The sequence below is a fragment of the Cupressus sempervirens genome, chromosome 8, assembly GCF_028749045.1.
Source record: "Cupressus sempervirens isolate cs-2001-9-10 chromosome 8, ASM2874904v1, whole genome shotgun sequence".
Taxonomy (NCBI): Eukaryota; Viridiplantae; Streptophyta; class Pinopsida; order Cupressales; family Cupressaceae; genus Cupressus; species Cupressus sempervirens.
Window position 1 is genome coordinate 6792524 of NC_143125.1, and position 72089 is coordinate 6864612.

Genomic DNA, 72089 nt, shown 5'->3' on the forward strand with positions numbered 1-72089 from the left:
GCACAAACTATACTAAACACATAGACCACAATGTACAACATAGAGAACAAACAAGATTGCTTATGCCAAAGAAAGTAAAACATACAATCTATTGAATGAAGGAAAAAAAACCAAGTTCATTCACATTCATTCAACTTTCAACATTAGCACATTCATTCCATACACTATACTTCAACTAAATGAATAGAAATTCTAGAAATGGATTCAGAGTTTCACATAGTAGTTCCAGCTACAGGGATTTTACCACCAATAATTTTGTCGATCCTTTCTATTAACTTAGAAAATCACATATATAGGCCCCCTCATAGGGTTCTTGGCTAGTTACAGATTCATCAGTTACATTAACAAAGCACTTAAATCGTCAAGAAATCAACAGTCATTAGCTATGATTCTGAATTTTAGAGATAGAAGGAGAAAGATTGTTTAATTTCCATTTCAGACACTAGTAATCATTTTAATAACATCCCAGGTATTTGATTTTATCGTCTCGATGTTCTTACGAACAATTGGCATCTATCCTAGCCTTTGCAATCTCTAGTTACCACTAAAATTCCTCTAAAAATGGCTCATATCATATTCCTCTTTGGCTCTACAAAAGACCTTTGATTCTACAGAAGACCTTCGGTTCCATCAATTGCATCTTCATATTCAAATAGAAATCCAAGTTTAAATTACCATCATCGATATATCTTTCCTTATTGCCTGATGGACGATTGTGATTAAGTCTTCGCAGGTTGACAAAGAAAATGCCTTTACCTTCTCCTAACATGTGGCACTTTTTAATTTGTTTTTGGGCTTAAATCCTTTAGCGCAGTGTATTTCCTTTACTTTATCCCAGGAGACTGTTGATTACGGGCCCACTAAGAAATGTGTTGAATGCTCATATTCTTGCTTTGGTTATTTCTTGTGCAACTTTATAAAGTGAGAAAGTGATAGGTGTTGATCTTTTAAGATCTGACAGCTAGGCTGATGCATAGTTTGACATCGCTTGGAAACCAAAGAGGGGCCTGAAATGGATTTGAGTGTGGATATGTGTCGTTATTTTGGAGACTTTCTCCAAAACCTTTATCCTTCAACATTTAGGTCCGAAATTCATCAAAGTCATTGATCTAATATTTGTTGGACGATCAAGATATGTTGATGATCTGGGTTATTATTTGTAGCTTCGCAACTTAGAATCCTTTAATTGCATTGCTATCTATGATGTTGTGATCACTAATTGTTATTTCATTTTGCAGCTTCACAACTTAAGTTTCATCATGTGGAACACAAGTTTTGATGTTGCGATCACTAACTATTATTTCATTTCATAGCTTCACAACTTAACTTTCATCATGTGAAACACAAGTTGTGATGTTGTGATCACTATCTTGGATGATTACTATATTGTTTTGCGGCTTCATGACCAATGAATTTAACTACTCCTGGAATCTTGCGATGATGTGATAGCCTTTAATTATTTAGATTTCTTTTCACACCATCACAACTTAGAATTATTTAAGCTAGAAACAAGCCATGAACCAATGATGACCATCAAACTAACTAGCTCGCATGTTTGTTGTAGTCTAGGACTTAACATTTATTTCACTTGCGATCTTGTGCTAGCCTTTAAATCTAACTATTCTAATTACTTGCCACAACCTCAAAACTTAAATTTGATATTTAACCTCAACATTAGTGAAGCCATGTTAACTTATTATCATGAATGTTTCGCATCCTCACAACTTGGACTTTAGAGCTTATTTGACTACTTGTGATGATGTGATCATTCAAACTTTGGACATGGACATGCAGATGTGATTTGCGTCATTGATCTAAGATCAACTTTGGTCTTTGCCACCTTTGACCATGTTCTTCACCATTTATGCATTTCTTAGTGCTCACTTTGCATCGAAATCAACTTATTTTTTTCTAGATTGTTCTCACGTATCCTGTCATCAATGGAACACTTGATCATAGAGTTAGGGTTTCTTATGAATATAATTGTTTCTCTCTCTCATCCAGGGAATGCATTAACTTTCCCTTCCAATCCTAGTCACACTTAATCATAGAGTTAGGGTTTCTTATGAATATAATTGTTTCTCTCTCTCATCTAGGGAATGCATTAACTCACCCTTCCCATCCTAGTCACCTAACATAATTGAAAACATTTGCATTTCTCTTACATTCTCACCTAGGCAACTCAGAGGGAAAGATGAGAGAGGAAACCCTAATGGCAACCTATACTAGGACACGACATGAAACATTGACTTATCACTTGATCTGGAAGTTCAAGAATGGAGGATTGAAAATGTGGCAACAAAACAAATGACAGATTTCATATCTCTTCATGTAAAATAAACATATATCCTTACCTAAAACTCCATATGATGGAACTTGCAATTTTGAATCTTGATATCATCAAGGATTATGATGTAAACCTCGTTTCATTGAACAAAAATTATATAAGCTAAGAGTTACAAAATTTATTTCATAAGATTAAAAATTAAACTTACAGAAGCATAGAGAGGCAAAATGACTTCTTCTACCAAAGCATGCAAAAGGAATCATTATAACTTCAACACAGACCCAAATAAACTTGGAAAATAATTAACATTTGGTATATTAGTGGATAGTAATGACATTAGCATATCAATTAAATAGAAATAAGAAAATTCTAGAAAAAGGCTCTTAGTCAAGGCTAGGATTTTCCACAAAAAAAAGGGTTAGAATTCAATTTGGTTGTAAGAAAACCCTAACCTACATCAAAATTGTCATGTGTCATATAATCAAAAGACAAACGTTGAATGATTACATGAGAGAATCCTCCAAAACAATGAAAAATATAGTTAGTTCACATCATTTGACTCACCTCCTATTCAATGTGCTTGAGACATAAATTTGTCATCAAGTAGTTTTAAACTAAAACAAAATAAATTTCTCATCAAGCAGTTTTAAACTAAAACAAATGAAGTGCACATACATAGCCAAAATTCTAACTATGTACAAAACTAATCCAATATCTATTAATATTTATGTTCTTAATCTAAAACTACTATTCTTTACATTTAATGCATGGATTGTTAAATTGCAAATATACAATGTTAAACAACGAATTGTTTACAATTTTCTCTTTAAGTTCCTATATCATATGCAAAGACTTTTAATTTAGAATATGTGGAAAATACTCATCATATGATATATGAATTTAAAGAGATAAAATTATAAACAATTTGTTGTCTTTGCAATTTAACAATCCGTGCATTAAAGGTAAAGAATAGTAATTTTAGATTAAGAACATAAATATTAATAGTGTGAAAATAAATTTCTCATCGAACAGTTTTAAACTAAAACAAATGAAGTGCACATTCATAGCCAAATTTCTAATTATGTACAAAATTAATCCAGTAGCTATTAATATTAATCTACAACTACTATTCTTTACATTTAATGCATGGATTGTTAAATTGCAAGTATACAATGCTAAACAACGAATTGTCTACAATTTTCTCTTTAAGTTCCTATATCATATGCGAAGACTATTAATTTAGAATATGTGGAAAATACTCATCATATGATATAGGAATTTAAAGAAATAAAATTGTAAACAATTTGTTATTTTTACAATTTAACAATCCATGCATTAAAGGTAAAGAATAGTAGTTTTAGATTAAGAAAATAAATATTAATAGTGTGAAAATGAAATTGATTTTTCTTATATATATATATATATTTTTATTTTGATATTAGAAATGCCTCAAAGTTTGACAAGGCTTTTGGCTAAATAAAAGGGAGCTTTAGTTTTGATATTAGAAACTATTCTTACATTGATAAGATGGGTGTTCCATGATCCAAACCTCTTGATAATTGCATTACAATTTGCTAGAGAATTAGAAGCCATACATATTCTACAAATTGATACTTACAATGTTTGTTTGTTTTTCTCTTGTCACTTTGTCTTTGCAAGCTCCACTTCTAAACTAGATTTTACTTTTGTTGAGTGAGGGATGCATTTTAAACCATTGACACCAGTTTGAATGAAAATGAAAGTTTTGTTAAAAAATGATATGAATGAGTGTGGATGAATTTTAAACCACTGACATTAGTTTGTTAAATGATTCTCTATAATTATAATGTAAAATTTATTTTTTATACAACTAGCACTTGCACCATAAGGTGCAATGTGTATGTTGATAGTAGCCTATGCTGTACAATTTCTTCAATGTGATAGAAGGGAAATCTTTTTTGTTGTTACTATTTGCTTTGCTAATTGTTGGGATGATGTCTTGTTTTTTGTGCAATTGATTTGAACAATTTGTAACAAGTGCACACCATCAACCTGTAACACTATGTTGAATTTTTTCCTTTTGAAAATCATATCATATCATGTACAAGAAATTTAAATTTAATTTAAATTTGAGGGACAACTTACTTTTTGATTTTTTGGTACCATGAATGTTCATGTCAGCATGTCCCTCCTTAAAGTTTTCCAATAAATTGTTTGTACTTGAAGCTTGTTCTTGAACTATTTGTTGGCATCATTAAATTCCTAAAAATAAGTATTTTTCATTACATGTACAATAGTTTGATGACATACATATATTTATAGAATAATAAATAAATAGTAGGCTTTGATACCTTCATTATTGAAAGGGAAAGCTCTTCTAAGCATGTTTCTTCTTTTGTCCTTATGGTTTGTGAGTGGATTGTTTTGCATTTTTTAATATCTTTCAAATGAGAAATGTGGATGAATGCACAAGCACTTTAATGACTTGAGCCTAGAAACTACTGTGAATGTCAAACCTTGCCTTTTTGTTTTACCAATATGAATTGTTGCATTTTGTAGTGTAAGCCCTTGAGATTTTTGGATAGTTAAAGCCCAATCCATTGTTCTTGGTATTTGTCTTCACGATCCTAATGTCAAAGGAACTATTGGTATGGCTCAAGATTTTTTAATGAGGACTGTATACCAAATAGTATCTTCTGGCGTGGTACTGGTAGTGGTGGTGTAGAAATGTTGAATTCATTTGATGTGGCCAAAGCATCCATTATTTCTTTTTGTTTATTGTCACATTTATCTGGATCAATAGGAATAGGTGTGCCAAATATCTCATTCTATGTGGTTATAATTTGAAGATCACCGATGACTATCCACCTACAGATGTGTTACAACCAAACCAACCTAAACAATCACAACAATGCATACTTAAAGGCAAACACAGCTATACATAATCATAAGTTGTTCACCACTCACATAAGTGGTGAACATCCTTAATCAAAGAACTATATATGTACACTATTGGAAGGACGAAAACTATTAACATGAGAACCAATCTAGCCTCCAGGAAAACCTAAGCCTGTGAAGGGGCTTTGGAAAAGGCTCAACAATTTCATTGAAGATCAACTTCTACGCTTACCCTCTAGACATGACGTAACAAAGGGATTACTTCCTAAGGAGGGGTGACTGATTTTGGTGGCAACTCAACTGAGTTTTTAAAAATATTTTCTCCAAAGTACATCAACATAATCAAAATCAACCAATGTTGTCCCATGCCCCATCTTACACCCTATTTTTCTTGGAGATCATACAGTCAAAGGTTTTAGCCCTTCTGTCGATCTTCTAGGTGGAATTAACATCATCGTACCTTGTGCCAAGACAACATGGAGGTAGATTTTTAAGCAACGTGTGAAGTACCTGGAAAAAGCATATATGCTATGGAGCTTTTACAAGGGGGAGTCATACACCAAATTAATGCATTTCTTGAAAGAATTCTAAAAATATTCCTTCACCTTTTTGCCTATATTAAATGTATTATGTCAACATCCTCTCTCTGTTCAACTAAACATCCTTCAAAAGCCATTCTTGATGGAATCCTTATACGGATGATACATACCAAAGCATGTAACAGGTGGGAAATATAACAAATGATTGTGTTCTTCTCTCAAGCTTGATGTACAAAAGGTTATTTTGGCCCTATACACATTATAAATATATCTCTACATATATGGCTATCTTCACAAGACTACACACATCCATTTTCAAATAATTGTCATGTGTTCCATGATACACAATTTTATCATACTAACTAAACATTTTCCTAATAACTACGCTTCTTCGGTCAAGGACCCACTTACCATCCTCCATCAAACAATCCTAAATTCATAAAAATAACACATGTATACAAAAATATTGTATTGACACTGATGTTAAAAGACAACCCAACTTCTCACAAAATTGAAAAATAAAGATAACAAAATTCGCATCTCGGCAAAACAGAACAACATGGCCTTCACCCGGGTCAATAAATTTATCATAGAAGTTATGGTTATAATGGAAATATCTTACCTTTTTCAAATTTTCATTTGCTTTCTCCTTCTCTATGCAAAGTAGATTTCCTTTCAAAGAATAGAAACACTTGGTTTTAAATATCATCTAGGTCGACTTGCAAAATAGAGAGGTGTGATTTGTCATTCCTCTACATTGTTGTCATAATTGGGCAACGACTAAATGGTAAACTAAAACGTAAGGGAGATGCAAACGATGATTCCAAAAAAAATATGATAAATTGTTTATGAAATTAGTAATATAGATACCTAAATGAATTTCATGGAGGCAAAAGCTTAAATTAAAGGATTGTGGAGAAATAGTTTATGCATGTAGGCCATAACAAGGAAACCACCTGCATGCATTGTACTTGGTTCCTACACATTCACATTGGAGGGGGAGGTGGATGGTAGTTGGTAAAAGATTGTGCTCCACCATTATTTTTACAATTTTAAGATATATTCTATGGATGAACGAGTCTATCATTAATATATTGTAAGTTCACACAGTAGAAAAGAAAAATGAAAGAACTCGAAAAAATTATAAAAGAATATTTTAATTTTTAACTACAACCTCATACTTTGATTAAAAGGAATTGGAAATGAATTCGCTTAAATATAAATAGAGAGTCATAAACTTTAATTTACTAAGGTTTGGGAATTTTCACTGTGGGAGAATAAATTGCAATATCAGGCCACAATATTATTTTTAATAACAATTGGTCTCATATCAATGTTACAAATTTTTGTGCAAGAGATAATGTAGATGAGATTTTAATGCTGAACAATTCAAATTTGTCCATCTCTGGTGTGGAAAGCTTTATGACAACTCGTTGATTTATTATTTTTTGCTACTAAAGTAGAAATAACCAATGATGGAAAAAGTATCTCATATATTGGTGTTCACTGAATAATTATAAGTAACATTTCAAATTAGTATATTTCTGGCCAACATCTGACAGTTTTGAGATGTAAGATAATTTTTTAGGCCATTGTGTGCCATAATAAACAAGTGCCACTTAGTGGCTAAGTACTTGCATCTTCAATTATTACACCAAGAGGCGTAATCTACAGTGGTAGAATGGGGGGAAGTGAAATGGTGTGACCGTGTTAATGTTTAACTTTTTTAATTTGAAAATTTAAGGCCGACTAATATTGTATTAAATGAATGGGTAAAATTAATGATATAAATATAGAATATACAATTAACAATTTACACATTTCAATATTTAAATTTATAAAGAAGCTAGAGTGGAGCGACAATACAAATAAGTAAAAATACAAAGAAGGTGAGTTTATACAATCATTTTAAATTAGAAAATATGATATTTGAATTTCTATCTTAGATCTTAAAAGTTGGGCCATTGTTAAAAGTTGATATCATATATTTACCTTTTGTAAATATTCTCTTATATTGATGTGCATTAATTAATTTATTTTTTGTAAATTTAATATATCTATTCCAATATGTCCAATATGCAAAGTTAATAATTGATGGTATTGTTTAATCGTGTTACTATTCAAAACTAAAATTTAATAAGCTACTCAAATGTTTCATAATTTCTTCTTAATTCATTGGTAGTTTTAGATGTTTTATAAATCTTGAAATGAAATTATTTAATATTAATATGAGATGCTCACAAGTTCATTCTTGAAATAAGATAATTACAAGTCAAATATTTTTATGAAAACAATTTAAAGAAATTTTCTTTGTTAGTTTAGATATGTAATAAGGATGATAAGCTTACCAATATAATTAGGTTTAGATTTAGTTAAAAGTTAAATTTGATTAGTTGAATTAAATAAATGGGTGTTAATATATTTTTTAAATAGTGGAGATGGATAAGAGTTTATTTGGAAATTGGGAAGTTGATATTTTTAATGATGTGATGTTATGATTAAAATGATTTTAAATTTGAAATTGGATAAAAGATTAAATATTGATATTCAACATGCATTCAATATTTACATATATTCAACTTTTAAAATAACTTTTAGGTTTACCTTAGATATCTTTTTCCAAATCTAAATCTAACGCAGATATCTTTTCATTTGATGCTTTATATTTTCGTTGATAATTAAACAATAGAATATACAACAAAATACTTAATATTTAATTTAAATAAATATATAGTACAATGTATTTATAATTAAAAATATTTTGATGATATTAAATTTATTAAATATTTAAAATAACATATAGTTTAATATATTTTATGTTTTATTTTTTTGTTAAAGATTACTAATTTAAATCCTATTACTTTTAAAATTATCACATTCACATTTTTTAAAATGCCTCATCCAAGACTAAATTTTGAGAATGAAGAGAAACGAAGACAATATCAAAGAGAATATGCTCGAAATTATATGAAACAACGACGTGAACAAAGGAATAATGTTCAAAGAGAGGAAGCTACAAGTCCTAGAAATGAAGAGAGACAAATACAACGTAGAATATGCATGAATTATATGAGACAATGATGTGAACAAATGACTAGTGCAGAAAGAGAAGAAGAAAGAAATCATTGAAACCAACTTGATAAAGAAAGACGTGTCAAGTGTAGGGAAACTATGATAGTGGAAGAGATTGAAGAAGAAATGCGATGGTATGTAGATGAGATGAGAGGACATCATACACAAACATCTTAGGATAATCAAAATATAGTGAGAAGACAAACAAAAAGAGCTATGAACCTATAAGAGTTGAATGAAAGAGAAATACAACAAATACAACTATGTAAATGTGAATCTAAGCTAGGACAAGCTCAATCTCACGAAAATGGTGGGTTTAGTCCTAATGGGATGAATTCTATGACAATAGATCGTGTTTTACTAACACCAACTGATAGAGTAGAAGATCTTATGAATGTTGATTCAGCCAATTATAATTTACAAGAGAAGTTGAAATCTCAAATAAGAAGAGAAAGATAATTGAAAAGAACACAAAATAGAATTGACGAGGGGACAATCAATACTACTGAAAATTAATGGGATTGAATTGAGCACTTTACAAATAATGTTTTGAAATGGACTAGATAAACTTGCTATGCTGAGTATTTACTACATTTGTCAAGAAATTTATCTTGCAACGAAGGTTGTATGGGTCCCTGAAGGCTATATTTGTCATCAATGTCGACGAGAAAAGAATGAACATCAATTTTCAACATTAAACAACATGGATCCCAGTTCACAACCATTACAACTTTCTAATCTGACATAAATAGAAGAAATGTTGATAGCACGTATTAACCCCATGATTCAAGTTACACATGCAACTAGAGGTCAATTTAAATATAAAGGGCATGCCATAAGTTTTCCACAAGAAGTAAGAGAAATAGCCAAAATCTTACCACATCAAATAAAAGATTTACCTATTATCAATTTTCGCAAGAAGGATCAACGTGGAACGAGTTATAAGTTTACAGTCAATAAAGAGATGGTATACAGAGCACTTCAAATTAAAATAAAACATGATAATTTTCATAGGGGTGTTCAAATTGATGAAAATGCACTTAGTGAGCTTACATCAATTTCAAATGATAACATCTTTGATCAGCTAAATTCAGTTCATATGGAATTTAATTCAGATGCAAATGAATAAGCATTTGTAGGTCCAATAATGGATATGGATCAAGGAAATATTATCAATCATACTACATCAATGACCTCTAAACCACCAAATGCACAAAGATAGATGAGACTAATTCATGCATGTATAAATAACCCAAATGTAGATCCATGTCATGAGGGGAGGTCATAATGATGAAACAAATGTTGAATTATTACTTGCTAAGGATGCAAGGGTCATGTTAACATCTAATTCATGTATTGAAGTGGAACTTGTCAATGGAGCTTTGGGATACATTCAAAATATCATATGTACAAACCTGGAAATGCCCCACTAGATCCACCAACATATGTTATGGTTGAATTTGACAATTACTTTGGAATTCTATTTGAAGGCGAAGTTCCAAAATTAATTCCCATTTCTCCAATACAAAGAGGTCACACATGTCAATTGCTCTTACGTTTGGCTTGGGCATTAACTATCCATAAATTATAGGAATTAACACTTTCCAAGGCAATAATTGACATTGGACCAAGAGAAAGGACAAGACTAACATTTGTTGCTATATCATAAGTTAAGTCTTTGGATGGACTTTGAATTTCACCACCATTTTCTTATGATCATTATGAAAAGATGAAGATAGGTAAGCAACTTGTCAAAAGGAAAGTAGAGGAGGAAAGACTCAAATCTTTGGAAAGAGATTAATTGTACGCAATGTATATACTATATTTCAATATCTATAAAACATATGACAATGATGCAAGAGCATCCTAGGCTTGCTTGCAATCCTGCATGTTTGGAGGAATTTTTGGTTAAATGTCATGGAGCTTGGCAAAAATTTGTGTTCAACATACATTGGGAGCTCGATATGGTCTGGTAGCTCGGCATGGTTTGGCAGCTCGACATGGTCTATGGAGCTTGGTAATGCTTGGAATTTATTGTGCTAGACTTTCTTTTATTGACACTCGGCTTGGTCTTGGTTTCTGTTGGTGACGAGTTGTCTGTGAGCTGACTTTTGGCATTTAATTTATGTATGGGTATTTAATTTGTGTTGTGGCTGACTTGTGGCTCAACCTATATGTAATGTAAGAAATTTAATTTCGTTTGTAATGAGCTGGGCTAACTTGTGGCTTAGTTGGGCGTAAGTAAGGGGTTTTGTGGAGCCTTTAGGTAGGGGGTGATAATTCCAGCTTGGAGAAGGGGATGAAGTGTAGATGCAAATTTTGAAGAGCTAGGGTTGTGGCTTAGGAACTAGAAGATTGCTTGGTGGACTTGAGGGTACAAGTGTGGATTTTCTTGGTGTTCTTATCCAGTTGTGTATCCGGACTAGCTAGGATTGGATTTGTAAGTTGGATCTGGTGGGATCTTGCATAATTGATTTTGTAATTGCTGTTTGTAGTTGGCCTTAAATCAGAGGGCCTTACAGTCGGGCATATTGCATGTAATTAGTTATATATATAAATAAAGAGTTCTGATTTGGTATCAGATCTTGCATTATTGTGGTTTTGTTGTTGAGTTTCCGCTGTGTAGTTATTTGCTAGGGGTTTGGACATCTCCTTTGGGGATTCTCCTGCCTTGCACTGTGTTAGACAAGCATCATGCTTTAAAATGTATATTTCAGATTAAAAATCTAATAGATTTATGTTTTACACATTGCTCTGCGGATGCTACTAGCTTAGATATCTTTATACACCTATCTAAAACATGTCGAGAGATATCAACCTCAAGGTGCCTATCTACTCTTAATAAATATTTATTGAAATAGGCACCTCGAGATTGATATCTCTCAGGGTGTTTTAAATAGATGTATAAAGATATCTAAGCTAGTGGTAGAAACTAAAGTACAAAATAAATTAGAGTAGAAGTAATAAATTATTATACTATTTCTAATTATTATAAAATTAATAACTTTGTTATAATCTTATTTTTAATTAAATGTATTTAAAGTAATAAATAAATTACATACATACATACATACATAGATACATACATACATACATATATATTAATGGTAACAATAAATCATTTTAATTTAATTATAAATATTTGGACATTTACAACTTATAATTAATTTAAAGGCTTATATTATTTTTATTTGTATTATTCTTAAATCTTCATTTTATTTTGTTAATACATTTTTATTATATATGATTAATATCTTATTATGTTTAACCATGAAAATGAAATGAATTTTTTTTTTTTACATTTTAAAATTTAAATGGGGGAAAAGTAGAATGACACACTACAAAATTGCCGAGAATAATGTCAAATGTAAAAAAAATAGTTATGTTGCGCAAATTTCATAAATAAGAGGTAATCACATTAGTAATAAATATTTTTTATAACTTTAAAACTTAAAATGTTTGCATTTATACTATAAAAGTGTAATCACATTAGTAATAAATATTTTTTATAACTTTAAAATTTATACATTTATAGTATAAAAGTATATAATTTTTTTGATAGGCAATCAGGTGAAGCCTTGATTATTTATCATTTATTTATTTATTATTTGTGAAGATCAATTATTATTATGGGTTAAGCTTGAGTAGTTTTGAACCCAGGATCGTTATGTTGTAGGCTCTTGCCTTATAAAATTATAGAATTTATTATAAAGTAAGAAAAATAAATTTTTTATAATTGGATGATACAAAAAATAATAATCACTAGTCAACAACAAAGAAACAAAATGTATTACAATAGTATTTAGCCTTTGGTAAGTACTAATTAGCCTTGACAGGTACTAAAAAGCCTTCGATGATTTAATTTTGAGGGATTCTATCTAATTTGGTTAGAATAGTTTTAAACAACAATGATTCAATTTTAAAGGATTCTATCTAATTTTGATAGAATATTTTTAGGTTTAAAAAACATTTTTGAGAATCTCTTCCATTGCAACAAGAACCTATATTTACTTCACAAGTACTTTAAAATTGATTTTTTTATAAAACTCTCTCCATTAATATTTAATAATAATATTAAATCTTTGTCAATATTATATAAAAAACTTTAATTTTATAAAACATACATTTTTTTTTAATGAGGGAATTATACTTCTCCTTCATTGTCAAAAGGCTTTGTTCTATATTTAGCCTACTTTCAATCAATATTCAGTATCTTCTAATTAATTTTATTTCATACTTAGCTTCCTTTTAATCAAGATTCAAATGTCTCTTAATTATTCTTACTTCGCTTCCTTTCAATCAAGATTGAAGTGTTTCTTAATTATTATTTTTCCTATCAAAAGATTCTATATTAACATTCTAACTATTCAATAAAAGTTGATACATAATTAAATTTCTTAGAATTCTTAAAATTTAGCAAAGCAAAATAGAATTCTATCCATCTCCACTCAAAATTTATATATGAAATAAAATGAAAAATGATCACTTAAAAACTCAAAGTTGTAATATTATATTTTAATTTTACTAGTCCTCTCTAATTGACTTATGTTTTCACCTCATTTTCAACAATTTTTTTGAGTGCATTTTAAAAATATTAAGTTATATTTGTAATGTTTTGTAATTTATTATTTTATGTTTTATTTTGTAAATACTATTTATTTATTTTTGTTTCTTATTGACCGGTGATATTTACCACTATAATGTATCCATTTTAAAGATATTTAAATTAAAATTGAAGACTTTTTTATAGAACTTGACTTGAATATTTATACAATTTAACATACAACTATATTGACATGTCTATATATTATAAACCATAATAAAATTACAAAATCAACCTTTTATTTCCTTATAAAATATTTATTAAAAATATCTATCTAAACTTTATATTTTATATACATTAATTATGTAAACAGTTTTTTTTTCTTTTTTTCCCTCCCTTTAAACTAAGCGGAGAATGAATGGCGGGAAACCCTTGCGAAGTGAAAACACTGAGCGGGAAGAATTAGCAGGGAGACGGAGAGGGAGAGGAGAATGGGAATGCGCAACAAGGCAAGAAGATCGGAAAGATCGCTCGTGTGCGCCGTTCAGGCACTCGTGGGAAGCCACATCTTAGTCGAATTGCGGAATGATACTTGTGTCAGAGGCTTGCTCGACGACTGCGATGACGCCATCAAGTAATTCACCCTTCTTCCTCCCCCCTCTCTCTCGCTTTATCACCTCTCTTTCCCACAACATTTCTTGCTTTTCTTCTCATTGCAGCGTTATAATAAAGGATTCCGTGGTTGAGGATGTCCAGGTATTACTATCCCTTTCTTTATTTTAAATCTTAGTTTTAAATTAATATAATTTGATTAGCCATGCTGTGTTTGCAGGGCGTAGAGAAAAAACTCCCACTGATATTCATAAGAGGTAGCCATATACGCTTCGTTCACATTCCCCTCAGCATAAACATTTCTCAAGCCGTGGAGGACAGGGTATATTATCCTTCAACCATTTTATTCCCTACAATGTTAATGTAATACAAAATGTTGAACTGTTTGCTGCTCACTTTTAGTACTACCTGGAAAGGAACTATCCAATAACTACTGACTAATCCCTTAAGTTTAATATTAGTAAAATTTGACTGTTACCTTGTAACAGTCTATTTGGTGCCAAACAATTAGATTAGCTGGAACTACTGAACTGTATTAGCTCCATTCCATCTTCCTGAAGAATTCAGACTAAGTAGTTGTAGCATACTGCTTGAGAATATGATAGAATGCAAAGATCATATCTCCTAACCCGCTAACAATTTCTATTCACGTGTAAATGTGAACGAAGTATAATACAAATGTGACTGTTGGGATATTATAAAATCAGATCAAGAGCTCACAAAAAACAGATATAATTAAGGACTTTCCAAAATATCTTAACGTTAGATCAATCATCTAATCATCTTCTCATACTTCTTCTTATCTTAAATGAATTGAAAGGAAATACGAAGCGATTTCTTATTCATTTTAACAGCGAGAGTGTTGTGAAGTTTTGAGGTCTAACTAAAATTTAGCTGCATTCTACTATAACAACAGTACTTAATAAATAGGCCAAATATAGAAAAGGAGGAGAAATGGAATAGAAACAAACACTGAAGTGAGAGACAATGATATACTCTGTGAAAATCTACAAATGGAAAGTCCAACCTCTAAATCATCAGAACCTTTGCATTATTAACAATTATAGGTTATAGTACAGCATCAAGCTTCGAGCTTTATAGGAGATCGACACTTCGAACCTAGAGGAGTTGGATGATATAATCTTGTATAAGACTGGACATCACGTCTAAGCCAAGGAGGCCTAGAAAGCCATGGTCTCAAAACAATGAGGCTAAGACTAGTCAAGGTTGTACACATACAATATATATTGTAACATGCTAAATTATAACAAAAGAAATTTTAAACATTTTCTCTCATTCATTTAAAATAAGAATTTCATTATTCTATCATATGTATGGTAAAGAAACTGTTTCTCTTTCACTCATAAACTAATATTTTCCATAACTGAGTCACCTACCTAAGTGGAAATAAACCATCTATAAAGGAATTTGCCTTCACATGAACAAGAATATAAGTAAAGTCTATAGTTGATTCATATGAATCGAAATATAGCTGAGTAACATAATTAACTAATTTCATTTAGGTGATAGCATAGAGGGAGAAGAGAGGAACTGTGCTTTGATTCATTTTGCCTAAGATACCGGTGTGTGCATGTTTTACCTAGATGCTGGTGCGGATGCACAAGGATGCGCGGGGGAGGTGGGCAGGATGCGTGGAGTCTGCTTGCGGGTTCTCGCAGGATGCTTGGGAAACATCCATGTGAATCTACGGAGCATCCGCAATTTTTAGGCACCAAGTCACTTAAGTGACACCATATAACATGTGTTTTTTTTGTTTTTTAATTATATTTTGTATCCTTTTTACCCCAAAACCCTAAAACGGCCCTAATATAGGCCATTCATTGCTCATTCCTCTCATCTTGTTTACAGCTGGGGTCTCTTCTCATTTGGTTCAAATGAACTTGCAAATCATCTTGTTTGAGAATGTGGATTTTTTTGAGAATCCTTATGATCACTGAATTTAATTTGTGAATCTTGAGCCTCGACTCGTGATTGATCAACATTGAACCACGAACTATGTTTTGATTTTGTAATTCGAATTGCATCGGAATCTTGAACCCGAGTAATTTACTAATTAGACATTACTGTTATTTCAATTTGAATATGCTAATTGCCATGGAATGATTTATTTTTGTATATTTCTTGCATTTCTTTGCATACATTATATATATATATATATATATATATATATATATATATATATATATATATATATATATATCAGCACCCCAAAAAATCCATGCATCCGCACATCAGCACCCCGCACCCGACCAGCATTGGTATCTTCGCATTTTGGTAGATTTGAATTTTTAATGTCGTCCTAAGTGATGGAGAGCATCATCAGAGGTTTTACCCTCCACCCATTGACCGTTGGTATCACACACAACTTCCTTTCAGAAGTGGCCTGGCCCTACACAAGAGGTGTAGAAACTGGGCTTGATCTAATTGCCACTTGAGTCACTAGATTTGAAAAACTACATCAATCTTAGTCGGTAACACCCTCTAGACTCCACACCTACAAGTATGACCTTCTTGACTAGATGTGCACTCCTGGTTCATGTGACTGATGGTTGCATGCTTATTGCACAGCACTGTACTTCATTCATAAAATACAATTCTGTACTTTGTGTTGCCATATTCACTACTCTGTACAATCCATCTCAGAATTCCTGTCCATTTCAGGCAATAATAGTCTTACGACCTTATGGAACGGTGACCTTACTAGCAACTGTTAGCATATATGGTTCTTAACGGTCAACAAACCAAGGAAAGTCCCTTCCCAATAGACCTTAGCTGTTATCTTTTTTAGTTATGATTGATTATAATTCTTTCATTCTGTTTTGCTCCCTAGGATATGAAAACGGAAACCTCTTGAAAAAAGTTGAAGGTCTAGTTTCACCCTGTTGCTGTTATGTTTCAAATTCTTGTTTTTATAAACTTTATTATCAGGGTTTTATCCAATAATCCATGTAAGATGATGCATCATTCATATTGATGATATGCTGTCATATTTGTATATTGATCTGTTTTGATCCATTGAAGGATCATTCATGAATATTTACAGTATTATAGAATTTTCAAGTTTATCACTACAGATAGGTGTAATCCCACTTTCCTAAGATACAAATATTCCAATTAGATTAACCTTCATATGCAGATAATATTGAAAATTCAGAGTCTACAGATGTCTGTCATAATCTTTGCTATACAGATTAAGTAAATGCTTTACTCAGCATAGGAGGCAACTTTCGTGCAAGAATAGTTTAGGCTTTATGATCAAAGACTAGGGACTCATTCCTACCATGCATTACTAAAGATTTTTTGTTGACTGCAGTGCAAAATGATAACTGAAATACAGGTTCACAGCTGATATGCAAATTCATAACTGATATAAAAATTCATGTCCAATGTACAGATTTATAACTGATGTACAGACTCATAACTGATATGCAGATTCATAATGATATTCATGACATTGATTTTCATCTTCCTTTCTGAGATATAATGCACAACTACTAATGCAGATTTGTATTTGATCTGCAAGTCAATGCACAACTACTAATGCAGATTTGTATTTGATCTGCAAGTCAATGACTCAGAATTCTTATATTCTTGTGTGGATTCTTAGTGCTATTGCCGACTTTGAATTGATTGGCAGATAAAGACTCCAATATTCTCATTCTTATATACAATACATAGAATGATAATGACAACAAAAAGGCATGACATTGAATTCGATCCTCTTCATTCTTTTATTCAAATCATGAAATTCTATGCAAACTCTATAAGTAGACATGAACTTTTTTGCACTGGTTCAAGGAATAACATTAATAAGCAATAACACAGAAGGAATCTGCTTGCCTGTAAATAGCCAACTGTAATATCCTACCCGGATATTCTCTCTAATTTTTCCTCCAATAAATTTCAGAATCTTAAACAAGAACTTATACAATGACCTTCGAGTAACCAGTAAATAATCAACAACATTAATCAGTAAATAACCAACAAAAACTCTAGAATTCGTTATTGCATTATAAACCAACGATACAATAACAATCCAATCGTATAAATAGTGACAACAGTCAGATTGGATAATCAGAAATGAACCTAAATACAACTATGAACTCCGTTGCGAATTCACCATAGATGATGAATCGGGGCTACATACAATCCACCAAGAAGAACCAGAGGATTTGCCTCCTCAGATCTTGAATAGAAGCTGAAGCTTCCTTGTGTTCTCCAAAGAGAAACAAAAAAATCAATCTCAAATCCAAGCATGTCCACATGAGCTCCTCATCCATCTTTTAAAGGTCCAACATGTAACTCTTTAGCTTCCTTTCTCTCCTTCATCTCTTTCCTTCTTTGTCACCCCTTTTAAATCCCTCTATAATATTAAATTGACCCATTTTATAAATTTGGTTTAAGATCTTACCAGACAAATTTAATATTTTATGAATTTAACTTTGGAATTCCTAATGCCCTGAAAAGGGGACATTATAAGTCCTCCCTCCTCGAGATTGCTTGACCTCAAGCAATAATGAGTCCACAAACTAATACCGGGGTCCCCTACCAATCTCAAGGAAGTTGCTCTACCAAACCGCCAAACCATTCTGATACAAATAACATGCCTTGAATTGTGAAGTTGCTCATCAATTCTCCAAAACAATGCATCAGTCATACTAATATCAAGATCGTGGATAACTCCATGTGCATAATCTATTGAATCAACAGGTCATGTGCTACGATCATATGTGAGAAAATCCTCAATCGAATCGAGAACCTCACTCTGGTTGAGATTAAAAGCACTGCTAGAGTTAAATAGAGATGGAATCTCAACATCATGCTAACCAGCTCCTTTAAATAGTACTGACCATCTGACTGATCCCTCTGGGTCCCACAAACAAAAAGGTCATCCACCTTCCCAACTGTCTCGAATATCCTGTCACTCCATCCTAGAAAAAAGTAGAATGCCCAAAATAAACTGCTCTGACATGTATGTTGAGATTGTAACTGTAATGAAGAAGCAAGCAGGATATGGTTTCCTCCTTCATTAAGGTAAGTGTAACAACCCAAGAACTATCATCATGCACAACATCTGTGACGGTAGAGTAACTGTAGGCACTAGATAAATGAGGAGATGAATTAATCAATGCATACCCATCAACAATATCCTCTCTCCCTCTATGCTCCTTGGCCATATTCTTAGCCAAGTTACTATCCAAGGCTGATTTGTAATCAGCATTATGCCCCTCTGTGAAATATAATAAATCAGTCACCTTCTGGCTGCAATCAGTATCAATTTGTGACTCTTAATCAATATCAAAAGTTGTTCCATCATCAAACTCAAATAGTGGACTCTCCCATACCAAATCAGCATCCATCTCAAAAAGTGGATTACAATGCTTAATTCAATCAACAGTACACTGGCTGCAAGTGTTATCATCATAAGAATAAATATCCCAATGAATTCCCTCCATCGTTGCTACACAAAAAACTGATCGAAAAGATGCTTCATCAATCCTATAGTCATCATCCAATGGACATGAAGTCATAATGCATGGAGACTCCACCAAATTTCAAGGTGGCTGATCCATAATTGTGTAGCTTTCAGCCATGTGGTTCGTCATAATACCATTAGCTTCATCCTTGTAAAGCTACCCATATGACTGATTTTTGTCTTTCTTTTCATCCCCCTCTATAGGTTGGACAAATCTTCTTCAACCTTGCACCTTGTTAAGAATGATTTCAATTTTTGCTCACACTGTTTGATGATATTGGTAACCAAGTTACAAGCACCAAAAGAAGTAACATGTATTTGTTTTAGATCAGTCAATATGATAGATAATATGTGTTGTGAATCATTTTCACTGTCTTCAATAATCAAGGACATTATGGACTGTATAAGGGATAAAACATTTCTCTTTTGGTTCCTTTTAATGGTAATTGAAAACTGATGGAACATATCAAGAATTAAGCTTCACAACCAAAATCTAACATAATCACACAAGCTCTATGTCTTGCAACTGATTCTAAAATTTGAATTACCTTACCATATAATGGATTATAAATATCACTCAATCCTTGAAAGCTATCTACAATTGGGATACTTCTTTCATCATTTCCCTATTATATGGATCACGTGGCGCTGTTATCCTCATAACACAAACAATGCATTGAGTCATTGCTAGTCTCACCTCCCTATTAGAATGTCTCGACAACATTGGCTTAAGCAAAGGAGTCATAACAAGAAGGATGATCACTTGTTCACTCTTAGAACCTAACTGTTCTATTGTGGACAAACAGTTCTCAATTGCTTCCAAATTGCAAAGTAATCCATACTTTGTTTGAGGTAGATATGCAAGTTTTTTTTCCATACTATGGAGTTTTTCTCGAAGGATCTTTTCCTTGCCCTTAACAATAAATTTTGGTAGTTGTCTAAACATAGCTATGGAGTTTTGATGCACACTTAAGTACTTGTAAAATAAGTCTTGAAAAACTTGTGTCCAGAGATATATGTTAAGTGCAGGACTATAAGAACACCCCTATTGTAATGAATCTCTTAGAACTTTTCCAGTTGTTTAATTTGCTAGTGAAATGTCCCCACTTTAGCAGTCGACCAAGTGTGTGTGCGTTAGCCTAGTTTTACATGGTCCCAAGGGCTAACAAAGGGTTTAAAGGGATCTTAGAGTGTTCTGGCCTAGTTATATCCAGTTTGGGTCAAAATGAAGTTGGTATACTTATTATTTTTAGTAAGTGAGTAGGACACAGGGGAGGCTAGTTTTGGTGATTGAATTTGATACTACTCGGTGAGAGCTTTCTGACGAGCTATCACTTGTGCTATTCAGAGTCCGATAGCTAATATATTTTAATGCCTGAAGTATTATTAAAATAACTTTTAAATTTAGTTGTAAAATATTAAAGTTTTACTTTAATATTAAATTTTATGGGAATGTGTGCAAATCAAAAAGGGGGGCCTAAGGGAGACATAAGTGATTATTTTAATACGTTTTATATTGCACATCTTTTATCTTACATTGTTCAATGTGAGTTGAATTGACTCTTGGAGAAAGAATAAAAGGGAGCGTTAGTGGCTTCATTTGGGAGGTTGAATATGAGAAGAAAATTGATGTGTGAGTTGCAGATCCATTCTTGGCATTAGAGGACGTCTATGATCCGTTCTTGGCATTTGTGACATTTTAGACGTCATTCCCTTGGGGTTTAGCCTTTGGAATTCATTGCTATTAGCTTCATTAACAGGCAGACTGGGTGCATTTCCAGCTACAGGTGGATTGGGTGTTTGTTCATATCATTCTCGATTCTTGTCTGATGTTTATGCCATTTTGAAGGGATGATTTTATGAGGTTCATTGATTGAAGGCAGATTTTATTGTAGCAGCACTGTAGCGAAGCACTATTCACGTTACTGTAGCATGATACTATTCATGTCACTGTAGCACGACACTATTCATGTTATTGTAGCAGCAAGATGGGAAGTCATTACTGGAACATTGTGTTATAGTGCTGGAGTAATTAGTGAGTTGAAAAGTCTGCTATGTATCTGATTTTATTAGTTTGAAAATCAATATTATTTCAGCAGTAGTTCAATCTTCAATTTGCATATTATTATAAATTCCTTCTTGTTCATGTTATGTGGTTTGAAATCTATGCAAAGACATTAAAACAAACAAACATTTTATTTTCGGAGCCATAAAGAGGGTTTAACATTTAATGGAGAAATTAAGAGTTGGATGCAAATTATTTGACTAAATTCCTATCAGCAATTGGTTCAGTTTTTGGGCATTTCTAGGGTGCCCATTATAGTGTTATTAGAGCTTGAAGTCCTGCCATTCTCTAGAGGCCTTACAGGGAATTTGGAACAGCCAGATAGAGGGAAAAGTGTTTGACGAAATGTCAAAATAGTAAAGTCAAAAATAAAACAGGTTAAGAATGTATGTTTGAGCATGCGACAGAGCCATTTACTTTTGCCATACTAGAAGAAGACAACAAAGATTTGGACGCACAGAGCGAGCAATCTAGTTCATCTGTGCAAGTGGACATAGAATCCAGTTATACAGACACAGAGGAGATATTTTTTGAACAAGACAACGGTATGGGTGATTGAGATGACAAGAATACAGGATTAGGCGGAAGCAGGAATACTGGTCCAGATCAGGAGTAGGTAATGTTCAGACGGTTATTGGGTACGTTAGAGGAGCAACATATGCAATTGGAGCAAACTAGGAGAATGGATATGATGTTGCAGCTTATGGCTAGACAGATGGGCATCAATATTAATCTAGGTGATGCAAACAATGCTAATGGAGGCTGAGGCAACAAGAATGGTCCTGAGAGTAACATTAATGGTAATAATAATGGACATGGCAACAATGGGAATGAGGTTGATAACTTTAGACAGGTTGCACGCCAACTCAGACAACGAGCTCGAGACCTCTTCTACCCACCTTTCCACCCAAAGATCCGGTTCAACTAGTAAACGAACCGTAGATTACCATGTTACAGGATCAGTTCAGGAGGGATTGGGAGGCTAGTGGACCAAAGTTTCAGGCGTATATTTCCCTTAGAGATTATATGGACATGAGGATGAGACACATGCCTAGAGCAGGATGGAGGAATCAAAACTTTGAGTTGAGAAAGATGATTGCACAAGCTTGGTTGCAAAAGGTAGATACATATTTCCAACTGAATCTTATGCCTGAGGAGAAGGCTATCAAGTATGCGGATATTCATTTGGATGGTCCAATGCATGAGTGGTGGCACCATGGCATGGTAACCTTGGGGCATAATTAGATCACATCTTATGAGGAGTTCACTAAGAGACTCATAGAGAGATTTGATACCAAAGACCCTAAGTTACAGTTTAAAGAGTTGGCACAGCTCAAGTAGTGGGGATCAATTTAGACATACATTAGTAAATTTCGAAGGTTAGCTGTGTTGGTTACAAATATTTCAAAGAGGAGATCAGTAGTGCTATTTATGGATGCATTCTCAGATCCCTTAAGGGTTTGGGTCAAAGGGCATGACCCGGCTACATCACAGGAGGCCACCAAGAAGGCTCGTGACTTAGCATTTTCTTTTAAGAGCAGATTTTGGCCTAGGGATTCACATACGAAGAAGGATAAGGATAAGGACAAAAAACCTTTTTGCCAAGATGCACAGCCAAAAGGGGATAATAGAAGTTGGATAATGACACCCTGAATGAGTTGAGGAGGAAGAAGTTGTGTTTTCATTATAGAGAGCCTTGGGACTTATCTCATAAGTGCCCTCTTAAGACTAAGGCAAATCAAATGGAGTATTTTTCAGTGGAGGAGTCACAGTCAGAGGGGGAGGATCAACACTCTGATTTGAATGAGAGTAGCACTCTAGAGGAGAATATCATTCCTAAGGATGATAGGTCATTGGCACGATTGTAGGGGCTCAAAAGGCAATCACATTTAGGGTCAGGGGTACTATCTAGGGGCAAAAAGTGATCTCTCTCGTTGACATCGGGGGGCTACACATAACTTTATAGATGCACGATTGGTAGCCACGAGAGGTTTATAGATTGAGGAACATGCTGGGTTTAGAGTGATGGTAGCTAATGGTGACAAATTATCATGCACTCTGAAGATATCTAATCTTCACATTAGGTTTGGAGATGGCTATGAGTTGGAGGATGAGTTCTATGTAGTAGACATGGGAGACTATGATGTCATCCTCGACATGACATGGATGGCCTCGCTAATTGAGTTCATACTCAACCTAGCAAAATTGGAGATGAGATTTCAGCATGAGGGAAGAACTGTTGTATGTAGAGACTTTCGGATGGGAGTTGTAGACTAGTCTCCCTAAGGAGAATGCGAAGACTTTTTTGGTATAACGACATAGAGTGGGCAACAAAATGTTTCATTATGCCAACTCCATAGGAGCCATAGGTAAAGAGTCATCCACCAGATATCCAAGGGATACTTGACAAGCATGCCAAAGTATTTGGCGATATCCCACATGGGGTTCCTCTTGACAGGGGAATGGAGCATGTTATTGAGTTCGAGGAGGGAGCCAAACCAGTCATGATTACCCCCTCTCGTCATTCTAAGAAATACAAGGATGAGATAGAGAAGGCAATTAAGGAGCTACTGAAGATGGGGCATATCAGGTCTAGCAAAAGTCCTTTTGCTTCACTAGTATTTCTAGTGAAAAAGGATGGGACGATGCGCATGTGCATTGATTACAACGCACTGAATAAGAAAACAATAAAAAACAAGTATTCCATTCCTAGGATTGATGAGTAGCATGGTGCACGCTTCACCAAAATTGATTTATGATTTGGATACCACCAAATCAGGATGAGAGTAGAGGACATCGAGAAGACAACCTTTCGATGTCACTATGGCCACTTCGAGTTTTATGGTTATGCCATTTGGGCTAACCAATGCACTTGCCACATTTTAGAGTTGTATAAACCAGGTGTTCAAGGGGCAATTGAGGAGATTCGTCTTGGTCTTTTTTGGTGACATCTTAGTCTTCAGTAAGACCTAGGAGGAGCACTTTCAACATCTGGAGTAGGTGTTATCTATTCTGGATAGAGACTCATTGTATGCCAAGGAATCAAAATGCAAGTTTGGCATAACCAAGCTCCTTTACCTTGAACATATCATTGGTGACGATGGTGTTCGGGTTGATCCTGAAAAGATTAGAGCTATTGTGGATTGGCCTACTCCCACAAATCTCACACAACTTAAGGGGTTCTTTGGTTTATGTGGTTTTTACAGGAGGTTCGTTACGAGATTGTCACAGATTGTTGCACCTTTGACAAATCTTACCAAGAAAGGAGCCTTTACATGGACATAAGTAGCATAGAGATGTTTTGACCACTTCAAATAGGTGATATTATCTTGTCCGGTTCTAGCTCTATTTGATTTCACGAAGCCATTTGAGCTTCAATGTGATGTTTCAGGAGATGGGATAGGAGCAGTATTGATACAAGAGAGACACCCCATTGCATTCGAGAGTAGGAAGCTCCGAGGAGTTGAGAGGAGTTATTCTATCTACGACAGGGAAATGTTGGCCATAATGCATGCATTGGTCACATTCTGATCATATTTAGTAGGTGGGCGTTTTGTGATCAAAACTGATCACAATAGTATTAAATACTTCATGAGCCAACGTGATCTTAATGACTAGCAACAGAAATGGGTTAATAAATTGCAGGCTTATGACTTTGATATAGAGTTTGTCAAAGGTAAGAAAAATGTGGTGTGTGATGCTTTATCTTGGAGACCTCACTTATATGCTTTGGTAGAGGTTCTAGGAGATTGGAGAGATCGAATTGCAGTGGACTAGGCAGGAGATGATTGGGCTTCTGGGATAGTGGCGGGCACCATTTAGGATGATAGGTATGCATTGTTGGATGGGTTGATCAGATTTGAGGACAGGGTTTATTTGATCCCTACATCACAGTTAGAGAGGAGGTTTTGAGGGCATTTCATGATGCACCTACAAGTGGGCATCCACGAGTTTTGAAGACCTATAGGCAAATTTGAGAGCAGTTCTCATGGAGAGGGCTTAAGGACTATTTTCAGAGGTATGTCAAGGAGTGTGCAGTTTGTCAGTAGAATAAGGGAGAGCACACGTTTCCTACAGTTTTACTATAGCCCTTGTCCATTTCGGATAGGAAATGGGAAAGTATTTCTATAAACTTCATCACTGGTTTACCACGAGTGCACGGAAGAGATTGTATTTATGTGGTGGTAGACAGATTGGCAAAGTTTGCTCACTTCTTTGCTATTCCTTCTACTTATACAACAACTTAGGTGGCAGATTTATTCTTTAGAGAGGTTTTCAAGTTGCATGGGATACCGAGATTTATTGTTAGTGACAGGGATAGCAAGTTCATGAGCGCCTTTCGTCAGGAGTTGTTCAGGCTGTGTGGTACAAATCTTACACCTAGTACAAATTACCATCCTTAGACAGATGGGCAGACGAAGATAGTAAATAAATGAGTGGAAGGCTATTTGCGGAACTATGTGACTGTGCAACAGAGAGCGTGGGTCTAGTGGTTATACATGGGGGAGTATTGTTACAATATCACATATCACATGACCATCAGGATGACTCCATTTATGGCATTGTATGGATATGAAGCACCTAGCTTCATGGATTTAGTTTTGGGGAATAGTCGAGTGCCCAAAGCCAAAGACCTATTGCAGGATAGTTAGGATATCCTAAGGGTGCTTAAGGAGAACAATCAACTGGCTCAAAATCAATAGAAGTCGTATGCTGATCAACATAGGGTAGAGCATAGTTTCGAGGTAGGGGATATGGTGTATTTGAGGTTACAGCCATATAGGCAGTCATCGCTCAAGAGGAGCGGAGCGAAGAAGCTGAAGCCTAGAGTTTATGGTCCCTACAGGGTGATTTGCAAAGTGGGTGAAGTCGCCTACGAGCTTGAGCTTTCAGAGGGCAGTTGAGTGCAAAATGTATTTCATGTGTCGAGGCTTAAGAAAGCCATTGGTTAGGGTGTAGTTCCTTCTATAGATTTACCCCCTTTGGATGAGGAGGGGAAGCTCGTGTTGGTACTTGAGGCGATTTTGGACACTCGAGAGAGGAAACTTAGAACTAGGATAGTGAAAGGGTATTTGGTCAAATGGAAAGACCTGCCGAAGGAGGATGCTAAATGAGAGAGTGAGTAGGTTATTTAGCAGGCTGGACTGAGATTGCTTGAGGACAAGCAATTTCAAGGGGGGCGGACTGTAATGACCCCACTTTAGTAGCCGACCAAGTGAGTGTACGTTAGCCTAGTTCTACATGGTCCCGAGGGCTAACAAAGGGTTTAAAGGGATCTTAGAGTGTTTTGGCCTAGTCATCTCCAGTTTGGGCCAAAATTGAGTTGATTTACTTAGTCTTAGGTATACTTACTATTTTTAGTAAGTTAGCAGGACATAGGGGAGGCTAGTTTTGGTGAATGAATTTGATACTACTTGGCGAAAGCTTTCTGATGAGCTATTACTCGTGCTATTTAGAGTTCGATAGCTAATATATTTTAATGCTTGGAGTATTATTAAAGTAACATTTAATTTAGTTGTGAAATAATAAAGTGTTACTTTAATATTAAATTTTATGGGAATGTGTGCAAATCAAAAAGAAGCGCCTAAGGGAGACATAAGTGATTATTTTAATATGTTTTATATTGCACATCTTTTATCGCACATTACTCATGTGAGTTGAATTGACTCTTGAAGAAAGAATAAAAGGGAGCATTAGTGGCTTCATTTGGGAGGTTGAATGTGAGAAGAAAATTGATGTGTGAGTTGAGATTTGTTCTTGGCATTAGAGGATGTTAATGATCCGGTCTTGGCATTTGTGACATTCTAGACGTCATTCCCTTGAGGTTTGGCCTTTGCAATTCATTGCTATCAGCTTCATTAACAGGCAGATTGGGTGCATTTCCAGCAACGGGCGGATTTGGTGTTTGCTTATATCATTCCCGTTTCTTGTCCGATGTTTATGCCATTCTGAAGGGATGATTTTATGAGGTTCATTGATTGAAGGCAGATTTTATTGTAGCAGCACTGTAGTGCAACACTATTCACGTTATTGTAGTGTGACACTATTCACGTCATTGTAGCATGAAACTATTCATGTTACTATAGGAGCAAGATGGGAAGTCATTATTGGAACATTGTGTTATAATGTTGGAGTAATTAGTGAGTTGAAAAGTCTACTATGTATCTGATTTTATTAGCTTGAAAATCAATATTATTTCAGCAGTAGTTCAATCTTCAATTTGCATATTATTATAAATTCCTTCTTGTTCATGTTATGTGATTTGAAATCTATGCAAAGACATTAAAATAAACAAACATTTTATTTCCGGAGCCATAAAGAGGGTTTAACATTTAACGGAGAAATTAAGAGTTGGATGCAAATTATTTGATTAAATTCCTATCAGCAGTTGGTTCAATTTTTGGGCATTTCTAGGGTGCCCATTATAGCTAGTATGTTTAGTCTGAAGAATTAATGTGCCCTCCTAGCACTACCTGTTGTTATATTACTGAACATATAATGTATTCTTTCCTTGCACATCATTTTATCCACAAAAATCTGTAAAAACTTGTTGATGTTAGTTTTGTACCGCTACATAACATATAGCAATTGAATACTTGACATGGAATGTCAAACACTCAATCCCTCTCTTGAAAAGTTAATACTCATGAAGACATGAGAAAAACTCTAATGTTCCTTACACTTGTGGATACTAATTCAGTTATCGATGTGATTTGCTGGTAATCACCTAGGTGGCCTTACGTTGTTCATTCAAGGATGACTTGGATTATGGGATGATGGTGATGATGATGGGTCTGTAAAATATATGAGTGCTAGATAATGTCGATGGTGGTGATGGTGGGGGTGTGTTTACCAACGATGCGTCTCCTTACTTCCTTCCTCAATGCTCCAAATACTAAACTACTCACTGCTGTACTCCTATTATGAATGTAAAGATTAGCAAATGGACGGGGATTGACTCTGATGAAAGTTAATCAGTGGCTCTACCTCCATAGATGCAATGATTCAAGGGAAAATGACTAGATTACCACACAGGGCTTCCTAACAAGCCGCTAGGAGGCTAGTGGCCTAGTTTATAGATCCCTATCAAACATCCACTAATATCACCATGCAACTATCCATCTACTCTTACTCTTATTTAGCAACTTTCTCCAAAATGAGATCTATTTTAACAACTTCAAATGAAATCTAATTCTAACTATTTGGAAGTAGAAACTATGCAATAACACCAAATGTTCTTAATCACCATGCAAGTCACAACAATGATAAAGAAAGACAATTTTGGTATTATCTTAGCAACAATTTTCTCCGACCCTTTACAAATGAGAGCAAATGGCCTTATATAGAGGCCAAAATTACAACTAGTGGTAGAGCTTAAGAGGCAAAACCAACGATCCAGATTGGATCCTAGAAACCCTAATTAGGGTTGCCACCCCATTGGCCAATGAGAAGACGCCACCTCATCAATGGACCAATAAAAAAAGGAAAAGTGGCAACCGATGAGAAGGCACCAAAATGGTAGCCAATCAGAATCAAACACCTATCCTACACAAGAAGAAGGAGAATTTGCCACTTGGGCTTACATCAAATGATCTTTTAATACAGTTCAACCTATTTCTTTCATCTTTTTAGCCAGAGCAATGAACTTGGCTAGGGTGTTTGCTTATATCATTCCCGCTTCTTGTTCGATGTTTATGCCATTCTGAAGGGATGATTTTATGAGGTTCACTGATTGAAGGCAGATTTTATTGTAGCAGCACTGTAGTGCAACACTATTCACGTTATTGTAGTGTGACACTATTCACGTCATTGTAGCATGACACTATTCATGTTACTATAGGAGCAAGATGGGAAGTCATTACTGGAACATTGTGTTATAATGTTGGAGTAATTAGTGAGTTGAAAAGTCTACTATGTATCTGATTTTATTAGCTTGAAAATCAATATTATTTCAGCAGTAGTTCAATCTTCAATTTGCATATTATTATAAATTCCTTCTTGTTCATGTTATGTGGTTTGAAATCTATGCAAAGACGTTAAAATAAACAAACATTTTATTTCCGGAGCCATAAAGAGGGTTTAACATTTAACGGAGAAATTAAGAGTTGGATGCAAATTATTTGATTAAATTCCTATCAGCAGTTGGTTCAATTTTTGGGCATTTCTAGGGTGCCCATTATAGCTAGTATGTTTAATCCGAAGAATTAATGTGCCCTCCTAGCACTACCTGTTGTTATATTACTGAACATATAATCTATTCTTTCCTTGCACATCATTTCATCCACAAAAATTTGTAAGAACTTGTTGATGTTAGTTTTGTACCACTACATAACATATAGCAATTGAATACTTGACATGGAATGTCAAACACTCAATCCCTCTCTTGAAAAGTTAATACTCATGAAGACATGAGAAAAACTCTAATGTTCCTTACACCTGTGGATACTAATTCAGTTATCGATGTGATTTGCTGGTAATCACCTAGGTGGCCTTACGTTGTTCATTCAAGGATGATGGTGATGATGATGGGTTTGTAAAATATATGAGTGTCAGATAATGTCGATGGTGGTGATGGTGGGGGTGTGTTTACCAACGATGCGTCTCCTTACTTCCTTCCTCAATGCTCCAAATACTAAACTACTCATTGCTGTACTCCTATTATGAATGTAAAGATTAGCAAATGGACGGGGATCGACTCTGATGAAAGTTAATCAGCGGCTCTACCTCCATAGATGCAATGATTCAAGGGAAAATGACTAGATTACCACACAGGGCTTCCTAACAAGCCGCTAGGAGGCTAGTGGCCTAGTTTATAGATCCCTATCAAACATCCACTAATATCACCATGCAACTATCCATCTACTCTTACTCTTACTTAGCAACTTTCTCCAAAATGAGATCTATTTTAACAACTTCAAATGAAATCTAATTCTAACTATTTGGAAGTAGAAACCATGCAATAACACCAAATGTTCTTAATCATCATGCAAGTCACAACAATGATAAAGAAAGGCAATTTTGGTATTATCTTAGCAACAATTTTCTCCGACCTTTTACAAATGAGCGCAAATGGCCTTATATAGAGGCCAAAATTACAACTAGCGGTAGAGCTTAAGAGGCAAAACCAACAATCCATATTGGATCCTAGAAACCCTAATTAGGGTTGCCACACCATTGGCCAATGAGAAGACGCCACCTCATCAATGGACCAATAAAAAAAGGAAAAGTGGCAACCGATGAGAAGGCACCAAAATGGTAGCCAATCAGAATCAAACACCTATCCTACCCAAGAAGAAGGAGAATTTGCCACTTGGGCTTACATCAAATGATCTTTTAATACAGTTCAACCCTTTTCTTTCATCTTTTTAGCCAGAGCAATGAACTTGGCTAGGGTGTTTGCTTATATCATTCCCGCTTCTTGTTCGATGTTTATGCCATTCTGAAGGGATGATTTTATGAGGTTCATTGATTGAAGGCAAATTTTATTGTAGCAGCACTGTAGTGCAACACTATTCACGTTATTGTAGTGTGATACTATTCACGTCATTGTAGCACGACACTATTCATGTTACTATAGGAGCAAGATGGGAAGTGATTACTGGAACATTGTGTTATAATGTTGGAGTAATTAGTGAGTTGAAAAGTCTACTATGTATCTGATTTTATTAGCTTGAAAATCAATATTATTTCAGCAGTAGTTCAATCTTCAATTTGCATATTATTATAAATTCCTTCTTGTTCATGTTATGTGGTTTGAAATCTATGCAAAGACATTAAAATAAACAAACATTTTATTTCCGGAGCCATAAAGAGGGTTTAACATTTAACGGAGAAATTAAGAGTTGGATGCAAATTATTTGTTTAAATTCCTATCAGCAGTTGGTTCAATTTTTGGGCATTTCTAGGGTGCCCATTATAGCTAGTATGTTTAATCTGAAGAATTAATGTGCCCTCCTAGCACTACCTGTTGTTATATTACTGAACATATAATCTATTCTTTCCTTGCACATCAATTCATCCACAAAAATCTGTAAGAACTTGTTGATGTTAGTTTTGTACCACTACATAACATATAGCAATTGAATACTTGACATGGAATGTCAAACACTCAATCCCTCTCTTGAAAAGTTAATACTCATGAAGACATGAGAAAAACTCTAATGTTCTTTACACCTGTGGATACTAATTCAGTTATCGATGTGATTTGCTGGTAATCACCTAGGTGGCCTTACATTGTTCATTCAAGGATGACTTGGATTATGGGATGATGGTGATGATGATGGGTCTGTAAAATATATGAGTGCTAGATAATCTCGATGGTGGTGATGGTGGGGGTGTGTTTACCAACGATGCGTCTCCTTACTTCCTTCCTCAATGCTCCAAATACTAAACTACTCACTGCTGTACTCCTATTATGAATGTAAAGATTAGCAAATGGACGGGGATCGACTCTGATGAAAGTTAATCAGCGGCTCTACCTCCATAGATGCAATGATTCAAGGGAAAATGACTAGATTACCACACAGGGCTTCCTAACAAGCCGCTAGGAGGCTAGTGGCCTAGTTTATAGATCCTTATCAAACATCCACTAATATCACCATGCAACTATCCATCTACTCTTACTCTTACTTAGCAACTTTCTCCAAAATGAGATCTATTTTAACAACTTCAAATGAAATCTAATTCTAACTATTTGGAAGTAGAAACCATGCAATAACACCAAATGTTCTTAATCACCATGCAAGTCACAACAATGATAAAGAAAGGCAATTTTGGTATTATCTTAGCAACAATTTTCTCTGACCCTTTACAAATGAGAGCAAATGGCTTTATATAGAGGCCAAAATTACAACTAGCGGTAGAGCTTAAGAGGCAAAACCAACGATCTAGATTGGATCCTAGAAACCCTAATTAGGGTTGCCACCCCATTGGCCAATGAGAAGATGCCGCCTCATCAATGGGCCAATAGAAAAAGGAAAAGTGGCAACCGATGAGAAGGCACCAAAATGGTAGCCAATTAGAATCAAACACCTATCCTACCCAAGAAGAAGGAGAATTTGCCACTTGGGCTTACATCAAATGATCTTTTAATACAGTTCAACCCTTTTCTTTCATCTTTTTAGCCAGAGCAATGAACTTCGCTAGCTTGTCGTTGACTTCCTTCATAGGAGGGCAAAGTGTATGTTTCATCTTGAGCTCAGCGGAATTCATCATGTTGCTTGTTGCTTGTAGTGTTTTCTCATGATCTTTCTCATATTCTTTCACGTATCCCATGAAGGCATTGAGGGAGGCAAGAGTGTTCAAATGTTTCTTTTTGATGGCGACCTTCCTCAACTCATCCAATCTTGATCTAAATTCCATCTCATTGACGTTCTCCTCTTGCCCACTTGAATTATCCCTTTGGTCTCTAGCCTCAAATACTTTCAAATCACTTCCTCCAAATTTGCTCTTCTTTGAAATTCACTCATCCATTTTCATTGCTTCTAAATCAAATAAAAGGGGTAGGACCCCCATATAGAATTGCTTTTGATTTTGCACAGTCCTAAGTTGCAACTCTAAATTCTCGCTTATAATCCTAGTCCAATCAAATCTTCTTTTTCCATTTTCAATTTCATCAATAAAATAATACATTTTGTTCTCAAATTGCATACCTTGAGCTAAGCCCATGATCCGGCTGAGAAGCATAATGAGATCGTGATATTTTGATTTGAAATCTGACACGGTGAGCCTTGATGATCTGGTAACTCCCTTCTTGCCTTCGTGCAACCAATTTTGATTTAGGTGAATGAAGTAAGCCTCCTGATTATCCTGAAATAGCTTAGCCGCTTGATCCATCATTACCACTGTCATGCTTTTATATTGGGGAATATTAAATGCTTCTTCGATCACTTGTCCGCTGATGTTGGCCAATACTCTCTTCCCTTAATCAAAAATGGAGTTGGTAACAATATCAAACCAAGACGCACACTCCATTACCAATTTTGGACAAGGCAAGGTAGGAGGGAAGGCCGCTACATGTACAATTTCGCTTTTGTAGATTTTCTTTGCCATGGGGGATTGTCCTTCCTTTAGTTTGTCTTTTAAATGTATCATGTTCACGGTACTGATATTTGTATCACTTATTCTCCTCACTTTCGAGAAAAAGATGGTCTTAGGCATCATGTCTTCCTTGTCTTTTTTGCTATTCATTCCCTTTGGGTTCTTGCTTGCACTAACATCTACCATCCTAAACACTTATTTTTGCCCTTCCGTTCTAAATGATATGGACTACACTTATCGATCTCCAACCTTCTTTTTATCGATGGAATCTAACTTATTTCTACCTCGCCAAGTCCTATCTCTACACTTATCAATCTCTAACCTTCAACCTAGGGGTGGAACTATCACTTATTTCTGTCTCTTCGTTACCTTAGGATGGACTACACTTATATCTGCCAATTCAACCTAGGGTGGTCTAGCTTATTTTTGCCTCGCCAAGTGTCCAACCATGAAATCTACACTTATCTTTCCAAACTTCAACCTATCAATGGGATGATGATGAATGTAAGAAGAATATAAGGGAAACAAAACCAAGCAAGAACAAGGAATAGAATCCGCCTTTAACAATCTTCACCTCTAAAATGAATAGAATTGCAACTTAATTTTGCCTTTACCAATAACTAGGCCTTCTTCAAATTTGGATCAGATCTCAGAAATTTCAAGCCTCCTTGCAAATAATGATGCCCTAGCAAAAATCAGAATTTTGTCCTTTTGAAATTGTCCGTATATTTGCCAAAAATCAGACCTTGGATCATGTATCTCCTTTACCACATAAAATTGCCCAAATCTAGGGCAGAAATTCGCAGCCTCTAGCAAAAATCGAAACTTTAAGAAATCGCCCAAGCAAGAGAAAATATTCAAATTTTCTCCCAAATCGCTTAGGGTAGAAATTCATCCAAATTGGAAGAAGGAGAATGGTGCCAAGCAAGAAAAATCTGCTCCAACAAGAAAATCACCTAGGCTGGAAATTACCTCTTCAAGAAAAAATTGCCCAACACATGAGGAGGAAGGTGGAATGAGGAGATAAGAGTGGGGAGCCCCTCTTATACCATAATTTCATGTCTCTCCAAGCTGGCCGACTTGCCTTGGAGGAGAACACAATTAAATTAGCATCCTTAGTATTGACCCAAATTTAAACGCCATGCTAAATTTACTTAGCTCAAAGTGAAATTAACTTATTTAATTGCTGGTTGTGATAAAAAATTGCAAAATAAAATAAGGAAAGCTTAGGAGATGCTAAAATTTTCATTTAAAAACTTTTTAGCAATTAAAATATCATTAAAATCAACTCTAGCAAGCCAAAATTGATTTTCAATTTTAGTTTACCAATTTCTTTTGAACATTTAAAATCTTCTAGGCAATATTTCAACCAATTTAATAAAATTTTGCAATTTAATCCACTTTCAATTTTGCAATGCAATTTTAATTTTAACCAAAATAAATAATTTTTCTAGCATCCAAAACTGACTTTCCAATTGTAATTTCACTATCAAAATTTCCTTTTTCATCGAAAAGTTCAAGATTTTCCAAAACAATTAAATCTAAAAAAAATAAAAATTTCATTTTGGAAATGTTCAAGTCTATACAATTAGATCAAATTTCCAAAATCCGTCTTAAGTCCAAAATTTTGCAAATTTATCATGCCGAATATTGTTCTAACCATCGAAAAATATTGTTTTTTGAAATTTGTTTGGCCTAAGGATAAAATTACATTTTCTGGAAAATCAAGTTTCACACCAGGTGAAAAAGTAAATCCAACCACATCCCTCTTGGCCTGAAGGCGTCCAAAGTGTAAAATTTTCAAATTGAAAACTTTTGGACAACTCCGAAAAACTTGCTAATGCAACCGAAAAAATTCCAAAAATCTGCGAAAATTGCCAAGGCTTGTCAGAAAAAGGGGGTCCCCAAAAATTTTGGGGCGATGATGTAAAAACCTCATAACAGAACCCTTGACGAATATGGTATGAAAAACTTCACCTTCTTGAAGGTTCACCACTATGACATCTTGTCAATTAGTTTGATTACATATAGACCGTGGAATCAAGTGACCAAAGGATTGCAACCAATGCCAAGATGCATCCACTATCCTTGTACTACCGGTCCCACCTATAGCTATCCAATCGATCAACTCTGTCCTTGAAATGTGCTTCTGATGAGAATGTTCAACAACTTCAAACTGTAGTATGCAAATGGCCAACTAAATCTGGCAGTGCTACAGGGCTGGCCTCTTTGCTCTTGTTGGCTAAAGTATTCTCCTCCACAACAAAAAAGTCATCAACAACCCAAATGTTTGCCTGTTTGTAAATAGCTGCAGCTATAGCCAATACCTTCTCATTATCCAGATAGTCCACGACAACACCAATCTTCCCTCCATGTGAGTAGAAATCCACTGCTTCCTTTGACTGACACACACCAAGCAGGGATAAACGAACCCAGTTTGCATTATCAGTTTTCCATACTAGCTGTAATTTGTAGAACAATGGAAATAACATTCAAGCACTTACCTCCCTGATATCGGATCTCACTATAGCCTCCAACCAATTATTATTGTTCAAACCCAAATATTTTGGACTTTAATCTGTTCCATACAGTTCATGGGGCCCAGTATTGAGACTTATGATGCCCAGATAATCACCACTGACACTAAAGAAGAGTAACTGCTATTGTTGAAAGTTCAAATATATGGCTATATAAATGACACTGCTCCTTCCCGAAAATACCTGCCTTCTCTTCATTCATCCCATACTGGTTGCAAGCTCTATCAGACAAATAAAATACGAATTCACGAAAAATATGGTTTCAGTCAATAGTTTTGCCCATCACTCGGCACCATTTCAAATGAACTTGCATCAGATTTTGAAATTACACCTGCTGATGGAAAATTCAAACTATTATAACGACAAGGAAGCCAGTCACCTTCGGTTTGTTGAGATGAATGGGAAATTTCCGTCAAACTGTAACTCCTGTAGAATTAAATCGTTGTTCACAATCTTTGAAGCACTTCTCAAAAATTTCTCTTTTTTTGCATGACCAAAATTATTTCTCTGTATCGCTGGGAAAATACTTTTTAAAGGTATTAAATGGCATCTTGAGTATTTGAGTCCATAGTTTCAGTGATGATTTATTCTCAATCGATGACTTGCAAGTTCCCCATGATGGTTGCTACAGAAATGTTTTTGAATGTAGATAATTCACCATACTTGTTAATCAATGATGGAATACCAAACGATGTCAATAATTGAAACTCATACTTCAAGCATATACACCACAACAACAATAACAACTTTAATGACTTATTGAGATCACTTTGTGCACATATGTTCCTTCTGTTTTGGTAGTTCATATGTTAGTCGATTGCATCTCTATTGTTAAGAAAAAATAACTCTCAGCAAGGAGCCTTACACAATTGATTCCACACTTCCTATCAAATTAACTTCTGCCAGGAGCGTTACCTCTGGGAACACATGGCTATTATTGATTCAGCCGTTACATACACATAGTTCCTTCCCCGTCAAGTATGTACATTAATATTTTCTTTTACCCGCACAACAATGTTATTTGTTCCCACGACACCCCAAAGCTCTCAAACAATTATAATAATCAATTCCAAAACTTCTTGTCTATCACCTTCTTAAATATTTCACAGTTCTTGGATAAGCCAAAATGGCTTTTGAGAATCGACAGTTCCACCTATATAGTTTCCAACTGAATAAAATTATCTCTTAATTATTTCACATCCACGACATCAAAAAAATAGTTATCTTTAGAGTTCGAATGTTTAAGGCATACCACTGATAACAGTTACCAATCTTTCAATTTTTCCACTTTATTTATCAATTGAAACGAGCCCGTAGACATGTATTCTCTATTACAAGACAATTTAGATGTCCCCTAAGCATGACAATAAAAAATTCTCAGCTAGGAGTAGCTAAGTTCAATGTTTCTTCAACCTGCTTGCTAGTAATATAAATGAAATTGCTGAACATTTTTTAAGATGCCAACAAGCTCTCCAGATTCAGTAACTCGGGCGAAGATAATCTATATGCACAACAAATTTTAGAGTACCAAATTAATAGTAGGTTTGAGATATATCCACTGCACTATGATTTTGTATATTTTTCGGCTATTAATTTTAATCCTCTATCTTGATACATACGAAATATATACAGGGTCTATCGAATCATACTCAATTAAATTGGGTCCTGCAATTCTATTGCATCCTTTCTCAAACATAATCGACGATGTTATTTATATAAGTCCACAGGAAAAAAAGCCTGCTTATATGACCCGACAAAATTTCATAGTTCCAAGAATCACGGCGATTCATGCGATTCACGCGATTTGGCGATTCGATTCAAGCCAAACGATTTTTTGTGAATCGGTGAATCGAATCAGCGATAAAGGGTTTATGAAATAAGTTACTCACTAAATTTCAAGGGTTTTTTAAATTTTCCGATTCATGGCCGATTCGATTCCGATTCATGGCCGATTCACGATTTGATTCGGCCTTGCCGATTCCGATCCGATTCCGATTCTTGTTACTTTGCGACAAATATTCACATTCACTCCAATTTTTCCCCTATTTGGAGTTGCAAAAGACCTCTGCACAGAGGCTTAGTACACAAAATCACACAACACTACTGGTAGCTCGTTAAAATATTGAAGTCCAAGGTCCTATAATAACGTTTCAATACATTGCCAATATTGAAGTTCTCCATAAAATAACCCTCCTTTGATGAATTCATCACAACTACTAGACCATTTCCAGACTTCACTAGTCATTAATTATTTCCTGAAGTATTATATTCAGATTGCTACAATGGGTAAATCTCTCGGGCACTGTGTTGTTTGTCCTTATAAACTTGCCTCATAAAATCTCACAGGCTGGCAGGAAAAACTGCTCTGATACCACTGTAATATCCTACCTGGTTATTCTCTAATTTTTCCTCCAATAAATTTCAGAATCATAAACAAGAATTTATACAGTTACCAGCAAATAACCAGTAAATAATGAACAACATTAACCAGTAAATAACCAACAAATACTCCAGAATTTGTTATTGCATTATAAACCAGCTGTACAATAGCAATCCAATCGTATAATCAGTGATAACAGTCAGATTGGATAATAAAAAATGAACTTGAAATACAACCATGAACTCCGTCTCGATTTACACAGGTGATGAATCGGGGCTACGTCCAATCCACCAAGAAGAACTAGAGAGTTTGTGTCTTTGGATCCTAAATAGAAGCTGAAGCTTTCTTGCGTTCTGCAAAGTGAAACCAGAAAATCAATCTCAAATCCAAGCATGTCCAAATGAGCTCCTCATCCCTCTTTTAAAGACCCAACATGTGACCCTTTAGCTTCCTTTCTCTCATTTTGTCCTTTTCCTTCTTTGTCACCTTTCAGCTCCCTCTATAATATTAGATTGACCCATTTTATAAATTTACTTTAAGCTCTTATTAGTCAAATTTGATATTTTAATGAATTTAACTTTGGAATTCCTAATTGCCTGAAAAGGGGACATTACACCAACAAAGAATGAAGTAGCTGAACAGGGATTGAATCCCTTAATTAAACCTTATTTGATAGAGTGTAGAGCTAATGCAACAACTTGATTTCTAAGCCCCACAATGGATTCCGATTCAAAGGGATGATATTAGAATTGTTTGCTGTATTGTAGCAGAATGGAAAAGTCCAAGGAAAATGTCATATGAAAAGGATTGATGATCGATAGCTTCAAGAGGTAAGCAGTCCAGCTGAGCAACCTTCATGTTTGGTGGAGTATTACATCACACAACAACTCCCTTATTACAAGGTGACTCCCCCCCACCGAAGAAACAAACTTCCTGTAACAAAAATGAATGCTAATTGGCATGATTGGAAGAATACCAAGAAATGGTCTAGGGAATTCTTCATTCTGATGACTAATATCCGCATAAGAATTTATGAAATGTTCTGGTAAAATGAAATGTTTACATTTCAACGATGATGCCCTACACCATAATTAGGTTTTGATACAAAATATATCGTCCCTCTACCAAAATGATGATAATTTTTCTTTAATGCTCAGAGACAAGCATCTGCAAGATAGAAGGATGCCACCATCCATAGAGGGGAGAATCTCCCCAGCCTTTGATGGTTTTTGAAGAAGAATTCCTAGTAGAACATGAGAACAAGTAAAAACTCCTTGATGAGACTCCCAAAATGGTAAGATCATTTTGGTTAGTACGAAGAATGAAAGATAGGTTATTGTAGAAGAAAACTTGATTGAATGAAACACGTCTCAATAAGGTGTTTTGGTTCAGTTAAATACTATGCTTGAAGGAATTCTTTCTATGGTGATTACACAATCTTTTATTCTTACTTTGATGCCTATCCCCCTGTTGTACGTTTGTTCTATTCTACCCATGTTTGCTAAGGTGATGAATACATCACCTCTTGATAGTCGTGAGAAACGACGTTAACACAACAAGTCTTCGCTTTGCCAACCATTGCAACATCAATTTAAACTCTAGGATTAACAATTATTTCATTATTAATCAATATATTTGTCTATGTTCGAACTCTTCATGTATCCATGTTTATATAAGATGCTAGTAATTAGTTAAAGATTTTATGTCGTAATATGATATTACATGCTTTAGTTCAATCACTAATGAGATTGATTAAATTAATTGAATTGCTTGGATTACCAATCCAGTTCTCATTTACATAAAGATGAAGGTTCTTATGAAAAGAGTTGCTCAAATGATAATTTCAATTGTTCATTTACATAAGATTGAAATTTGTATTAATGAAGATAAAATCATTTAAGTTTAAGGATGAACAAGGAAAGGATCTATATTTCCACCTTGACAACTATTGCTAACAACCATACCTAACCCTACAACGAGGTGACTAGACAAAAATAATTACTTATTAATAGGTTTTGACTTGGATGACAATTTTGACCTTTCCCTTGTGTTCACAAGGAAGGGATTTAACGCATATACCCCATCACCAAGTGCCTCCACAAATTGAATGTAACTCCTAATTGACCGATTTCACTCCCAAGATGAAGTGGATCAAAGGAGCTTGAAAACACTACATCTAGGTCTACTTAGTACTGTGTACACACCACTTATACACATAAATAGTAAGCCGAAGGTGCTTTGTTTAGTTCATTTAGTAAACCCCAATTTAGAGACTCTTTATAGCTGTCATAAGATCATTTGCGCATGCTAGAGAATGCCACAAGATTCCGTCCAAGTGAGACATCCTTTTTCATGTGGGCACATTACTAATAATATTATAATAATATTAAATAATTAAAGTACACCTAGGACTTGAAAGGTTTACAACACCATTTGTTCCCTTACTCCTAACACAAATGTTTGGGCATGTCCAACTTGTATTTAAGGATTCTGCACAGGTCCAGGGAAATGGATTAGTAGCACTGAAATTAATCAAATAAACTTCTAATAATAAAGTCCTACAAAACAACAACAAATACTTAGCATTATCATAAATATTAATCTAAATTCAAACATTGCTTTGCTGTTGTCTTCTGTTGATTCTCTGCACTCAATGGAACTGGATGGATGTGGCTCTCAATGTTGATTTTGGTAGCTCTTCGACAATAGATTCGAGAAATATTGAAGAAACTAGATTACTTGATTGCTAGAAACCTGCATAAGTGAATTAAGATTCAAAGTCAGGGTCCTTCAAATGAGAATGAAAGTGGTTTATATAGATAATCAGAATTGGATGGACAATTGAGATCAATCTGGGAAAATCAAGATTGACGATTTAAATAATTAGAGACTAGAAGATTTTGGGTAATCTTCAAAAAATGAAGATTTATTTGCAAGTCGAAATCAAAAGCAGAGAGTTCATTTAGCAAACAGAAGAGAAGATAAATAATTGAGATGATTTTAAGATTTTGAGGATATTAGTTTCCAAAATTCTTTTTTTAGAAAAGAAATGATCTTTGATTTTCAAGAGATTTTAGAATTCATAAATTTGTTTTTCTGATCTACAAAGGATTTGGAATTTTGATTGCCTCATAAACTTGCTTTTTATGTTTTTTGAAGATTTTAGAATTAAAATTGATTTTTTTAAAATGGTGAAATCAAATGAAAATTAGAATGAAATTAAATGGATATTGAGATTTGAATGAAATTAAATTAGTTTGGGAAATAAATTCAGTTTGGAGGAATTAATTAGTTAATTTAAATAATTAAAAGTAATTATTTAAACTATAGGATGTTAGAAATTGAATTTAATTAATTGATTAAGTTTAATTAACTAAATAATAATAATTATATACTTAATACCAAGGAGATGATTAAATGATCAAATAATTAAGCTTTTCAAAGGAATAAAGGGTAATTAATTAAATAATTAAAGAAGCATTTAATTAATGGAAGAATAATTAGTATTTAGTGTGAACTCACAAGACTGGCTAATTTTGGGTGTCTAAATTTGCCCCTTTTTAATACAATATGATTATGAGCGTTGTGTCAAAGAACATCTGATTTATATCCCGCTCCAGCTTCCCTGACGACAACAAGTGGATTTTATGCTCCCTTGAGAAATTGCGCCAAAATGAGTATCATATTGTCAACAACATTTTATTTCTATATGATGATGTATGCAATGATGATATGATTTCTATATGCATAATGATGATGTGTAAATTGACTTCAATTTTTTATATTTTTCTCATGCAATATTAATGATTTATGCAAACTTATAAATGAAATGTGAATGATGTGTTTGAGAACACAACCTTTGGATTAACTAAACTAGATAGAAGAATGTTAGTAAGAACAATGAATTTGTTAGAAGTGAAGACTTAATAAGTTGCAATCAAGATTAAACGGGTGATGAATCAAGTCATGGAAAATTTTCAACAATCATCATCATTGTTCATTATTGGAAAAGAAAGAGACGTGAAAGCATCCAGACATTTGACCTTCTGGACACTACTATGATCTATATTTTAACAAGCAAGCCAACAAGGAATATTTCATTCATGTTCTTCAGAAAGAAAGCTCTGCTTTTGTCAAAAATCTCATGAAAACCTTTGAGATGTGTCTAGATCTCGACAACAGATGGAATCTCAGAAAGTTGATCATTAGCAACGGATAATTTGAGAAGCATCACTGCCTCCCGATTATTTAGATCCCATGTATCCTGATCAGGACTTGGAGTAGTCAGACACTTTATAACACCCAGTACAAGTTGATCGGTGTATAGATATTCAAAAATTGCGATGATTCGTTGCTTCCCAATGCTATAATTTCGACCATTGAATTTGGAGTTGTGCTCGAGCAAAATGTTTGTTAGAGATGCCATGGCACATTTTTCAATGAAAAACCGTGAAAATCTTTGAAGGCAAGTTCTTCGAGGCAAAAAACAAAAGACCCAAAAAAATCGGGGAGTGACCTAGAAGAGAGCTCAAAAAACCCAAAAGGAATATGGTGTAATTTTTTGGATCCGTTGGTTTGAAAATCGAGGCACCTAGAAAAATTTGACAATGACCTAGTTGAGCTCTTGAAAAACTTGTCAAGAATTTGAAATCAAAATATTTTTCTGAACTTGAATTTTAGTGTTTCAAGCAAAACCCTAGCCGATGGCCATATAAGCTCCAAATAATGGCAGTTTTGGGCAAAAAAGTTACATAAACTAGGTCGAAAAATGGCAGTTTGAACAGATGACCAATGCTGGAAGGAGGTCACGACAATATGGAGGAGGAAAATTGATGCCTAGAGGTCACACGAACAGAGAAAAAATGACACGATATGTTCTAGTTTCAGGTATGAAAATCGGCCTTTGTGCGATTTGCAAAGCAATTATGAGGCATGTGAAAACAACTTCAAAACTTGTCGCTTGACCTTGCAAAAATGCGTTTTGTAGCAATGTCGAGCCCCACAACCAGCGGAAAATGGGAGTAGTAAAAATGCGATTTGTTAAAGTTGCGATTTTGAGGCCAGAGTGCTCTTGTGAATAAAAATAGAAATCGCATGGGATTCAAGCCAGTAAATTGAATCTTTGCATTCACAAACTAGAGATCATGCAACTTTTAGACAAAATCGATAATTGTAATTCTCCAAAATTCAAATGGAAACCCTAACCGAGTTTTTGTGAAACAAGAAAACTCAAAAATTATTTCAAAAGAAAATTTTAAAAAATAATTTCAAAAGAAACTATTTTTTTTTTTGAAAAAAATTGAAGTATTGGCTTTGATACCATATTACGAAGTAATTGGTAAATACTTGCTTGTTATTAACAAACACCAAAAGGTCATTATATACAAAAGAATAAAACGATGTTTCTTAGGACATGATCGTAAAGAATAGAAACATTCTATTCTAACAGAGAAAGCTAAAAAAGCTAAAGCTAACTAGATATTTACTATAGATTACCATTAACTAATAATAGACGATTATCTATTATCGTAATACTATGATCTCTATTTTAAGAAGCAAGCAAACAAGGAATATTTCACTCCATCCTAGGTTCATATGTTTGGAGCCGAGGTATGTGCGGCATATCACAATTAAAGCTATTTGTTGCAATGTGTTCTGCAATAAGATACTTGATAGACTTGTGAAAGCTCTTATCATAGACATCGCAAACATTAGTGCACCAAAAATTCTTTGAAATAATCAACAAACAACAAACAAGGAAAACAAAATCATGATCCGTCTTGGCCACTCTCACCACTCAGTACTATCCTTGAGGACAATAGGAGCATAGTTGCAAAAAGTAAATCAATAATAGACTGACATGATTGACTTGGACAATAGCCTTATTGATCAGTTCTGATTGATGTTGATGTTGCTGTCTGCAGAATGCGGATGTGTCTAGTTTCAAGAATGGATGACTCATATAAGACTGATTTGTTTGGTTTCGAGTGCATCAATCATTGTATAAGACAATCAGTTTGATTGATTAATTGATTTAATGACAAATTGGGTCGTTGATATCAACAAGTCGTATGAGTCAATTGCCAATTTATAAAAGATTCAGAATTTGTTATTGCATTACAATATCAGCTATACAATAACATGATAAATCACCCAATCTTAAAAACAACCCCAATAATTAGATTGGAGAAAACTGTAATGCACCTGTAACTCCAAAATCTGAACTTTGATGTGAATCCTGTTGAAGATTGTAGCTGTGATAGAGATCTTTATCTCTAGAAATATGGACATTATTACTGTTATTGTCACTTCAATTGAAAATGACACTTATAATCAAATTGTAAATATAATGATATGTGTCTTACAACGTGTGTTGAGGCATGAAAATATGAAGAGTTGTTTATAGAATAAAGAATTGAAGAGACCTTCGGTTGGAATATGAAGAGTCGCATCAAGCGAAAGATACTGTGCACACTTGAATTCATATTATCAAGAAAATGATCTTTTGTTGTTGGGCTAGGTTTTTCCCTTCATTTCTGAAGGGTTTTTCCAAGATATCCTGTGGCGTTGATCGAATCTCTTTTATGGTGTTTGTTATTGCTGTTTATCATCTGATTTTTGGGCTCAAAACTTAACATGGTATCAGAGCTAGGTGGATTAGAACATATAAGGATTTCTGTCATTCTTTTTCAGATTGAAAGTTTTAAGGTTATTGTATTTTGCTACATGAAGTTTTGCGTAAATGTCTTCATTTGGGCCAGATTATTCATTGGACCATTTGGTTCAAAATAAATATCAGTACGAGTGATCTCTTGTTTACTTAGTCTTACGGTAGAAGACAATGTGAGAATGCCAATGTTGTTTGGTCGAGCCAATATGCAAATTTCTTCAGCGGGATCTTTTCAAACTAGGATTTGGAAGATGAATTGTGGTACTTAGGAAGGAGGACGAGGAGCTGCTTGTGATGAACAAATATATTGTGATCACATCATATGTGATGGATCGTGAATCTGCAAGATGAAAGCCGATCTTTTGATGCTCCTTGTTTGTGTACATGCATTGAGATATTGGAAGCAATATAATTCCATATCTAAACTTCATGAGGGTATCAAGAGGTTGCATATCATAGTCATTTAGTATTTGGTATGTCCAGCAATAAGAAATGATTGCAAAAGTGTCTTCAATCATCATAGTCAAGAAATTCGAATCAGCACTTGAGATGATTGATAGAAGAAGAAATCATAAGGGGGCTGATATTGCAACCTGTCTCTGTTCTCCATTTGCCGTATTTTTATAACCATAATTATTCTAAGGTCTTAATGAACCAAGAAGAATTTTGTCTCTTTCTGCCACTGTTACTTTTACATTGATTTCTTGGCTCTTATTTATGATTTGGATTGGAGCAATTGAGACATTGTGTTGGCCATGAGGCATCATGTTCAGACTTCCTACTCCTCTCAATTGATGGAGAGCGTTGGGCATTCGTGTCTTCCTGAGATTCATTTTTGGTGAAACTTTGCTATCATTTAAGACATCTTTTCGAGTGTGAGTTGGTGGGTGAAGTTAATGTGTAAGGTGTATACACATTTCACTGCCTAAGCATCTTCATTTATCTTCCTCTCAACAGATGATGTCTATTGTGGTCACCGCGAATCTAACCATGGCCCTTTCAGTGTTGAGTATGTTCTATTTTAGCATGAGGAGCATTCATAGTTATTGTTTTGCAATGAGTTGAACATCTAGTGTGTCCATCGTTGGGAGTTAATGCAACTGCTGTTTTTGAATTTGTATTGTCGCCCTTTCCATCATTGTGAGTATACTTTAATGTGTCTCATGCTAGGATTTCGAAGATGAGCATTCTGTATTTATAATGACATGTAAACAAATCGAGGGATGAGCGGTGTTACTCTTGAGTGCTAATTGAAGAGATCGAATCCTGCAATGACTCTGACTGTTGTCAGAGACAAGATTCTAGACGAAATCAACACTTACTTCAATGAAGAGGCCTGTGCATGACCCATGACAAGTTCGAGAAGAACATGCTTTTAATGCTGTTGGGTTGAATAAGAATGTTCATGTATTGAAAGTCTTACTTGAAATGAATGAGAAGAGGAATCATTTGTGTAGTCATCGACTTCTCAAAATTTCAGATTTATTACATGAAATTCTAAATCTTCATGTAGAACATGAGTTTTATTCCTTATACTATTCAAGATTCAGGTTGTGAAAGTTCTGTGAGTTTATCTGGCCAAGATTCGTAAGGGCTATAATATTAAGGTGCAGGTTCCTACTTCAGATTTCATTAGCCTCTATTGTGTTATGGAGAAGTGTGGTAGTTTGTGGCAGTAGGGCAATGCATGCCGGTTATTCTCATTAGAATGGATCAATTATGCTAGAAACTAGTCATGTCTAGTGCACGATGAGACCAGCTTTGCTGAAAATATAAGACTCACAGGGAGCTTATGATTTCAAAGGGAGGTTTTTCTTTGTTATCTTTATGGCGATTTTGATTGAGATTTAATATTTTTGTGAATTTTTGGATGCCATTAATATATATTTTGCTTCAGGGTTGTAAAGAAAAGAAATAAATTGTTTATTCCTATTGATTAAATTTATTGCATTATCAGGAGAGGGCAATTGGAAATAAAAGATCAATTCAGGCATCAAGGAGAAATATTATTTAGCATATCAAATAGAGATATTCTAAGGATTTTGTTATCTTGAATATGAAATTATGGTTCAAATGTATCTTTATACTTTATGATATGCTATTTTTATCTCTCTTGGTTGCAACATGGAACGAGATGCAATGAAAAGAAGAAGAGACCATGAGGAGGTTCCCTTGATGAGACATTAAGAGGGAGATGTTGAGCTATAGAGGGAGATTTTAGCTTTAGAGGAGCCTTCATAATTAAGAGGGAGTGCTTATGGAATCCCTTTCATTCTCATATACGCTTGTGATATTTGTAAAATTTGAGACTTAAATGGAACTGAGTCTTGTATTGTTTCTATTCTTGTGTGAATAATGAGATTGTAAGACTCAACTATGATAACTCTTTCACTATGCGATAGTGATCATCATCTTGAGAGAGTCCATGATGTTATCATATTAAGAGATTCCGTGATGGGAGTTGGATGTCATGTTGAGAGAATCCGTGATTAAAGGCTTAGCTATGAGTCTTACAAGTCTATCATGTTGAGTCATTCCATGATTATGAGCAATTGTTACGGGTTTTTCATGTTGAGTGATTCCATGAATATGAGCTATTGTTACAAGTTTTCATGTTGAGTGATTCCATGAATATGAGCAATTGTTACAGGTTTTCGTGTCGAGCGATTCCATGGATTTTATAGGATCTATGTGATGAAATTTTATAATTAACATTTGGTTGCAGCCTTGTGTGATTAATCAACTAAAGATCTCTCTTTGGCTAAGAGAGAGCGTTGAAGATTTTAGCTGCGATAGAGATCTTTATCTTTGAAAATATGGATGTTATTACCGTTATTGTCACCTTTAGCGGAAAAGGACGCTTTAATTAAAATGTAATATTAAATATAATGACATGTCTTACAACATGCGTTGAGACATGAAAATATGAAGAGTTGTCTTTAGAATAAAGAATTGAAGAGACCTTCAGTTGGAATGTGAAGAGTCTCTCTTTAAGTTATATATGTCGCATCAAACGAAAGACATTGTACCCACTTGAATTCATATAATCATTAAAATGATCTTTTGTTCTGTGGTTGGGTTTTTTTACCTTCATTTCCAAAGGGTTTTCCCAGGATATCTTGTGGTGTCGATTGTATCTTTCTTATGGTTTTCTTTATTGCTGTTTATCATCTGATTTATGCGCTCAAAACTTAACAAATCCATCACGTAGATGAATCGGGTTTGTGTCCAATGCACCTGAGAAGCCTTAAGGGTTCTGTCCCTTAGTTTCTGAAATTGAAAGCAACAAGCTTCCACCTTCTCAAAGAGAAATTTGAAACAATAACCAAATCCCAAGTATATGTGAAAATGAACTAGCATGCTCAAGGCTGTGACCCTTTAGTTTCCTTTTCCTTTCCTTTGGTCTTTTTCCCTTTGTCACCTTTTAACACCCTTTATAATTTTAAATAGACCTTTCCATAGATCTACAAAAAGGCTGCATAAGCCAATTTTAATATATCATGAATTTGCCCACAAATTTCCTCATTTCCCAAAAATGGGACATTACAGCACGTGAGGCAAAAAGGTCTGCATGATCTTTTCCCTTCATCTTTGATCTTTTTACTTAATAAGCTTTGCAGAACTTTAACTTGCATGGGAAAAGGAGGTTCAGGGAACCTTTCTATTTTGATCTTTTACTTCCTATAGGTTTCCACAATTCTGCATTTATAGAGGCTTTTAGAATGACTTTGCACCTGTTCCTCTTTTTATAGAAAATCAGGGTTTCTGCAATGTGGGGATGGGAAGGCACTTGGTTTTTTTAAATGCCTAAGTTCTACATCACACAATCATCTTTTTCTGCATTCTGCATTGTGGGGTTTTGGGAAGTCAAAGGATGGGAGGATTTTGCTGTTTTCTGCCAAATAGCTTGCCAATTTTGTATTTCCCCAAAATTGCACAAGGCAGAAGTTTGAAGGTGAAGAGTGATATTTGCATTTGTGCATACAATTTCCACATCTCTAGCCCTTCTTAGCATGGGAAACACTAAGTGTCAAAACTAATATTTCTAATTACATGTGATCTTTGAATATCCGACAACTTAAATTGAATAGATGATTAATTGAAATTCTAAGCTTGTGAAACTTGAAAATTGCAATAAGACGTTGAAAAATAGAAAATTTTGCTTGATTTTAAATGACTTACAATTAATGACTTGTGGATGCATAAATTGATGTTAGGAAGTTCACTAAAAACTCTGTAAACCTCTCATGCTCCATAGCTAAGGAAACTATGATATCATGCTTTCACGGTTTCACCAACTGGGTGATTTGAATAATCTCTTAACTAATTTTTTTCAAATTAAATAAAACAATTGAACTGTTCTGAAACCAATCATGTTAGAACCCTGAGGAGTTCATTAAAAGTAAAACTTCTTATCAACTTTCTGAGCCCCTTTTTTAAATTTGTGAAACCGTGAGCTGTGAGAAAATAATGATGCAGAAATGTTTCGTGAGATTGTATGCCTCTCAAACTGTATAGAAGCCATTGATGTTCTGTCATTGAGACCCAATCCAACATTTAATCAGTTTGCACAGATTAATAGAAGAATTGTGACTCAATTAAAACATGCTGCAATATCATGTGATGCACCCTTTCTGAAATAGGATTTAATAATAAATAATAATAATATAATTATAAATAAATAAATAATTATACAGTGTAATCATAATTTTGTGAAGTCTCTAAAGAGGTATAATTTTAAAAGTATGTTGAAAGTCTTACTATAAACAGTTAAGGGATGAATTCCAGAGAGATAAACAATATATCACAATCTCTCTGGCATATGTTGTTCATATATTAATGTGGTATATTGTTAAGGCGACATTTTAAGGTTAAAACGATATATAGTCGTTCTTCCAGAACAAACACATTTTCTGATTAGGTGACATGAAGAAAATATTACCTTTGTATTTTTCATACATGTGTGTTCACCTGTCTTCTTGCGACATTGAAGTAAAAATAGTAAACATTACTGCTATCTGTGCTTCAGAGAATGCTCTCTATATGTCAATATGGAAGACTCAACACCTCGCTATACGTTTATATTACCATTCAACATTTTATAGCATTAACACCTTTCATTATTTTGTGTTTGATGCCTGTTTGTTACCAATCTGTACAGGTCTGTGAGATGCTCAACAACAGATAAGTCTCCTGTAAAATATTTCTGCCAGGAGTTTTTGTGACGTGTATTCAATGGTTCCAAGTGTAGTAGATCATCAGATATTTTCAATGTTACTGATGTAAGGATTCTTTCAAAACACAATTTCTCAGTTCTATATAATCCTAGGGCCTAGATTATAAACAGAATATTCTTCTTCAGAGATTCAGTAATATAAATTCTTAGAATAGCACCGCCTTGTTTTTGGCATCAATGACAAATCAGTAAACTGATGCCTAACAAAGGATGTGGCTTGAGTAATAAGCCGGTTTGTAAAGGATGTGGCTTGAGTAATAAGCTGGTTTGTTTATATTGAAGAAAGGTGTCTCTTAACATCCAAAGGATATAACTATTCAATAAGGTGAAAGTCAAATCCATCCAAGCAATCATTGAAGAAGCAGAAATGAATACATACCAAGAGAAGATTAAAGAATCTTATCTACTCTTTCAGATATTAATTTGCTCCAGCCATTTGGAAAAGCCATACCTGTGATTAGTGATTTATTTTGGGTTTGACTTAACAATGTCAAACCACTATGGAGGGGAGATACAGTACATGCAAGGAGGACAGGTAGTTAAGGGTCCATTTGGGTTCAGTAGGAGGTCAAATGACAGATGTGCTTCATGCCTGACAATATGGTGGTTTTACTAAACGATCCTTGACCTTTTTGGATATGCTCAAGGTGCTTTGCATTATCTTCCATGACACTCGATAATGGCGATCGATGGGTTTGGTTGAACTCAAAAAAATCTCAAAATGGTAGTTCCATATATACATTGCTAAATTTCATTTATGTATACGTGTTATACTAACCTGGGTGCTGGTTCAATATTAAGATACGAATTTGGCAATATACAATTTCAACCACCATCTCAACCCTAATTGGGGAAACTTAGTATAAACTAATGAGGGTTCTTGTATGGGACATTACACATCACGAGGAGATTGAATCTGGTTACAAACCACTTATGACTACCACCAACAATTGACAACTTTGATTTGATAAGAAATTCAACACTTCAAAAATAACAAGAAACATTTGCAACCAAGACTTATTGATGTAGGCATTAGTGTTTTTGACTTGATCAAGCCAAGTGAGAATGAACCTTCACACATGACTCGAAAATTGACATGACATTTGGAACAACAATTTGACGAAGCATGTTGTCTTAGGGAACTTGAATCTTTTAATTATTTTTGAGTGGAAAATGAGGATAACATGTACACATGTTAAAGCATTATATGCTAATTGAACATGATAGCATGATGCCCTCTTTTAGTGTCCTTTTAGTTGACCTACAGTTTTTTAAAAACTTTTTACTTCATCCAAAGACTTAAAATAGAATTTAACTTTCCTTTGAATAAAGGTCTGCCGGTTCAAAAACAAAGCTGCACATGCTATGAGAATTAAATAACCATATTCAAATGTGTGATGTGCTATATATAGAACATAAAATATATGCTGGCTTCTCTTTAATCATAAAGCAAATCCGAGTCCCTCAAGAAAACAAACTCAGATGTAAAATTACGTTACTCTCATTCTATAACATAGTCTGCTATTAGAACAATGAACACATCTAGAAAGTCATTTGATTTCATCAAAATTACCAACTAAAAGTAGCAATTTGATCAAAATTGACAAATTAAAAGTTTGCTAAAATGTTCTGCCGAAATTCTTCCTTTCACCTATTGTTCACCATCATTTTTCTTCATGAACCCTTCATATGACATCATTCACATAACAAGAAAAAACTAATTTGTCACAGCGAAATCTCCCTTGTTATTCAGAAAATTCAAAAAATCATTCTATTTACTTCTGTTTAGGAAGAAGGACTAGAACTTTTCTCACTAAAACTCCAAAATTAGATCCCCATTGTTTTTAATTGAAGGAAAGACTTGTGCCTAGAGCACATGTCATTGTTTTTAATTGAAGGAAAGACTTGTGGTTAGAGCACATGTCATGTTTTGCAGATAAAGTTTACCTCTATTGAAATCGAGAGAAACTCATACACAAAAACAGAAACAGATTTAATCAAAAGCCTTCTTCCTTGGAAGTGTTGTGCTTGTATCCCCAATCAGAACTTGCCTTGGACTGTTAAACACAATGCATCCTTGGGCCACAGGTTAAGTTAGGTAACTTACTGCATTTTGATTTATGCATTTATCAGGCGTAATTTGATCAAATGAAACTTGTGCAGGTGTCAAGTTTTATTTCGCTCACCTATTTCAATGCTTAACCAAGTGTCACTTGGCTAATCACAACAATTGCCTTGTGTCAACTATCATTTGACTGGGTACATCAAATACATCAAACATGCTTGAATTGAGTGTCATTTGATACATATGAAGCTCATGTAGCAATACGACATACTATGTCTTTCTGTTACCCTAATGTTCTCTCTATTGCACTGTGTTGATTGATCATTATTGAATGTCTGATTACATGAAACCATGTCATCCATACACTGATAAGCTTCTAGCATTGCAATGAGTGTTGGTCAATACAAATTTCTGATTGCTGAGAACATTTATCATGTTTCTTTATCACCTTGGAATCTTTACCAAGCTTCAAATGTCACTTGAATGGTTCTTTATTTTATTTTATTATTATATTTGTTGAGTATCGATTGATCTTCAAGTAAATGTTTGATTTTCTCTGATGAAACTTGCATGGCTGTGTATTATAACTTTTTAAGATCAATAAATAAATGTCCTTTCATCTTAATGTATACTAAAGATACCTTCTATAAAAGATAAATGTTCTGAAATAATCTCCAAGAACATCAAAACCCATCTATTACATGATGACATCTCTGCAAGACATTCAAAGATATGGATCTCACACAATCACATTCTACATCTCTTAATAAGGAAGATAATCTCACATCAATGATACATGATCCAATACATTTATTACATTAGCGATTGTAATCACTGTCTAGTGTCTACAGTTGTGCTATTTAGTACATGTCACCCACCATGCAAAAGTTTGTAATTTAGTCTGACAATCATTTATCCTCACTGTTTAGGGCAACATATTTCATTCTCTTTTCTAAGAAAGGAAGATGATTGAAAGTCACTGAATGAAAAGGGTCACTTGCTCAGGCCAGACCATTAACTAATCACTCTATACAAGGTTGATTTATTATTTTTCTCCATTAGTCAAACTCTTTCATATACCAGCTAGTAGATGAACCTAGGAATATCCATTTGCTTCTGGCTTACTCTACTATTGAGCTATTGGCTCCTTTTGTGACCAGTCCATCTTCAGTTCATGTGTGGTTCATTTTGCTGCTTGCAACACCCCTCTGAGAGACGCTGCAGGTGTGCTCAGGGCTCCTAGCCTGGGCTGGCTCAGCTAGCCTTGCTCTGATATGATATTGAACCTTTTCATTGACCAGCTAGGAATTGAACCAAAGATCAGCCATTTGCCACTGGGGTGCTTTACCTGGGCCGTTTGCCTTGTGATCATTCCATTTTTGGTTCAAATGTAATTTGTTCTCTGATAATTTCTGATAACTTTGTAAGGGCTAAACAAAAGCTAGACATCAAAGATGGCATTGATGAAGCAGAAACATACAAGCATACCATGATGAGAAGGAAGAAGATGTTGCATGATTAGAATCGGGTATTCGATAGAGGAAAGACAGTGTGTTCATTTTTAGGGGGCCTGGGGCCACCCAATTTCACTGTGCATCATTTTAAGCATGGATGCTCGGTCTGCTCCTCCAGAGATAGCTGAGATCTCAGTATACTCACAAGGAGCATGCATCCCCTGAAAGAGCCACTGCTGGAGCCCAAGTTTTTTGCAAAGTTTACGACCTCCATTTGTGAAATAATGTTAGAAACTTGATGAAATGTTGCCATTGATGTTGAAAGTATTTCACAAGCAAGGAAGTGGGGGCATTCAAATAATCAATGTCCAAAGTGCACCATTGCTCGAAGGAAACATAACAGAGTTTATGACACTGTTGGTTTTAAATATTCTTTATGTGTAATCAGTTATTCTTAACATTTCACCATTGTGCAGTAGTTGTATGGAACTTTTAACAAGAGCTGGTTACTTCAGCTGGAGACCATTTGTTGCAGCATCTAGATTGTAACACAAACAACATACATGTTACTAGTGGTCCAGATTTGCTTATTTTTACTATAAGGAACCTCCTCATTCTTTAGATGAAGAAGAAAGTGTGGGATTCACAAACATAAGCAGCATATTAACATAAGTTTGACCCAAGCATTCTTGGAGGCCTGGTTGTTGAATTTGAAGGCAAACTTATTGACATGTCTATCAAAAAAAAGCTAAATAAGAGGGAGATATAAGTCTGGTATGTTGGAATGAGGTACTAAGACATTAATTCTGGAAACCAAACAACATCTGCACCATAAGAGATTGAATATGCAATATCCGATGAAATTAAAATATTATTGCTGGAATCACAGATTCGAATCAGATTTGGTGTATGGTAAAGGCTTTACAATGAAAATCTCCCAAATTCAATACACGTCATTGGCAATGGAAGGCTCGAGCCATCGGAAATCTGCAAAGAGGATATATTATTGCATATACTATGAAATGTTATACAACAATCACATATATGAGTAATGTATTGCATTAATCAGGATGTGCCTGTGTTTGAAGATACCATCAGAAATTATTTAACAAATAAATGGTGTCAGAACATATACGAAGAATGATGGAGTTCTACAGGGATAAGCATGGGTATGAATTTCAATTATGTCGCAGACTGTAAGTCAGGTCTGAAAGTGTACTATTTAATCTCAGAAATTGCTGTGTATATCTTGATCCCTGAAGTCGCTAATCTGAAGAGAACAATGCATTTATTTATTTTGATGCTTGTTCTTTTGGATTCGATCCATCATTCTTCGTACAAAAATCTGGAACTCATGTTCACATATAGAAGACTACGCTGCAATGTTTTGTCATTTTCCCGACCAACAATCTTTGGTAAATAGTTGCTGTACATCTGTCACTATTGTGTTGTATCTACCCGCTATTGCTTTGTGGATTCCTTATCCATGAGTTGAAATTATTCAAATTCTAATACGAATTTATTCAAGTTTGAAATAATTCAATTGTCACTAATCATGTCTGATATGTTGATGTACCTACTGACATTGGTGGTATTTGTTGACTGCCCTTCCTTTCTTTTATTCCTTCAAGGTTTATCCGCATCTGTGTTTAAAGATAAATTTATTCCTTTCTACCATCTGTACTCTTATGTTAGGACAATAGCCAAATCCGTTGCTTCAACCAGTTCTAATTATGGTGCGTCAATGAAATGGACTTCTGCTTTGTTCTTCCATGTTTGCAACTTATTTTCTTAGACAACCGTTTTGAGATTATGCAGTGTGACCACACCAGTATTCTTCCTTCTGTCATTCAATAAGGGGTCTGAGATCTCTGGACATGGTTACAACAAAAAATGACAAACTATTCAATAGCTTTCGAACACTGTAGCATTGAGACATGATACGAATTTCGTGTTGAGGAATAAAATTATTCCTGCATCAAGGATGTTGTTAACAATACTTTATAAGTGGAAATGAGGCATCAGTATACTCATCTGCACGGAAATTCTTCTGAAGAAGCCATGTGTTTGAGAATTCTCACATATTGTAGGTCATCACTATATAAAATACTTCAGTATAGTTCTACAAACACACATTCGAGCCAGCATTGTATTTTTCCAAATCACTGATTGGCATTCTTCTCTTATCCAAGCTCTCATATCATTTGCAGCGTTCGTATTGCCTCCCAATTATTAATATATCTCTGTGCTTTGTGTGCCATAATCTTAATCTTCCATTGTCGGTCCCCATTGGAGTTAAAATAAATGTTCTTTATATTGTAGCTGGTGGTATCGACAGTTAAAGTAAAGAGAAAAAAACTTATCAAACTTCTTCACTGCACTGACTGTGCTGGGTGCTACTTACTACAAAGCTGATACCTCACAGTGTGAGTTGAAGATATAGTTATCTCAGTGGTTAAATAATCTAAATTTTATGTTATCCTTAACTTCGCATCGATAGTTAACGATGGACTATTTGGAAAGCCTGCACGTAGAAGTGGTTAGGAAGTTCTCCATTATTATTTCACGCATGTTTTTCAATTATTCCCAACGAACAATCTGATCTGGTGTACCGTTGCAACTTGGCTCTGATACCATGTTAATGTAAATCAAACCTATGATCAGACTTTTATGATAATGGCTATTTACAGATGATAATCAGATAAGCACGGGTATGAATTTCAATTATATCGCAGACTGTAAGTCAGGTCTGAAAGTATACTATTTAATCTCAGAAATTACTGTGTATATCTTGATCCCTGAAGTTGCTAATCTGAAGAGAACAATGCATTTATTTATTTCGGTGCTTTTTCTCTTGGATTCGATCCATACAAGTATTCATACTAAGAGCCACATAATGAGCGGACTTGACTGTTCATTGTGTCTCTTGGTGAAGAGGCATCAAGTCACATAATTAACACTCCAAAAGACCCATTTCTAATCGGGCATGTTTACTTAATAAACAAGTCTTAGTGTGACCTCTGATTTACATAGGATGATGGATCATAAATTTGATCCAATACTTGATCAATATTTTGCAAGGAAGTGTTTCACGATCTCCAAGAGAGGTATAATCTGAACGTACAGATTTGCATACTCAGTTTGATATGATAGTTTCAGATAAACAGCAGGATAATCGCTTGTGATATCAATGGCAACATAAATACATGCATGCATAGTTGCCATAATCAGTATTTGACCGACGCTATCACATCTCAATGTTGAAACTCGATCCAATCCCAGAGAAAACTTGGTTAGCCCTCTGGACCAAGGCAAAACTTCGCAACAAAGTTTACTGGCCTAGAAAAGGGGAAATGACATCTGGCTGATTGGTTATCTTGTTTTCCACTCGATAGGAAGTACAAATGTATGCATAATTAATAATAATGAATATTCCTTTAGAACTTACAACCAATAAGCCATCCCATTATGGACGGGGGATATGGTACATGCAAGGAATGCAAGTAACATGAGTTCTGTTTGAGTAGTGGTGACCCTAGACAGACTAGGAGGCTGAATGAATGGTGTCATTCTGTGCTCTTAGGCTTGACGGACAGGCTTGAGGCTCCTTGTTTGATCCCCCATGATGCTTCATGATACAGATGGGTTATTGGCAAAGATCTTAAGAGAATCCTACTATTATATTATATTAATTATAGTGATGTTAAGGATTCTTTTTATAACATTGTGGAATTGTTCATCTTTTATAATAATGACTAACCTGGTTGTAGGTTCTAATTTCTAGATATAAACTGAGAATTTGCATTCTCAAACAAAATCGGTACCCTGTTTAGAAATTCTAGGGCAACTTACAGTTAAGTTCTAATAGGGCATATTACAATTCTATCTTGTAATAAGATGTGTTTCACTTGGACTCTCAATTTTGTTCCTTCGTAGAACATATTCTTGTGTAGTGGTAGAATTTTCCAGTAGGGGATTCATTTACAATCACAAAAATATGATATTTTGATGTGCTGGAAAGTTCAACAATTCGTGGGCTTGTCACTCTCACATAGGATGAGCAATACATTTTCACAACAAATAACTATTGTCTTTGAGAAATTCTCATCACTCTCAACTCCTTAGAAATCTGAACACAAGGTCTAGGAATATAAAGGAAACACCATAAATCACTGTTTCTGTATGCTTATTTAAAAATTCTAAGATGATATTCAACCAATTGCAGTGACAAAAGGGTTCCAATAAGTTTCTAAGCATGCTTCATAATTGTTTGCGCACTCCTGCCTTATTGTTCGTTTTAAGCATAAAGGTGAAAGTAAAGTAGATATTGATTTCATGCTTGTATTTTTAGCTCAACTTGAGAACTAAATTTTTATCCGAATGTTTGACAGCTGTTCCGAAGTTTGAAATTTCATTCTAGTATTTGTACACTTAAATCTCAATCACCCTAATTTGAAAATATATGATGAAGAGGGGTTTACCCATTCAATATGTTTCAGAGAAGAATGTCCCCTAATATGTAGGTATCACGGTGTTTATATTGTCAATGGATTAGCCAACAACTTATGTCCCTGTTATATTTGGGATTTTTTAATTACCACAAATCACTGTCCAAGGCTAATATAGTTTTCTTGTTCTGTCTTCTGAAGCGTGCAATATTAGATGATGCAATGTATGCTTACATGGGAGGAAAGGGATTACCTGCCCCAAAAACTGGACAAACATCATGAGCCACATCTATTAAGCTAGTAGGTGAGCACTCGTCTCACTTAATGCTAATTATCTGTAAATTGACAGATTTTGTGGAGGCCAGAGTTGCATAACTATGCAGATAAGCTTATATGACATGCACATTAAGCACAATTTCTTTACTAACTTGAGCCTTAATTCATATTTGAATTATTTTTATTTTAAGAGCTGTTCGTCAACATTTTGATTTACAATACGGACAATTCAGCTGTAAGATTTGTTTGATTTTTCTCATGACACAAATATTCAGATATATATTTTGCTATTATCTAGAATTTGAACTTTGTCTAATTTAGATCCTTTATCATGGTGACAAAATGTGTTTGAATTGGTCATCAGTTATCAAAATGAGCATTTTGTAATAATTTTACAAACAAGCATTTTTGTCATAGTATACTACAATACAGTGAATATGTGCAAAGAACCTATATTACTTTAAAATGTAACAGTATATGCTTGGCATAATTTTGTCAGGAAACTGAATGATAATATTCTACTCGATTTGATAACATTAATGCCATTGACATTGGTTGTATAAAAGATAAATAATTCTGTATGTTTCTTTAACAGTAAATTATGCCCTAACTGAATGATGATATCAGATTTAGTATCCTTTAAATTGCTTCTTGACTTATTGTATGTGTAGCAGAAATTATTGCAGAAGGTATATGTGCTGAAAGTAATATCCAGATATTGACGTCTTGATATAGTTTGTAATTGTGAATTCTGAAGTGGTTTTAACTAAAATGTTTATTTTTATATAAAGGATAGATGAGAGTACAATGAGCAATGGCTGATGAAAATACAAAACCGAGTTTTCTGTGGCCATCTATGTGCAACATATCTCAGCTAAATGAAAATAAAAGGGAGCAAAGGAACAATAATGCCTAATGATTTTGTCTTTGTCAAGGTACCCTCCAATTTTGTTTGTGTGAACAAAATTTACAGGTAGAGACACATGCATTTATGAAAGGCTATACAGACAGATACACAACACATAGACACATGCACACACGGACACAGAACAGAGATAGATGAGACTACAATGAGCAATGGCTGATGAAAATACAAGGCTGAGTTTTCTGTGGCCATCTATGTGCAACATATCTTAACTAAATGAAAATATAAGGGAGCAAGGGAACAACAATGCCCAATGATTTTTACTTTGTCAAGGTAGCCTCCAATTTTGTTTGTGTGAACACAATTTACGGGTAGAGAAACATGCATTTATGAAAGGCTACATGCACAACATGTAGATACACACACAAACACACGAATACACATGCGTACGTGCACGCACACATGTGCGCATGTGTAGACACATACACAATGAAAAATATGTTTAACATATATATTTTAATGCTATATTGTATTGTCCCTATTTTCACACTTTCTTTAGTTTCAATGTTTTTTAGGGATCGAGCTATCTCTTGGGTCTCTGTAGTCTAATATCATGATTTGGAGATTTGGCTTCACTAGTGTGTAATGACCCTTCTTATAAAGGCCATTGAAACCCTCAAACTGAACTTAGGAATTTTGTCAAACACTTGGCATGTAATGAATAATAACAGTAACAATATTCAGAATATGGCAATTTCAGATTTGATACTTTTGGAATATAATCGCAGAATATATAAAGCCTTTGAACGCTATTTCAATTACAATGCAATAAATTCTGAAATTGTTTTATTACCAATTCTGGACTGATTATTACAATGACTGTATGACAGCAAATTTACCCAAAAATTGACATATATTTCAGAATGCAAGAACTTGGTTTGAAGAACTATGGAAGAACACCACGTTCTGAAGCAAATCGTTGATGAAGACCTCCAACCGCACCCCCAAACTGTCCTTAATTTGCAGCTGCTGCCCAAATTAGCAGGGCCGTACCTGTACGGCTGCTAGATAAAAATAATACCAGGGTTTTGGGACCCCCAAATGCAAGAAAAATGGGCGCCTAGGGTTAGGTAGTAACCCTGTAAAACCATAAAAAAATAACTCCAAGGGGTTGAGGAGATATGAGCAATTATGTGGTTCCAAACCTTGCTTTGCCAATTCTGAAAAATGCACCTATTCTGTCTTCAAACTCTTGTCAAATGCTTCTCCAATGATAAGGCAAATCTGAAATCCTTATTCCAACCAAAACAAACCCTAACAACGAATTCTCAACAAGCTCCAATGAGATGGCTGAATACCAACTCCAATTATGCAACAATTCAGGTGATATTTCACACCGTCAAAGTCGCCAATCCAAGGGAGTGATTCGTTCCCAAAGATCGAATAATAATTTGCAGATCCAAAGTCCACAAATGTCTTCACAATGAAGAAGTAGAAGAGTTCTCAAATCCAAGCATGTCCAAATGAGAGGCCCAACCCTTTATTTATTCACTTTTCTAAGAAGTTGCTAGAACTTTTAGAAACATCCTTTATAAATTCTCATTATAATGCACTTTTTATAATAAAGTAATTTTATAAAATAAAAAGTGCAACTCAACTTAAAATTATAACATGTAGGCCCCAATATCACATAATGATAAAATATAACCTCTTAACACTTCTTCAAGAGCAAGATATGCCCATATGATCCGCAGAATTGACTCTCTTTCCACACCATTTGCCTACGAGAGTCTGGAATAGGCAAATCCATGATCAATGCCATGTCAAACTAAAGAGGGGACATTACAGTCCGCCCCTCCTGAGATTGCTTGGCCTCAAGCAATCTTAACGCCGGGTGCTGCAAAATAGCCTCCCCCTCCCAAGTAGCATCCTCAACAGGTAAATCTTTCCACTTAACCAAGTATTCTCTGATCACCCTTCTACGAAGCTGCTTTTCTCTGCTCTCCAAGATGGATTCTGGTACTAAAATCAAATTTCCCTCATCGTCTAAAGGAGGTAATACTGCAGAAGGCACCACATTCTGACCCAACGCCTTCTTGAGGCGTGACACATGAAACACATTGTGCACTCTGCTATCTGCGGAAAGCTCCAACTCATAAGCCACTTCACCAACTCGCCTGATAATCCTGAATGGTCCATAATAGCGTGGCTTAAGTTTCTCTGCACCACTCTTCTTAAGAGTAGATTGCTTATATGGCTGCAACATGAGGTAAACCATATCATCTACCTCAAAACTACGCTCAGTTCTCTTCTGGTCTGCATACTGCTTCTGCTGGTTCTGAGCTCTTGCAATATTGTCTTTGAGGGTAGCAACTATATCCTTACTCTCCTGTAATAATTCACCTGCACTGGGTACTCGGCTGTCGCTCAACAACAAATCCAAGAAACTAGGTGCTTCATAATCGTAAAGTGCCATGAAGGGTGTCATCTGTATAGTCATATGATATGTAGTATTGTAACAATACTCGTAGAGATATATCCATCTGACCCAAGCTCGCTGCTGAGCTGCCACATAATTCCTTAAATACCCTTCCACCCATTTGTTCACAATTTTTGTCTGACCATCGGTTTGTGGGTGATAGCTAGTGCTGGGTGTAAGCTTCGTGCCACATAATCGGAATACCTCCTACCAAAAGTGACTCATGAAACGACTATCCCTATCACTCACAATGTTCTGAGGCAAGTCGTGCAATCTAAAAACCTCCCGAAAGAAAACCTCTGCCACCTGAGCTGCTGAGTGTGTAGTGGTGATAGGAAAGAAATGAGCATATTTCGTTAATCTATCTACCATCACATAAATACAATCTCGTCCTTGTACCTTGGGCAAACCTGTGATAAAGTCCATGGAGATGCACTCCCACTTCCTGTCGGGAATCGGAAGTGGCTGTAGGAGCCCTGCCGGATAGCTGTGTTCTTGTTTGTTTTGCTGGCAAACAAGACACTCTCGAACATACTGCAAAACATCAGCTTTCAGCCCCTTCCAAGTGAACCGCTCTTGTACTAACTTGTAAGTCTTGAAGTACTCGAGATGGCCTGCTGTCGGTGAGTCGTGAAGTGCTCTCATAATCAGTTGCTTAACCTTCGATCCTGGGACTAGGTAAATCCTGTTCTTGTAAATGATCAAATCATCTACAAGTGTGTATCTGGTATCAATCACTGTTCCCTCTACTATATCGGAGGCCCATGTATCCCTGGCATACTCTGCTATAATCAAGTGTCGCCAATCCTCTGATATCTGAACCATAAGAGTGAGGTGTGGCCTTCGAGATAGAGCATCTGCAACAACATTCTGAGTTCCCTTGACATATGAGATGTCAAAATCATATTCCTGCAACTTACTTACCCACTTTTGTTGGCGATCATTCAGGTCTTGCTGTCCCAAGAAATGCCTCAGACTGTTATGATCAGTTTTAATACAAAACTTGCTACCCACAAGATATTGTCTGAATTTGGCCAAAGCATGCATGATGGCCAACATCTCCTTATCATATATACTGAATGAATGCTCAGGGCCTCTGAGCTTCCTGCTCTCATAAGCTATGGGGTGCTTATTCTGCATAAGTACAGCACCCACTCCCTCTCCAGATGCATCACATTGAAGCTCAAATGGCTTCGTGAAATCAGGTAATGCTAGAACTGGGCACGTAGTCATTATATCCTTAAATCTCATAAAACAGTCCTGTGCCTTCTGAGTCCACACAAATTCCCTTTTTTTTAGTAAATCTGTCATGGGAGCTGCATGTCGTGAGTAGCTACTGACAAACCTGCGATAAAAACCACATAAACCAAGGAACCCCGTCAACTGTGTAAGGTTCTCTGGTGGAGGCCAATCAACAATAGCGCGAATCTTTTCAGGATCCATCCGCACTCCCTTTGCACTAATGATGTGTCCTAAATATAACAGCTCGGTCATCCCTAAGTAACATTTGGACTCCTTTGCATACAAGGACTCCTTCTGTAGAATGCTCAACACCGTCTCCAAATGCTCTAGATGCTCCTGCCATGATCGGCTATAGATCAAAATGTCATCAAAAAACACCAGCACAAATTTCCTCAACTGACGGTGGAAAACTCTGTTCATAGTGGACTGGAAAGTGGCAGGTGCATTGGTCAGGCCGAAAGGCATGACTACAAACTCAAAGTGCCCACAATGACATCTGAAAGCGGTTTTCTCAATATCCTGTTCACGGACTCTGATCTGGTGATATCCTGATCTCAAATCAATTTTCGTGAAATAACAGGCCCCATGCAATTCATCTATCAACTCATCAATGCGAGGAATAGGATACCTGTTCTTAATGGTTCTCTTATTTAATGCCCTGTAATCAATACACATCCGAAGCGTTCCATCCTTCTTTTTTACCAAAACAACAGAAGATGCAAAAGGTGACTTACTGGGTCGGATGTGCCCCATAGCTAGCAACTCCTCAATGGTCTTTTCGATCTCATCCTTGAGTCGCTTTGGATGTTGATATGGTGTGATCATGATAGGTTTAGCACCTTCCTCCAGCTCAATAATATGCTCAATGCCTCTGTCCGGTGGCCTGCCTGGTGGAATCTCACTGAATACCTTTTCGTACTTAATCCTCAACTTCTGAATATCAGGATGATATTCCGCCTTATGTCGCTCCTCCTGTGTAGGTATCAAAGTACAAACTGCTGCCCACTCTATATCATTATGCCTAGTTAATCTCTCCAGCCGCCTAAATGAGATAGTCCTGATGTCTCCATTACGGATAGCCTTTAGCACATGAGTCCTACCATTCATTTCGAATTGTATCTCCATATCCTCTAATCTCAGGGTAACCACCTTCAATGAATGTAGCCACTGCATTCCAAGTACTATGTCCATGTCACCCATGTTGACCACATGATAGTCCGCCTTAAAATCATAGTTGTTCAAGCGCAAAGGTAAGTCTCGTACCATCCTGTCACAACGAAGAGTGTATCCATCAGCTACCTTGACTCTTAGTCCCTCGAACTCCTCAGTAATGAGTCCACGCTTCTCTACGAATCGTGCATCAATGAAATTATGCGTGGCACTTGTGTCCAACAATGTAATAACCTTCTGTCCAGCCAAGACCCCCCGAAGTCTGAAAGATCCCTCTCTCTGGATACTAGACAGTCGTGCTTCCTGTAAATGTAGCTCTGTTTCCTGCTTTTGCCCTGCACTGTCTATCTCCTGCTCTCCCTCTGCTTCATCAGGATCCTCATCATGATGTTCTGAACCATCTGAATCTGAGCCTTCGTAATAAGCCCACATTGCCCGGTTGGCCTTCCCTTTTGGCCTCATAGGACAGTCATGGCCGTACTCATACGGGCCTTTGCAATAGAAGCATAGCTTCTTCCTACGCAAGTCATTAAGTGTCTCCTTGTCCAGCCTCTTACTTTCTTCCTTAGGTAGCTGTGCCTCTCTATGAAAGGGTTTCCTGTCCTTATCTTTTCCTGAAGGGAAACTCTTTGCCTGAAATTTATTTTTAGAAGCTGAAGAGGAATCCATGTCACGAGCTTTCTTAATGGCTTCCTGCAAAGTGGGGGGGTTGAGAGCTTTAATCCACCCTCTCAACGGATCAACTAACCCATCCATAAATAAAACCAATAGCCTTCGTTCAGATACATCTGTTACTAACACTGCAAGTTTCTGAAACTCTGAAATGTATGTTTCCAATGATCCCCACTGTTTAAGCTGGGCTAATTCCTTGAAATGGAGTTCTGGATCTTTCTTATCAAAACGTTCAATTAGTCTCTCCGTAAACTCCAAATACGAAGTAATGTGTGCATGACCCATAGTGACCATACCATGATGCCACCACTCGTGTGCTAACCCATCCAAGTGAATTGCTGCATACTTAATAGCTTCTTCCTCGGACATAGGGTTCAATTGAAAGTATGTGTCAAGCTTTTGAACCCAAGCTCTTGCTGTAGACTTCTCCGAGCCATCATAATATGGTAACTGTAGTTTTCCTACTTTCTTTCGTAGCTCATAGCTCTGAGTCCTGTCTTGTCCACGGGGCATATGCTTCATCCGCACATCCATATACTCTCTAAAGGTGATTGCAGCTGTAAAATCTGGACCTCCTGCTTCCCAATCTCTCCTCAACTGATCCTGTATGTCAGTGATCTGGGGTTCTGGTACCGGCTGCTCTGGAGCTCTAGGAAGGAACGTAGGAATCATAGGCCTCGAACTCACTGTCCTAGCTTGCTGGGGGGCATGACCGAAATTGTTCCCAATTTGTTCGCCTCCATTATGTATTTCATCCTGATTATTCCCATTTTGATTGTGACCATTCTGATTATTTCCTCCACCTATGTTAGCGTTCAACCCCATTTGTCGAGCCATCATCTGCATCATAAGCTCCATTCTCTGGTTATGTTCCTGTGCTCTCTGTTCTGCTAATCGCTGTCCCTGTGCCAAAGTGTCTAATAACTGTAAAAATCTTTCCTCTCGCTGATCTGGACCAATATTCCCACCTCTATCCATATTGTAGTCGTAGTCTTGATCAAAGAATACCTCCCCTGTGTCTGTATGACTGGATTCTATGTCCACCTGGATAGATGAGCTAGACTGTTCGCTCTGCAGGTCTGAAATCCTATCTTGTCTTGCTTTGGTATTGCGGAAATTATAAGGCCTCTGTCGCATGCTCTGATTTTAGTGTTTTGACATTTCGTCAAACACTTCCCCAGCTGTTCCAAATTCCCTACAGGATGGCAGGACTTTGGCTCTGATACCACTGTAATGACCCTTCTTATAAAGGCCACTGAAACCCTCAAACTGAACTTAGGAATTTTGTCAAACACTTGGCATGTAATGAATAATAACAGTAACAATATTCAGAATATGGCAATTTCAGATTTGATACTTTCAGAATATAATCGCAGAATATATAAAGCCTTTGAACGCTATTTCAATTACAATGCAATAAATTCTGAAATTGTTTTATTACCAATTCTGGACTGATTATTACAATCACTGTATGACAGCAAATTTACCCAGAAATTGACATATATTTCAGAATGCAAGAACTTGGTTTGAAGAACTATGGAAGAACACCACGTTCTGAAGCAAATCGTTGATGAAGACCTCCAACCGCACCCCCAAACTGTCCTTAATTTGCAGCTGCTGCCCAAACTAGCAGGGCCGTACCTGTACGGCTGCTAGATAAAAATAATACCAGGGTTTTGGGACCCCCAAATGCAAGAAAAATGGGCGCCTAGGGTTAGGTAGTAACCCTGTAAAACCATAAAAAAATAACTCCAAGGGGTTGAGGAGATATGAGCAATTATGTGGTTCCGAACCCTGCTTTGCCAATTCTGAAAAATGCACCTATTCTGTCTTCAAACTCTTGTCAAATGCTTCTCCAATGATAAGGCAAATCTGAAATCCTTATTCCAACCAAAACAAACCCTAACAACGAATTCTCAACAAGCTCCAATGAGATGGCTGAATACCAACTCCAATTATGCAACAATTCAGGTGATATTTCACACCGTCAAAGTCGCCAATCCAAGGGAGTGATTCGTTCCCAAAGATCGAATAATAATTTGCAGATCCAAAGTCCACAAATGTCTTCACAATGAAGAAGTAGAAGAGTTCTCAAATCCAAGCATGTCCAAATGAGAGGCCCAACCCTCTATTTATTCACTTTTCTAAGAAGTTGCTAGAACTTCTAGAAACATCCTTTATAAATTCTCATTATAATGCACTTTTTATAATAAAGTAATTTTATAAAATAAAAAGTGCAACTCAACTTAAAATTATAACATGTAGGCCCCAATATCACATAATGATAAAATATAACCTCTTAACACTTCTTCAAGAGCAAGATATGACCATCTGATCCGTAGAATTGACTCTCTTTCCACACCATTTGCCTACGAGAGTCTGGAATAGGCAAATCCATGATCAATGCCATGTCGAACTAAAGAGGGGACATTACATAGTGGGGACATTGGGTGCCATCCTTTAGAATTTCCTTCTCAATTCGTCACCAGCTTTGAAGTTTGCCTTTTAGAATGCTTTTAAGTTCCATGGGAACACTTATTATTTATAGTAAGTTACTTGTATGTTGCAGAGTGACCTTAACATTTAAAGTAAGGTGTTAGCATGGTTCAAGATATATTGGTGATCTTTTATAAGTAGACATAATGATCAAATGTTAATTGTTGGTGTTTTAGAGCTTCAAAGGCACGCATGTACGCGCGTCCACACACACACACACACACACACGAAAATATGTTTAACCTATATATTTTAATGCTATATTGTATTTTTGCACTTTCCTTGGTTTTAATGTTTTTAGGGATCAAGCTATCTCTTGGGTCTCTGTAGTTTCATTTCATGATTTCAAAACCATTTTGGCTTCACTAGTGGGGACATTGGGTGTTGTGTTTATTAACAATATTTTGTGTTCAAGATTGATTATGTATAAATATTAAAATTTTAAAATTAATATCATGTTTTTGTTATATTAATTGACAACAAAACAAGGGTGCCAACCCTAGCAAAAAATGTGTGAAGGGTATAGAGATAAATGACACTAACAATAGAAGAACATAGAAAACCATGCAAAGAAATAACCAAAAGTAAGCCATCGCTACCAACGTGTCCAACTAGCACATGCACAACAATATATTTCAACACAATATGAGCAATAAGAGAGTTTAAGCTAAACTTGAAACTCACAAAGAACAATCTAAACATGTGCAACTATTACATAGCTCCTTGAAAAAGAAAAAAAAGTTTTCCTGAGAACCCTACAATGGCCAAAAGCATTAACAACCACAACTAGTTTGAACTAAAACATGGTGAGGGGATTTAATGTCCTGACCTAACTAATGGAGTGCATTGCTCCCCTTGTTTGTGATGAATTTGAAAAGGTCTTTGTAATTGCCTTCATCTTCCCCTTTTTACTAAGAACCTTCTGTTACATCGAACATAAAGATGTTGAACATTGCATTACCTAGAGGTTGAACCTAGAGATGTTCCATATCTTCCTTTCCATTGCCAACATTTAAGCTTTAAGTTTAATTATTAGTTTAGTTAGCTCCACAAATGTGTCTTGACCACTATAGCATCGAAGGAGTTGCTAATTGTTATGCTTTCTATGACAATATTTGGTTAGTTTTTTAGGGTAGTTATGGTGGCTCCATGCTTGTTTATTGTAGTGTACAACTATGTTGGGTGGAAACATGTTTCCACCCTAAACCCTAGGTTTCAAAATCAAGGATAGTTTCAGGGACGGTTGGGGATGTTTCCAAACTATCCCCAATGTCATTAGCCATGATTTACATATATGTAGTACAAAATGTATTTGCAATGCATATATGATTTGTTCCAAATTTTACATACTTTGAGAATATATATATATATATATATATATATATATATATATATATATATATATATATATATATATATATATATATTCTACTTAATTCTTGACATGAATTCATATTTTAGTAAACAATATTTTATTAAAAAAATTATATAAATCAATAATGTTCTGATTAGGTAAAAATAGGTTTTGAAAGGACTCGAAACCTTGTACATCAAATTTAAAAATATGACAATACAAGGCCCAAATACAACAGTGTGAGTCACCAAACAAAGATAGGGAACAACCAACAAATTCCCACCACAACGGACATCAATCCTCAACAAGGGAGCTTAAGATTTAGATTTAGATTTAGAGCCTCCCTTGTAGGATTGCAAATTCTTATCTAGAGGAGAGATGAAATATTTAGATTTCTTTCCTTTTACCGCTGTCCATCCATCCTCTAGCTTAGCCATATCGTTCTGCCAATCCCCTGAAGAAACAAAGTAATCCACATGGCAGAGTAGAAAAGAAGTATCATCCAACAAAACACTCTCCCTAAGAGGCCGATTTGGGCGAAACCAAATTCAAAATATTTTGTACAACAGGTGCAGAGACAACAGATTGAAAAGGGTCATCATTCAGGACAACATGACCAACAGTCTGGGAATCAAGAGCCTCCTCCAAAACTAGCTGATCCAAAACATCAGGGGTAGTATCCCTTGAACCATAAGAAGCAAGAGACCCCTCAACAACTTGCTCTTGAACAAAAGAAAATTTAGTAACAGTGTAATGCTTATCAGAAACATTTGCCCGCCAGGTAGGTGTTCGCTTTGATCTTGCCTTATTAGAAGAACAACAAGCTGCCACATGGCCAATCATATGACATTTCTTGCATCAAAAGGGGAGACCTTCATAATCCAATACCTGAGTCTAGATACCCTATGGGGAACTCGGGCAAATCTTCTCAGGGAGACCCTTAGAGACATCCATCTCAACAAGGATGTGCACAAACATTGAATGAAGAACATTAGAGGTTGCCGAATCCATAACCTGAAAATCCCCAAGAGCCCCCCAATAGATTCCAGAATAGAATCCAATCCAACCAGAGATGCATGGGAAGATTTAGAAGCCTAACCCAAACAGGGATCTTATTGAAAGATTCTATAAGTGGGTCAAAATCCTTATGCCATGGTTTGGCCATTAGGGGGAAATGTTTCTCCTAAGAGAAGCTGTAATCATATAAGATAATCCTCCTAGCTTTAGCATTTTCAAACGTGACAATGAAAAAGTCCTTGGCAACAGGGTAAATCTGAATATCTGCAGATAAAATCGGCCTCCAAAACTTGGCAATCCAATCATGAAGGGCAGGAAGGGAGGGCCAAAAACCCCTAAATCGGAAAACAGCAGCATGGGAGGAGAAAATCTTTGCAGTTTCGAGAATCTCATCAACCGTATTAGAATCTAACAAAACCTAAAGGGGTTTAGTCACACTCATAGGAGTAGCCTCACGTTGCTTTGGAGATCTTGAAGAATGGCCAGCAGAAGGACAAACCTATGAAGGTCCACCTCAAAAGCAGCGACATCTGCGTAAGAGGCAGGTCCAGCAGACCCTGACCCCCCTGGCCCCAGACACAACAAAAATCCTTGAGGCAAACCCAACACATGCAACCTTCACCGTAGGAGAAGCGGCCACACCAGACCCAACAATAGACGAAGGAGAGGGAAACACAACACCCGTCACCACACCCTCCACACTTGGCTCAACAACATCCATGACAAAGGAACCTGCGGTAGGAGGAGACACAGGAGCATTCACGACAGAGGAACTTGCAGTAGGAGTAGACAACCCAGTTTGAAATCGCCCTTGGGCGAGAACAGGATGCGAGCGGGAGCCATCACATAGACCCAAAGAGTAGTATATATAAATCAATAATGTTATATAATCAACAATATTAATAATAAATGATTAATGCACATATTTAATAATATATAAATAAATTATAAAATAACATATCAAATAAAATGTCACTCATGTATAGCTTATGGGCGATGATTTGTTTTGGGTGCTATCATCATATAATAACAATTAAGAAGTTGATATGTACGACAATTTCATTATATGGTCAGAAACATTGTAAACTTTAAGCATATGAAAACTCAGCTAATGACTTATATCGTATCTAGTTGATGAACTTATGATCATTGAATTAAGGATATCGATGTTGCTGAAAAAATGGTGCATGTAAGTTGCATCGTAGATGGCGCCATCGATGTTGGTCAATGGAGTCATTCAAATAGATCCATTCTAAGGATCAATCATGTCATGTAAGAAGAATAAGTAATCCTTATTGTACGCTGTGATAATTTATAATTTTTGGTTGTCAGAAGATCAAAAGCCTTGGTCTACCATTATTGATTAATGACATGATAATTATGTCATCAACTTATATATCGAGTAAAGCCAATAATAAACATTGACAAGGATGATGCAATATAGACTTCCATCGCTCATTTATTATTAGTCCTTGCCTATATAATAGGTAGGATACTAATGTTTCCAGTAGTGTGCTTCAATTAATTTTTCCATAAATCGATATCTAATGTTCTAAGGTTGGAAATGATTTATTTTAAAAATATTTTTGTCTCCATTAAATTCTCAATTCTTATTGGTCACCACCCATATCCCGAGGGGTTAAAATAATTTTTGGACTCAAAAAATCATTTTTGGACTCAAAAAATCACTAAATAATAACGTCAGCATTGTTCTTGAAGCATCTCCTAAGTTCTACATTTGTGGGAGAGTGCTCAACAACACCACCATGGATTCGTTTTGGAAAGATATAGAGATCTAAACATCCTTTATATTTGTTTGTGCGCTCCTGTCTCATTGTTCCTTTTAAGCATAAAGGTGAAAGTAAAGTAGATATTGATTTCATGCTTGAATTTTTAGCTCAACTCAAGAACTAAATTTTTATCCGAATATTTGACAATTGTTTCAAAGTTTGAAATTTCATTCTAGTATTTGTACACTTAAATATCAATCACCCTAATTTGAAAATATATGATGAAGAGGGGTTTAACAATTCAATATGTTTCAGAGAAGAATGTCCCCTAATATGTAGGTATCATGGTGTTTATATTGTCAATGGATTAGCCAACAACTTATATCCCTATTATATGTAGGAATTTTTTATAATCATAAATCACAGTTCAAGGCTAATATAGTTTTCTCATTATGTCGTTTGAAGCA

At 35.3% G+C, this 72089-nt stretch overlaps 1 protein-coding gene across 1 annotated transcript; it reads left to right on the plus strand.

Annotated features, from left to right (window-relative positions):
* The first annotated feature begins 13720 nt into the window (after positions 1-13720).
* LOC149541288 (uncharacterized) lies at positions 13721-58897 on the plus strand. Its single transcript, XM_089796584.1, has 4 exons — positions 13721-13952; positions 14038-14074; positions 14151-14252; positions 58523-58897. The coding sequence occupies exons 1-4, from the start codon at positions 13810-13812 to the stop codon at positions 58601-58603; spliced, it is 363 nt and encodes a 120-aa protein (XP_089652710.1). The 5' UTR covers positions 13721-13809; the 3' UTR covers positions 58604-58897.
* Positions 58898-72089: the final 13192 nt, after the last annotated feature.

What these genes read in the sequence shown, in the direction of transcription:
- LOC149541288 (XM_089796584.1), top strand. Translation starts at nt 13,810, where the DNA reads ATGGGAATGCGCAACAAGGCAAGAAGATCGGAAAGATCGCTCGTGTGC. An exon ending in GACTGCGATGACGCCATCAA is followed by an intron (nt 13,953 to 14,037) that starts GTAATTCACCCT and finishes TTCTCATTGCAG; the next exon opens with CGTTATAATAAAGGATTCCG. An exon ending in CTCAAGCCGTGGAGGACAGG is followed by an intron (nt 14,253 to 58,522) that starts GTATATTATCCT and finishes TGTCTTCTGAAG; the next exon opens with CGTGCAATATTAGATGATGC.